We start from the raw sequence: 71,455 nt of genomic DNA on the forward strand, positions 1-71,455 counted from the left end.
GGAACGGGCAGACCGGCAGGGGTTGGCTTCGCCCATGAGCTAGGTTTGAGGGGGAAGGGGCGGGTGGGGACTGTGGAAGGGGGGTGGGGTGGTGTTTGAGGATAAGCCGCGGCTACTGAAAATTTAAGTAATGGTGGGTGGAGATGGTGGTGGACGAGGGAGGACGACGGTTCAAATGCCCCGGCTATTGCAATTTTACTATAAGGTCGATGCTGGAGGAGTGGGGCTAAGGTTGAAGTACCGCAGCTACTAAAATTTGGGTAAAGGAATTGATGCGGGGCGGGAGCACCCAAGATCGCACATGGTCCAACAAGATTATGCGTGTATGATAATAAGGAAAAGCGGCGGAACCGCCGATTTTTGTAACGCTCAAGGCGGGTAGTTTGTTTTTAGATTTCTAGCTAGCACTACAAAAAAGACACATCCAGGACATGTTGGCCCGAATGAATTTTTTTCTGTCATGCTTATGACACTTCTATGATGATAGTTGTGACAAAAGCATGTATCATCATAGATGTGGTGGGCTCCTACTTCTATGACAAAAAATGGACTTTTCATCCTGGGCGGGCCGAGGATGCACCTGCATGACATTCTTTGGTCTGTCCATGACGGAAAAAATCATGGTACAAGCAAGGGCGAGGAAAATATCGGGGAGTTCCTAGTTACGGTGAGTGGTCGGGGCCGAGCGATGCACGGAGGTTTGTGCATTTCTCTCATACACGTACGCGCGTGCGAGGCTTTGGGCTCTAACTGAACCCGAGCGAGGCATTTGCTTATTGAACCCGAGCGATTGCACTAGCTACATTACTGAACCCGAGTGATCGATCCCTTGGCTGTTAACTAAACCCGAGCGATTCCTTCGCTACTGCTGCTAACTGAAGCTGAACGAACCTGCTGCCTCTTGATGAAAAGTGATCGTTGTTGGGGGTTGGATGAATAGTTCCCAGTGGGGGTTGGATGAACAGGACCTCGTGGTAGTACGTAGAGGTTGTTGCCTCTGGATGAACAGGACCCCGATTGAGGAGGCCGCCACACACCCGAGCCGGTTGGGGTGGATGAACAGGACCCCGTGGAGGGCTGGTTGAACAGTAGCCGGTGGAGGCTGGATGAACAGGACCCCGTGGAGGGCTGGTTGAACAGTAGCCAATGGAGGCTGGATGAACTGGACCCCGTGGATGAACAATAGCTGGTGGAGGCTGGCGGAAGTCGACGGTGGATGAACAGTAGCAGGTGGAGGCTGGAGCGAGGCAATAGACGGTGGATGAACAGTAGCCCGTGGAGTCCCATTTTGCGGTACGCCACACCCCTCCCAATGAACAGGACCCCGTTTCAACCATAGGCGCTCCAACACAAGTCCGTTTCCTCCGTTTTGCGGTACGCCACACCCCTCCCGATCAACAGGATCCCGTTTCGGCCGTAACCGATCAAACATAAGACCGTTTCCTCCGTACTATGGTATGCCAGTCCCCGTTTCGGCTGTTCCGTCCAAGCCGGTTGGCTCCCGATGAACACGACGCATTCCAACCCAGTCTGTTGCCTCGCGATGAACATGACGCTCTTTCTCCGTTCCGACCCCGCCGGTTGGCTGCCGATGAACATGACACTGTCATTGTACGCGTTCGAGACCCCGCCCGTATGTACGTACGTAGCCGTATTTACTTTCTTGTAGCATGGTTGTACGTACGTGTACACGATATAGACAGTACTGCCTGAACAACTACCGCTCCTTACTGGGCCACGGTTCATCGTGGCAGAAAGACCGATGGACTAGTATGTACATATACGTTTGCGACCAGAATGACCGCTATGTACGCTTCAACCGGGTGGGTCCCGGCTACCAGGGAGGATAAGGAGGCACTTACATGCGTGCAAAGATATTGATGGTGGGTCCAAGCTGACAGGGGGAGGATTCTTTTTTTTGCGCGTAATAAGGAGGCACTTCCTTGCGTGCGAAGATGTAGCTGGTGGGTCTATCTGTCAGCCTCACCGCATACAGTCCTTTTCTGATGGTTGTCGTTTGTTGACCATGTTGACCACTCCGCGCGGACAACACCCAGGCGGTGGACAACGGTGAGGCAGGGAATGACGCGGAGCCTAGGAACACGCGAAGGGTAGTATGAGGGTTGACTAGTTCGGCTACGGTGTGAGGCTGTCGTCACCGCAGAATAACAGGGGGTGTGGGTGAGTAGAGGGATGGCCTGGCCAGGGTGGGAGCAGTAGGGGACGGTGAGGCCTGGCGCGGCAACACAGTCGGCCACGGGAGGTAGGAGCACACAGTGGTTTGGACAGCTAGAGCAAGAAAATTAGACGTTGAAGAAGTAGGACGACCGTTGGATGTTAACAATCCAACGACACTAGTGATAGAATCATTTGTTGACTAATTAAGTTGACAAAGCCATGCGTACGCGTCAACTTAGTAGGGCCACAAGTCAGCCTCCAAATCTGGTGGGCCCCAGCTGTCATGGGGAGCACTCGTTATTTTTCGCTTAAGAAGGAGGCACTTCCTTCCGTGCCAAGATATAGCTGGTGGGTCCTAGGTGTGATGGGGTGGATTCATTCTTTTTGGCGTAATAAGGAGGTACTTGCTTGCATGCGACCATGGACCATGTGGGTCCCAACTGTCAGTCTCTCCATGTACATCCCTCTTCCGATGTTGCCGTTTGTTGACAACGTTGCCACGCCATGCTGAGTACACCAACGTGATGGACGACGGCGAGACCCAGGAAGGGAATGACCCAGAGGCAGCGAAGCCACGGCAGTGGAGGGATGTGGGTGAGTAGAGGGATGGCCTGGCCAGTGGTGGGAGTAGTAGGGGGTGGTGAGGCCTACGCGACAGCATAGCCAGCCACGGGAGGCGGGAGCAGACGGTTCCACCGGCGCTGGATTTGGCGGCTGGAGCAAGAAGATCAAAGATTGAAGAAGCATGACGGCCGTTGGATTGACATCCAACGGTCACTTCTGCTAGAATCGTTTGTTGAAGTATATAATAAGTAAAAAAGATCTTGCATACGCGTCAACTTAATCGGCCCACAAGTCAGCCCATTCCCTAATTTTTTAATAATTTACAGCTCAATTCAAATTCTTATGCAATTTATTGCAGTCCATTTTTTGTTTGTTGGCCAGGGCCAGGGTTAAAAATTTAAATGAAATTTCACATATTTCAGTGCGGTCCAAACTATTTTTAATACCAAAATGTCGAGCCAAATTTAAGTACTTTGAATATATATTTAATTAGGTTAAAGTTGAGTGAAATTGGAATCTGAAAATGTTAAAAAATTCAGAAATTTGAAAGTAATTGCCAATTTGTTCTGTGTTTTTATATTTACAGCCCATTTCATATTACTTTTAAGATTTGCATCCATCTTGAAAGAGTTCCAGCCTAGCAGGGCAGAGAAAAATAAATAGGCCTCGATTGGGTATTCTTCAGAAAAAAAAACTGGGTTGGCCGTTTTCACAAAGAAAAAATAGCTGGGCTGGTCATGTGGTGAACGTAAAATAGAAGCCTGGGCTAGACGGGCCACAACCCAGTTGAAACCATGCTCCGTCTCAACAATAACAAAAAAATACTGCTCAAGCATCTTTCTGTGAATCATTTGCTACTCATGTTGATCTCCCTAAGGAGAAGTGGTTTAAATATCATCCTCCCACTGAAGTAAAAGTAGTTGCACCTATTAAGGTTGAAGAAAAGACTATCACTTATAATGATCCTATTGTTCCTACGGCTTATGTTGAGAAACCACCTTTCCCTGTTAGAATAAAGGATCATGCTAAGGCTTCAACTGTGGTTCGTAAGAGTAATACTAGAACTTATACACCCCCTGAGCAAGTTAAAGTTGAACCTAATATTGCTATGGTTAAAGATCTCTTGGCTGATAATATTGATGGGCATGTTATTTATTTCTATGAGGAAACTGCTAGAATTGCTAAGCCTGGTGCTAAAGATAAACATAGACCTGTGGTAGGCATGCCTGTTATTTCTGTTAAAATAGGAGATCATTGTTATCATGGCTTATGTGATATGGGTGCTAGTGTTAGTGCAATACCTCATTCTTTATACGAAGAAATTATGCATGATATTGCACCTGCTGAGATAGAGGATATCGATGTTACCATTCAGCTTGCCAATAGAGATACTATATCACCGATTGGGATTGTTAGAGATGTTGAAGTCTTGTGTGGGAAGGTTAAATATCCTGCTAATTTTCTTGTTCTTGGTTCCCCACAAGATAGCTTCTGTCCCATTATATTTGGTAGACCCTTCTTGAATACTATCAATGCTAGGATAGACTGCAAAAAGGATGTTGTTACTATTGGTTTGGATGATATGTCTCATGAGTTTAATTTCTCTAAATTTCATAGACAACCTCGTGATGAGGAATTGCCTAGTAAGGATGAAATTATTGGTCTTGCTTCTATTGCCGTGCCTCCTAATGATCCTTTAGAACAATATTTGCTCGATCATGAAAATGATATGTTCATGAATGAAAGAAGGGAAATAGATGAAGTATTCTTTAAACAGGGACCTATTCTGAAACACAATTTGCCTGTTGAAATCCTAGGGGTTCCTCCTCCACCCAAGGGTGATCCCGTGTTTGAGCTTAAGCCGTTAACTGATACTCTCAAATATGCTTATCTTGATGAAAGAAGATATATCCTATTATTATTAGTGCTAACCTTTCAGAGCATGAAGAAGGGAAATTATTGAAAACTCTGAAGAAGCACCGTGCTGCTATTGGATATACTCTTGATGATCTTAAGGGTATTAGTCCCACTCTATGTCAACACAAAATAAATTTGGAGAAAGACGCCAAACCAGTTATTGATCACCAACGATGGCTAAATCCTAAGATGAAAGAAGTGGTAAGAAAGGAAATACTAAAGCTCCTTGAGGCAGGTATAATTTATCTTGTTGCTGATAGTCAGTGGGTAAGTCCTGTCCATTGCGTCCCTAAGAAGGGAGGTATTACTGTCGTTCCTAATGATAAAGATGAGTTGATCCCGCAAAGAATTATTATAGGTTATAGGATGGTAATTGATTTTCGTAAATTAAATAAAGCTACTAAAAAAGGTCATTACCCTTTGCTTTCATTGATAAAATGCTAGAAAGGTTATCCAAACATACACATTTTTGCTTTCTAGATGGTTACTCTGGTTTCTCTCAAATACCTGTGTCAGCTGATGATCAAGCAAAGACCACTTTTACTTGCCCTTTCGGTACTTTTGCTTATAGATGTATGCCTTTTGGTTTATGTAATGTACCTGCTACCTTTCAAAGATGCATGATGGCTATATTCTCTGAGTTTTGTGAAAAGATTTGTGAGGTTTTCATGGATGATTTCTCCGTCTATGGGTCCTCTTTTGAGGATTGCTTGAGCAACCTTGATCGAGTTTTGCAGAGATGTGAAGAAACTAACCTTGTCTTGAACTGGGAGAAATGCCACTTTATGGTTAATGAAGGCATTGTCTTGGGGAATAAAATTTCTTAAAGAGGTATTGAAGTTGATAAAGCTAAAGTTGATGCTATTGAAAAGATGCCGTGTCCCAAGGACATCAAAGTTATAAGAAGTTTCCTTGGCCATGCCGGTTTTTATAGGAGGTTCATTAAGGACTTCTCAAAAATTTCTCGGCCTCTGACTAATCTATTACAAAAAGATATTCCTTTTGTCTTTGATGATGATTGTGTAGAAGCATTTGAAACACTTAAGAAAGCATTAATTTCCGCACCTATTGTTCAGCCACCTGATTGGAATTTACCCTTTGAAATTATGTGTGATGCTAGTAATTATGCGGTAGGTGCTGTTCTAGAACAAAGAGTTGATAAGAAATTAAATGTCATTCAATATGCTAGTAAAACTCTAGATAGTGCTCGGATAAATTATGCTACTACGGAAAAAGAATTTTTAGCAGTTGTATTTGTTTGTGATAAGTTCAAACCTTATATTGTTGATTCTAAAGTAACTATTCACACTGATCATGCTGCTATTAAATATCTTATGGAAAAGAAAGATGCTAAACCTAGACTTATTAGATGGGTTCTCTTGTTGCAAGAATTTGATTTGCATATTATTGATAGAAAGGGAGCCGAGAACCCCGTTGCAGACAACTTGTCTAGGTTAGAGAATGTTCTTGATGACCCACTACCTATTGATGATAGCTTTCCTGATGAACAATTAAATGTCATAAATGCTTCTCGTACTGCTCCATGGTATGCTGATTATGCTTTATTACATTGTTGCTAAGTTTATACCACCTAGTTTCGCATACCAGCAAAAGAAAAAGTTTTTCCATGATTTAAGACATTACTTCTGGGATGACCCACACCTTTATAAAGAAGGAGTAGATGGTGTCATTAGGCGTTGTGTACCTGAGCATGAACAGGAACAGATCCTACGCAAGTGTCACTCCGAGGCTTATGGAGGGCACCACGCTGGAGATAGAACTGCTCATAAGGTATTGCAATCCGGTTTTTATTGGCCTACTCTCTTCAAGGATGCCCGTAAGTTTGTCTTGTCTTGTGATGAATGTCAAAGAATTGGTAACATTAGTAGACGTCAAGAAATGCCTATGAATTATTCACTTGTTATTGAACCATTTGATGTTTGGGGTTTTGATTATATGGGACCGTTTCCTGCCTCTAATGGATATACACATATTTTAGTTGCTGTTGATTACGTTACTAAGTGGGTAGAAGCTATTCCAACTAGTAGTGCTGATCACAACACTTCTATTAAGATGCTTAAAGAAGTTATTTTTCCGAGGTTTGGAGTCCCTAGATACTTAATGACTGATGGTGGTTCTCATTTTATTCATGGTGCTTTCCGTAAAATGCTTACTAAGTATGATGTTAACCATAGAATTGCATCTCCATATCACCCACAGTCTAGTGGTCAAGTAGAATTGAGCAATAGAGAGCTCAAATTAATTTTGCAAAAGACTGTTAACAGATCTAGAAAGAATTAGTCCAAGAAACTTGATGATGCATTATGGGCCTATAGAAGTGCATATAAAAATCCTATGGGTATGTCTCCGTATAAAATGGTTTATGGAAAAGCATGTCACTTACCTCTCGATCTTGAACATAAGGCATATTGGGCTATTAAAGAGCTCAAATATGATTTCAAACTTGCCGATGAGAAGAGGTTATTTGACATTAGCTCACTTGATTTATGGAGAACCCAAGCCTATGAGAATGCCAAATTGTTTAAAGAAAAAGTTAAAAGATGGCATGACAAAAGGATACAAAAGCGTGAGTTTAATGTGGGTGTTATGTTTTGCTATACAACTCTCGTTTAAGATTTTTTGCAGGAAAACTTCTCTCTAAATGGGAAGGCCCTTACGTTATCGAGGAGGTCTATCGTTCCGGTGCCATAAAAATCAAAAACTTTGAAGGCACAAATCCGAAGGTGGTGAACGGTCAAAGAATCAAACATTATATCTCAGGTAATCCCATAAATGTTGAAACTAATATTATTGAAACCCTAACCCCGGAGGAATACATAAGAGACACTCTCCAGAACGTTTCAGACTCCGAAAAGGAATAGGTATGTGGTACGGTAAGTAAACCGACTCCAAAACAATTCTAATGGCAATTTTTCTCCGTTTTGGAATATTTAAGATAATAGGAAAATAAGAACCAGTCCAGGAAGGACACGAGGCTTCCACGAGGGTGGGAGGCGCGCCCTACCCCCCTGGGCGCGCCCCCTGCCTCGTGGGCACCCCGTGCGCTCTCCGGACTCCGTTTTCTTGCACGATACTTCTTTTGGCTGGTAAAAATTCATTATGTAATATCCCAAAGGTTTTGACTACCGTACCACGCAAATATCCTCTGTTTTCGTTTCGAGCTATTTTTCTGACAGATCTAGATCATCATGATGACTCCAAGTGCCCCCAAGGACAAGTTCTTCAAGAAGGTCATCAACCCCTACCTTGCGGAGGTGCTGCAACACCCTCAAACCATTGAGATGCATGAGGGGGTGCTGCACATCCGCGATGTTGAGGGACCAAGGAGGACCGGAAGCGTGGAGACAAGGCTCGAGGCAATGGAGCAACAAGTTTTCAAGTGTCAGGAGATGGTGGAGCGCGGACTTGACTCCAATCACATAATGATCACGGAGTTCACCAACAACCACAAGCTGGACACCAAGGACATCGGGGAGGCCATCTTCAAGCTTCACGAGAAAATCGAGCACCTCCAAGCCCAGATCTATGACCTGCAAAACCAAAACTGTGAGTATGAATATAGATTCAAGAGGATGAGTTTGGCTGCAGATTTAAGGATCCTGGAGACTCGATCATCCTTCTATGATGGAGAGCCTATGCCTTGGAAGAGGGACGTCAAGCCTACATCATCAACAATTCCTTCACCAGCAAAAGAGACATAATCACATGGGTATGGGCACTCCCCTTGGCAACCGCCAAGCTTGGGGGAGGTGCCCCGGTATCGTATCACCATCACACTCCTATCTTTACCGTTTTTCTTAGTTCGATCCTTTTAGTAATATCTTGATCTAGTAGAATAAAGTTTTAGTATGATTTAGTTTTGAGTTTTGCCTTATGATCCCTCTATGTAATCGAGTCCGTGAGCTATATAATAAAGATTAGTGTTGAGTCAAGGGCTTGATCATCTTGCTATGATCTTGAGGGAATAAAAGAAAAAGAAAGAATAAAAAGAAATAAAGAGATCATGTTGATCTTATGGAGAGTAATGACTTCACATATAAAGAGTATGATGATTAAAAGTTGTTGAGAGTTGACAAACATAGTTTGGGTCATCATTGCAATTAATAGGAAGTAATAAAGAAAGAGAGGTTTCACATATAAATATACTATCTTGGACATCTTTTATGATTGTAAGCACTCATTAAAATATGACATGCTAAAGAGTTGATATTGGACAAGGAAGACAACGTAATGGTTTATGTTTTCTTGCATCTGAAATAAAGTATATTGTCATGGATCATCCAACATGTTGAGCTTGCCTTTCCCCTCATGCTAGCCAAATTCTTTGCACCAAGTAGAGATACTACTTGTGCTTCCAAATATCCTTAAACCCAGTTTTGCCATGAGTGTCCGCCATATCTACCTATGGATTGAGTAAGATCCTTCAAGTAAGTTGTCATCGGTGCAAGCAATAAAAATTGCTCTCTAACTATGAATGATTTATTAGTGTGGAGAAAATAAGCTTTATACGATCTTGTGATGTGGAAGAAATAAAAGCGACGGACTGCATAATAAAGGTCCATATCACAAGTGGCAATATAAAGTGACGTTCTTCTGCATTAAGATTTCGTGCATCCAATCAAAAGCGCATGACAACCTCTGCTTCCCTCTGCGAAGGGCCTATCTTTTACTTTTACCTTATGCAAGAGTCATGGTGATCTTCACCTTTCCTTTTTACATTTTATCCTTTGGCAAGCACATTGTGTTGGAAAGATCCTGATATATATATCCAATTGGATGTAAGTTAGCATGAATTATTATTGTTGACATTACCCTTGAGGTAAAAGGTTGGGAGGCGAAGCTATAAGCCCCTATCTTTCTCAGTGTCCGATTAAAACTCCATACCCATAAGTATTGCGTGAGTGTTAGCAATTGTGAAAGACTAAATGATAGTTGAGTATGTGGACTTGCTGAAAAGCTCTTATATTGACTCTTTCCGATGTTATGATAAATTGCAATTGCTTCAATGACTGAGATTATAGTTTGTTGGTTCTCAATGAAGTTTATGATTCATACTTTACATTGTGAATAGATTATTACTTGAGCATAAGAAATCATATGACAATATCCATGAATGTAGCTGTTATAAGAATGATCATGATGCCCTCATGTCTGTATTTTATTTTATCGACACCTCTATCTCTAAACATGTGGACATATTTATCGTTATCGGCTTCCGCTTGAGGACAAGCAAGGTCTAAGCTTGGGGGAGTTGATACGTCCATTTTGCACCATGCTTTTATATTGATATTTATTGCATTATGGGCTGTTATTACACATTATGTCACAATACTCATGCCTATTCTCTCTTATTTTACAAGGTTTACATGAAGAAGGAGAATGCCGACAGCTGGAATTCTGGGCTGGAAAAGGAGCAAATATTAGAGACCTATTCTGCGCAACTCCAAAAGTCCAGAAACTTCACGGAAGTCATTTTTGGGATTTATAAAAAATACTGAGCAAAGAAAATACCAGAGGGGGCCCACACCCTGGCCACGATGGTGGGGGCGCGCCCTACCCCCTGGGCGCGCCTCCCTGCCTCGTGGGCCCCCTGGCAGGCCTCCGGTGCCCATCTTCTGCTATATGAAGTCTTTTACCCTGGAAAAAATCATAAGCAAGCTTGCGGGACGAAACTCCGCCGCCACGAGGCGGAACCAATCTAGGGCTCCGGCAAAGCTGATCTGCCGGGGAAACTTCCCTCCAGGAGGGGGAAATCATCACCATCGTCATCACCAACGATCCTCTCATCGGGAGGGGGCCAATCTCCATCAACATCTTCACCAGCACCATCTCCTCTCAAACCCTAGCTCATCTCTTGTATCCAATCTTTGTCCCAAAGGCTCATATTGGTACCTGTGGGTTGCTAGTAGTGTTGATTACTCCTTGTAGTTGATGCTAGTTGGTTTATTTGGTGGAAGATCATATGTTCAGATCCTATATGCATATTAATACCCCTCTGATTATGAACATGTATATGCTTTGTGAGTAGTTACGTTTGTTCCTGAGGACATGGGAGAAGTCTTGCTATAAGTAGTCATGTGAATTTGGTATTAGTTCGATATTTTGATGAGATGTATGTTGTCTCTCCTCTAGTGGTGTTATGTAAACGTCGACTACATGACACTTCACCATTGTTTGGGCCTAGATGAAGGCATTGGGAAGTAATAAGTAGATGATGGGTTGCTAGAGTGACAGAAGCTTAAACCCTAGTTTATGAGTTGCTTCGTAAGGGGTTGATTTGGATCCATATGTTTCATGCTATGGTTAGGTTTACCTTAATACTTCTTTTGTAGTTGCGGATGCTTGCAATAGGAGTAAATCATAAGTGGGATGATTGTCCAAGTAAGGACAGAACCCAAGCACCGGTCCACCCACATATCAAATTATCAAAGTACCGAACGTGAATCATATGACCGTGATGAAAACTAGCTTGACGATAATTCCCATGTGTCCTCGGGAGCGCTTTTCTCTATATAAGAGTTTGTCCAGACTTGTCCTTTGCTACAAAAAGGATTGGGCGATCTTGGTGCACTTTATTTACACTTGTTACTTGTTACCCGTTACAAATTACTTTATCACAAAACTATCTGTTACCGATAATTTCAGTGCTTGCAGAGAATACCTTGCTGAAAAGCGCTTATCATTTCCTTCTGCTCCTCGTTGGGTTCGACACTCTTACTTATCGAAAGGACTACGATAGATCCCCTATACTTGTGGGTCATCATGGTCGAAGGTGGCTGGCTGTATGAGAGGAAATGGAGAGAGGCATAGAATGACAACGGTGGTGGCCTATAATCTGTAGTTTATTTAATAACATTTTTTAGATTAGTTAGAGATGCTCAATTTGTCTTTAATCTGCAAGCCGTGATCATTTGTTTGCACCAATAAATGTCGTGCAATCTTGTTTCAAAATGAAAATATGTTACCTCTCAGTCCGAGTCAAATGTGTTTTCTTTCAGTTTTCTCAGTTTAGTTAGTTGTTAGCCTTTTATATTATTAGCTTCTTGATCGATTTTACAATAGCACATATACTCATGAACCCAACCACTTTAGCCAACGTGGGTACATAGATTAGGAGTTCTGTAAATATTCATATCACTTGACGAAATCCTGGGCATAACAAATTGAGTGCTTAACCTATTTAGGTATTTTGGCTTAGTCATTGGAGCTGATACCAGAAGCAACATAGTAGAGGGGGCTTAGCTTTCATCGGAAGATTCATTTTTAACTTTACCCATTCGGTCATGCTTGATAGTGATATTGCACGAAAAATCACATGCATGAAATAGTTGCTTTGTATATGCATGAATCACATATGTTGCTTCACTTTTTAGCAATCTACGTTTGTGTTTTCTATTGTTTCCTTGTCATACATACATCGGAAATCAACTGTCACTATGGATGTTTGTTTTTTACATTTCCAGTGACATCGAAATGCGATCTTCAGGTACTGAATGTTCTATCGAAAAAGGGGATAGAGAAATATGTTTGTAAATGGGGGTACTATTACCCACATTTTTCTTTAGATGTAAGATGAATTGTTGGTCTTCTGGCAAAGTTGTTAAAAATTCAATGCTTCATAACCAATAGATAATATCATGTTGGTTATTTTGATTCGCATCAGGATTTGATCCTTATATGTTTCTTTTATTGTGAATCTCCCAGAGACACCAGATCTGTCTTCTTGGCTCGGGCGGGGAGGGGCGGCGTCACAGTAGGCACACATCTCCTCCTCCTTTGATGGCGGTGGCGGATTGGCATGAACACCCAGAGAGGACGGGTCAGGATGGTGAGTGGGGCGGTTGGCGGGGCAGTCCTCCTTGGCGGTCTATGGGAAAGTAGTGTGAAGGGGAGAGGCTCAATGGCAAAGGTGAGGTGGGCGTCATCTGATTTTAGTGGACACAACTCCAACAATAAATGTCCCGCTACGGTGGGAGGCCGAGCGGGCAGGGAAGGTTTGGCAAAAAAATGGTAGGGTGTGTCGTGGAGGTGGGGTTTTGTGTTGGGACCACGTGTTGGAGATAACATGGCGGATAGTCCGGACAACCATAATTTGGAGGCCCACGTCCCCGGCGTCGCTCCCGTGCAGGCGACACAGGCGGATCATGAATCCTAGCGCCGCCGCCACCAAAAACATCACTCCTCTCCGCCGTTGCCGAAGGAAGCTGCAGGGCGAAGCCGCTGCAGCCGAAGGCGACAGCGGGGACCTTGCTCGCGTCATGGGGGTGTCTTCGGGCACGGCGGAGTCTCCCTTGGTGACGGCGGAGACGGTGATGTTTTGGGCGGCTGCTTGGTTCCGGCAGGTTGGGCTGGTGGCCTGCCTCCTCGTATGCGCGCTGTACCGCTGCCAGTCGAGCGCGACGCTGAAGTGCGGGGCGAGCCGGCGCGGCAGATGGCAGGTCGGCATGGCGTGATGGCGGGCCGGCCACTGCGTCAAATTGGTAATTTTTCTTACATCTCCCCCCCCAGGGGCCCAGGGCCAACTTGATCCTCTTCCCCAGGGATCCCAGATGAGGGAAGCCTAGGAGAGCCGCCGACTCCAACTATCGTCCATGTACGATCCATACTAGATCTGACCAACTGCCCATCCTACCTCCTCTACCTTTTTGACGTTTCCGTCAGATCTGGCGCCAGGAGCTGCGGGTTGTGGACAGCGCAGGCCGATGTCCTCTGCCGTGACGTCGATGGCGTCGGCTTGGTGGACCAGCGGTGTGGTGGCGGCCTTGTGCTCTTATCACATCACGGCAGTGTTCTGCTTGATCGGTCCTCCTCGATCTGGCCGTTGACGTGTTCCGGAACTACTGTCGGAGATCTTGCCCAAGGATATCTGGATCAGATAGTATCCGGTCGTCTGCGTCCATATCAGCCTATGTGGCTCCAGGAGGGCGTGGCGTGAAGCTCTGTTATTTGTTTACACCATGGGATATGTCGGCATCTCGATTTCCATGGCACAGACAACGGCGGAGAAAGTCTTGATGGCTTAGATCGGAGGATCAGTAAAGCGGAGGGGGCCTTGAAGGCGATGGAGTTAGCCATGTGTTTGATAACTTTCAGTAGCAGTAGTGTCAAGTGGGGGCGACAACACTGGAGGATTTCATTTTTGGTGGTGCTCCTCGGGTGCCGAGTCATGATTTTCAAGGTGAAACCTAAGGTCTGGCATTCATTGTTTGTGCCTGGCAATTGCCTTGTTGAAGGTATTGTTTTGAGAGCTCGGTCTTTCTCCAGGGTGAAAACCTATGATTTTGGATCGGACGACAACGGCGCTTGTGCACTGTTTCCTTCTTGAAGGCATCGCTTTTGGAGACCTTTCATGTTTCCCGGGTGTTGTCTTTGATGGTGGTTCGTGTACTGCTGCTGAGAGGAGTTGATCACTGTGGCGAGGTCTTTTTTCATTTCTTTTTTTCTTTTCAGGCTGTGTGCATCTTGGATGTCTTTGTGACTTGTTGGTGCAGAGACTGTGTGTAATTGGTATCTTCGCGATATTAATATATTCTCCTTTTCGTTCATATATGGGATGGATTTGGGTGAGCCGGACTGTATAGACGGTTGAATTTTAGAGAGCCTGCTGGTGCCCGTTGATGTCCGGACCCTCCCAACAGAGAAATAAACTTCGAGATTGAAAATGATAGTTATCATTTATTTGATTCATCTGTATGCATGCATTATAGCCCGAGCATTGCGCTGGTTTGCTCAGTTTTAAGTGCTTTCTAAATTCGTCACGTTAAACCGGGCTGAAAACAAGACAACGGTCCAACTTAAAAAAAAACATTCATCGGATGACTCCACCGCACCGCGCCGCGCCGCACCCCGACCCGACGCAGCGCACCCCGACGCAGCGCGGCGCAACCCGTTGCGACGCAGCGCGCCACAGCGCGACGCGACGCAGGCGCGCGCGATAGTTCTGGGTCCCACGGATATAATCGCCCGTATATATATTAGTATTTCTCCCTTCGTCCTCAAAATTCTGCTTCAATCCCCAATCCCCCGGCGCAGTCCAGTCTCCTCCCTCCCCTTGGCGCAGCGCATCAGCCAGCCAGCCAGCAACGGCGCCGGAGCGATGCGGCCCCCCACCCGCAGCGAGTTCGGCTTCTCCGTCGCCGGCAAGCGCAAGCGCTCGCCGGAGTTCCCCTGCGTGTCGCGCTTCCGGCAGCGGCGGCTCATCTCCTTCCTCGGGCACCACAACTTCAACCGCACCGTGGATGTGTAAGCACGCAGTCGTGTCTCCCCCTCCCCCCTTCAAACCTGCCTCTGCGAATGCATCTCTTGATTCGGGCAACGCACGCGCGCGCGCAGGTTGGTGACCCAGACGGACGTGTTCCTGTGCCTGAAGCACCTGGCCGAGCTGGTGGACGCGGGCTCCTGGGACAAGGCCATCGACTACCTCTCCCGCTTCCTGCCGTCCGACCGCCCGCTCGGCGTCCACGGCCGCGCCCTCTTCCACTACCTCCGCGTGCACAAGGCCATCGACGACGTGCTCGCCGGAGCCCCGGAGGCCCGCTCCGTCACCACCGCCCTCGACCAGTGCATCATCCGCCACCCCACCAAGAGCCACGCCCTCACCAGGCTCCGCGCCATCTTCTCCTCCCTCCTCTGCTCCAAGAGATACAGGTAAAATCCAACACTGCTATCGCTGCAAGCCTGCAATCGATTCGATAGATAAAATGAGCATTGGTCCGTCAAATGGGATCTTGATTTCGTTGCGTTGCGTTGCGTAGGGCTGTCCTGGACATAGGGCGCGTGAGGCACAAGGCTAAACTGACTATCGTCGACTTGGTTTGTAAGACTCCAGAGTTGAAAGACCATATGCGACCCGCCCGCGGCTCAATGGAACCCCAGAACGTGCTTCCCATTGGCTTCGGCTACGCTTGGTAATCCATTACCGATTTGATGCAATCATGTGACTCTAAAAACTGGCTCTGTTTGATCACCTCTCATTCTCATATATATATGCTGCAATTAATCTTTGCTAGTTTCCGTCCGAGGCGCCACGTGAAGAAACGAGGCGGCCGGATCCCGGCGTCTGTGCTTGGCAGGCTTTATCTTGAGAAGAAGAAGAACATGTATGTACACACAGCACAGACTATCTTGTCACGAAACTGACATGCTCTTCAATTCTCTCTTCTTGCTGGCTCTTGATGGTACTCTGACAGACTAATGGGATACGTTGCTGCATGTTCCTTTCTTTGTGCAGGCTGCCTTCTTTGACTTCAGACGATCACTCCCAGGGGTTAACTCGTGGTACGATACCGTCATACAAATTATGTTATGGTTGTTTAGTAATTATGTCCCGAAAGTTGTATACATGTGAACTCCTTGGTAATTAGTTTGTTGCTTTTCTCTTCCTGACCGGCAGAGTCACTAATTAAGGCGAAGGAATGGCTTGTGGATCTTGTTGGTACGTAAAACTTCTCATTTATCAGTCTGTAACTCCATAACACAACAACTGATGAACTTATGTGATCTAATTCAGAGATAAGTTTGGAAGCCGGCAAGATGAGTGAAGCGGAACTGACTCAATCAGCCTCTAACAAAGGTAACTTCACACCCTCTCCGTCCACCAAACATTTAGCTAAGTTATAGTCTCACTTGAAGAAAGCCCACCAAAACACTTCAGTTTATTGTCATTGTCTCCACTTTCTATTTGGAGTATTTTCTGGCAGTAATAACTTTTTGAATCCTTGCTGCATTGCTGGTCACATCTGCACAACCATGCCTCTGTAGCTTACATATCCACACAATTAGAATGCGATAATGCAACGACAATGCTTGCTTGCATCTCTCATTAACTTTGTTACTACAGTGCCCCGAGTACTCTCTGCTGCAAACTTGCAATAGGCTATTTGCTCTTACCACATTGATTTCATGGCCTGCTATGGACCTGTAATACATCCTGATGCTACATTCTCCGGCAGCATAACTGGTTTGGCTGCCTAGATGCTACCGTTTCTAACTGCTGAACTCATGGCAGGTGGTCCGGTTACTCCAGTCTCACGGACTAATCTTGCTACCTTCAAAGTGGTTACTAATCGTAGTAAGTTTACTGAACATCCAAACCAGTACCATTGGTCCATGCAATTAATCCATATGAAATCCATGAAATTGCTCCCTGTTAAAGGCCACAAAATGTACAAGTCAAGTGGCTATATGCGCTTGACATTTAATCTGTGTGCCCTGTAATTTCTTTATATGCCCTTATGATGTTTACTTTATTGTCCATGTAATACTGTAAATGTGCATTTGTTCATTTGTTGTCAATAATCTTATCTTTTTTCCAATGGCAGCATTATTCCGCAAGGCAAAAGAATGGATGGTATATTTTACAGGTTAAACTAGACTCTGCTCTGCATGTTTTCATTTGCTTGTATACCTGTTCATTTATGCATGAACCATTGTGCTCAACTTACCGTTGATCTCTAGCTTGGTTATGCGATAGCAACTGATGGAACTTACGTGATCTTCAGAGGAATGTTTGAAAGCTTGGCCAGACGCGAGTCAAGATGATCTTCCTCAACTTTTCTGCAAGGATGGTAACTCTTTCACCCACCAGACATGTATTTCTTTAATGACCCCTTGTTTAGTCAATTGTCATTATCTCCCTTTTTTCCCATATAAATACTGGTGTCCCTTTTGGGACACTCCATTTGCCTCACTTATCACATTTCATTTTCACAACACTATAAGGTAATTATCTTCAAAATAGAATTAGCTAATATTACTGGCCTTAATTTGGTACCACGTATGTTTTTTCTACAGTCAGTATATTGCTCTTATCACACCGACTTTGTTGATTTTACTTTTGAAGTGCTGCACTAGATTAATACTTAGGGCACTCTTGTGCAAATTGTTCTTACTGCACCGACTTGCTTTTGAAGTGATACACAGCCATTGTTTAAATTCGTCAGCATCATTATGGTTGGATCCTATGCACATTGTTCTTACTGCACCAACTTGCTTTTGAAGTGCTCTACTTTGCTTAGCATGTCCCAGTGCTGTGACCTGTGCATAAGCAGTGCATCACCATGATAAATTCTCTTCCACTTTTATTATTCGATTCATGTGCACATCGTTTGAGCTATTTGCAAAAGTTATCTATTATCTATAGAAGATCTATGGTGGACATATGTTTCCTTGGTTTTCCATTTCGTCATTCTTTTGTTTGCCATTTCGCATTTTGTATCTGATGTGTAATGATAATTCAGTATTGTCAGGATTGATGTTGTTCTTTGCACTTCTTCCCGCTGCCATTAATAACCACCAAACTTCTTTGCAGGTGATCCTGATGGCACAGTCCCCCGTACAGTGCCTGGTAGCTTGACTAGTCTTGCTGAAAATTCAGCGATTGCATCAGTCAAAAAGCCAGGTAACTTAGTTGCATATTCTGAAATCTTTGTCTAGAATTGGTCGTTAAAAAACACCAAATATTGGCTGACAAGTTATTTATATCACGATTAACGGATTTTGATTTCCCATTCTTTGATTTCATTAATACAGATTATAACTGGTCATGCTGGTAATTTTCGTTTGATGTGCTTTCATGAGTCTTGCATTTGTTTGACTCTTCTCTTTTCCTTGAGTCCATGGTAATTTCAGAATAGCCTGCAGCAGGGACATGCATAAGCTTGTGTACTGTATTGCTTGGGAAAAAAGTACTATGTGTACTGGAAACATGCGTGCACCTTCTTGGTCATGTCCACATGTTCCTTTTTATAGTGCACATTGGTCGTCCTAATTTCTTGATATATTCAGACATCAATGGAAAGAATTCAAATGCAGACTCCTGTTCTTTAATTGACAAGCGGAAAAATAGTCCTTCACCTTTGGTCCTTGAATCTATGGTGTTAGATAACAGTTTACATAAATTTTTGTAAAGGAATGTTATGCCCTGATGAACTGAAACTAGTGTCCGGCTTACTATTCTTGGGCAGGCACAAATAATCTTTTGAGCCAATAGAGCTGTTATACCTGTATCAAACATGATGACTTGGTTTAGCTCCCTCAAAAGTGCCCGGTAGCTAGAGTCCCTGTTACAATTCAGTATGCACTTGCCGACGTGCTGAAATGAAATGGAACATCACCATTGATAGTTTTATCTGAGTCAAAATGGCAGATAAGGCATGCCAACGTCAGTTCATTCCAAGACCTTGTCAGTAATGTTAACTTATTAATAATCAGATAAACCTTTATTGGTAACTGCTTGGTGGCAGCTGTCCTTATATGGCTTGTTGAGACTCAGTGATGCACTGCCCGTGATAGGTGCCTTAAAACCAGTTGCTTACTAAAATGTCTAGTAACACTGCTAGTAATATTTGATCGACTAAAACAGCCATTTCTAAATTCAAGTTTACAGGTGTTCTGCTTCCTGGAATTTTCTTGTGCACATATTCTCCCTAAGAGTATCAATTAGCGTGCAGTTGTGGAGGTTGGCCTCAAGAATACGAGGGCTGTCAGTGAATTCTCATACTTGTTCTATAACTCTATTATCTATACCTATTGATAAATATATCAATAGAAGATTATGACCAAAGTTGAAGTTGCATTGTAGTACTGGAAGTTGGTTTTAACTAAAAGCCCGTAGTTCTACTTACCCAAATGTATGGATAGGTGGCCTATTTGCCTAGGATATCATGTCTTGCTACATTGTGTTCCTGCTCTGTGTTGCCGAAAATTTCTCTTTGGAGTTCTGCATTCATGTTTTATTTGCATGATAATTTGTAACTACAGTCTTTATGAGGCATGATCCTGTTCTTTCCACTCCTTGGTGTGTGCCTACATGCTGCACTTGCTAAGTTCTGAACTTGTTGCAGATGCTCTATTCTCGCAAACCATGCTTGGTACCTTGACAAATCCTGCTGAAGACTCTGGGATGTCATCAGTGACAAATGCAGGTAAATTATTTGACCATTCAGTACCTTACTGCCTGCTACCATTTGGAACCGCGGAACTCTGTGAAGGGGCTCTACTCTCACAGACCATATCTGGTACTGTCATAGGTCCTACTGAATACTCTGCAATTTCATCAGTGATAAATTTAAATTTTTTTAAGACGTGTGTAAACCTACAATTGCACAACTGATCTCTGCAATTTTTCATTTTCTGACGTTGGAGGACACCAATTGAACTTCACATGGATATTATGTCATGATAATACTTAATTCAGGAATCCTTAAGGACATTATATTAATTTATTGGGCAGGTGCATATAAACCTTTGAGTGAAGAATACTTTTCCAGTTCAAGGAAGAATCCAAGGATGGAACTGGCAACTATTAGGCAAGATTTTGATCCAAAAAGGCGACGGACAACTCTGGTAAGATACTGGATTTTGGTGCTCATTTCTGTCAGCAAAATGACAACTTAGATTCTCTACATGCCAACTTAGATTCTTTACATGATAAACAACAACCCCGAGATGGTCAGGTGGCAAATTATTTCATGCTACAAGAATTTTGTATGTTTCTTCATGAAATGCTTGGAGTGCCAAATTTGATTAAATACTTTGGTATTTTTGTAGTGAAAATGATCCCTTGTAAGTATTGAGAAGTATCTACATTGGTCTTGATAGACAATTTAGGCCAATTCATCGGCAGCATGATTTTGCTTTCAAGCTTATTCAACCGTTTGGATTTGCTCTAAATTTGACTCCTACTTAAGCCATGCCACCATTAGAAAAAACACACTAACCCTTGTATCTTAAATACTTGGAAACTACTCCCTCTATATTTCTTTACGGAGGGAGTAGAAGTTTAACTGCATTCTGTATGAAAAGACATTAAATGGAGAACACATCCTAGCAAAACATAGGTGATAATACTAGTTGTATGCATCTTTTGATAAATTTTGAGACCCTCTAAAATCGTTATATTTACGTGCATTTAAGAAGAGCGGGCAATGCTTATGTACCGGACACTACTAATACTTGTTGGATCGCAGACTTCGCAGATTGAAACCGGAACTGAAGATCAGCAAGCAACATGAGTGTCTAACTGAATGGTAGCATCGACTGTACCAGCTGCTGCTTTTGCCTTTGCGAAGACGGTCAATTAGCTACCTACTGGTGTTACTTGACGTTAAGCTACTTGTTAGGGGCTTGCGAGTCTTGTGTATCTTCTTGTTATGTTATTTCTTCTAGTTCCTACCTCCTACTATCATTAGGGCAAGTGAACCAGATCTATGTGTGTGTAAGCTGCAGTCTGAAGTGTGTGAGAACTGAAAAAATCGAGACCTGGATCTTGTTTTGTTAAGTGTGAGTACAATTTCTTAAAATTTCTGACCTTGCATGTCAAGTTGGTGGATCATGAAAACTTTCTGAAAAAAATATGATCATTTTAGGGCATCTCTGGAACATCCCTCAAAAGTTATATTTAAGGGCAAAATTTCCATTTTGAGGGATTAGACTCCATCTAGCAGATCCCTATACTGCATTTTCCTCAAATTCGACTTTCTATCCCTTAAACTTTGCCCCACTTCCCTACTTTTACTCCAACAGAGGCAAGTCTTAGGAAACTGAGCAGCTGCTCGCCTCGCGCAGTAAGAGCATGGTTAATAGTATAGCCAGCTGCTGGCTATAAGCCAGTGCCATGTCATCTACAGCCCATCTTATAGGCAACATGTATAATAGTACATCAAAAGAGTGTACTACTTTTTTATTATGTGGCCCACCTTTCATTCTCACAAAGTGCCTAGGAGCACGTGCTAGAGCTGGCTCTTCACGAAGAGCCCGCTTACCTTCTCTCTCCTCTTCTCTTTCCTCCAACTAAGCAGAAATATACTAGTTTATTCCTTATAGCCCGCTGACTCAGCTCTATTATACTTGCTCTAATGGCACAACTGGGCGGTGGCTTGCCTCTGTTGGAGTAAAAGTAGAAAGCGGGGCAAAGTTTAAGGGATAGAAAGTCCACCGGTGTCGCACCCCAAACTCGCCCACATCTCCCTCCCTCAAAAGAAAAAAAACTCGCCCACATCTCCCCAACCATGTCCACCGCCCCCGCCGATTCGGCTCTACACTGACCTTGATTCGGGTCGTTGTTAGCGCCTCCTTGAGCTCTCGTGTGGCCTTCTGAGCTCCCGCTCCTCCCCAAGCTTCGTGCCACCTCCCTGTCGTCCTCCCTGTCGTCTTCCTGGAGCTTCACGGTGCCATGGTTCACGAGAGAATCATTACCAACAAGATGCTCACGCTCGCGCGGCGTGTGCCGCCAAGGAGAGCGCGTACCAAGGTGGCAGAGGAGGAGCAGTGGCGCCGTGCTCGGACTTGGAGGAGCACCTGTTGGCCGAGGTGCAGCTCGAGGCCAAGCGCGCGGACACCGATGTCGTGGCAAACTCGGAGATCGTCACGAAGAACCACGCGATCTTCGTGTTGTTGCATAGTCACCACGCGATCTTCGTGTTGTTGCATAGTGCACGTGTGATCGAGCGCAAGCATCGTCAGTGCATTTGTTGTGGCGTCGATTGAGTTTGCGGAGTTGTGCGAGGACCTTGAAGGCGAAATCGTCGGCAGGTTCACCTTGATGTCATGGATGCGGCATGCGAAGAGACCAGTCCCTCCGGCGCAGGGCGTCAACATCTCATCCGACGACTAATGGATTTTATCTATAGGTAGTGATGTTTAAGCTAGTTTATGTCGATGTAGTAGTAATGTACTAGTAAAACGTGTACGCTGTTCTATTTTGTGCTTGAGATGAGTTTGTGTGCAAAAAAAATAGCATTCAATTTTTATTTTTTTTGAACTTCGGCGACATTTATTAAGTAGTAATCATATCAGTTACAAGGGAAGAAACTACAAAATCAGGGGGTTTATCAAGCCAGACCCCAGAGAGCTTCCCTTTAAAACTTTACTGGCTAGCCTATGCGCTACTGTATCTAGGGACTAGTAAGCTTGCACGTGCAATACACGTCCCGATTATACTTAGTCAAACATATCGAAAACTCTAAATTTCAAATTGCTTGTGAAACAACATACCTACCTCATTCAAGTGGAAGGAAACATTATAATCGTCAACCATATACCTACACATTTTTTCTTAGGTGACGTATCCAGTGAAAATCCATGATCAATGAAATATGGAAACTTGCTACGCAGAGCATTGGGTTGGCAAGGGACGATGGAAGATCACATGCGGGAATGCTAACCACCCACTTAACCATATTTTGAAGGTAACCCCTCTCAATAATTATAGGTAAATTATTTGCCCGTTCGTTTCAACAATGTAGAAGCTGCCGCCGCCACCGCCGCCGAAGGGAGAAGAAGCAGTCGGAGGGAGCGCCAATGCATCATGGAGGTGTGTAGCCCATCTTCTAACGCCGCAGAAAGATGCCCCAGAGGTGTTGGGCGAACCGATCGCCGAAGCTGATGCGAGATAAGAGCGCCGCTGCCCCAATGCGACGGCCGCGGCTCTACCCACGTGATGGTGTCCACTCGCTCGCAGAGGGATCCGCTTCACCCTACATGTTTGTTTCATAACATTCATGGGTCAATCTCTCAACACGTTATAGCTACATTGAATTTTTCTAGCTCTCAGCTTCTGAACTTGGGCCTTGGGGGATCTCCTGAATTTGTATGCACCGAGTTCTTTTGATTTGTTCAAAGTGAAAATTACAGTGCATTTGGTGGAGTCTTTTCACAGCTTTGGTTTGGAGTGAAACATAAAGATAGAGAGGAAGCTAAATCATTTATCTTGCAAAGAGATGATTGCGACAAATTAAACTACCCTTAGTGTAAGAGGAATAGAGGGGAGATGATTGGCGCAATGCGGCGGATGATATACGGAGCCTCAAGGGCGTAGCTTGAATATTTTAAGTGAAATCTTGCCTAGAGCTTTACAATTTATCAATTTAAGTTTATCAGTTTACATTCTTTGTAATTTGCTTCGTCCCAGACACAAACCTTAACTATTCTTTTTACAGATCCAATAGAAAAAATAACTATAGATCCAAAAATTACATACCTTTAAAGAGAAAATCTTTTAAAGCCACATGAACCCAACTAAAAGAACACAATAACCGGCGTAGCTTGAATATTTGCTTCGTCCCAGACAAGACAATGTTGCAAAGGCTTCGGTGAGAGGGCTCAATATTCCTCTTATGTAAGAAAAAGAAACTTGCAACTTTATGCGGCCAACACACATATGAAATACACCCATGAGCCAATTCAAAAACAAAACTAACATGTGAATATAGTGTACATGTTAGACTGATTTTTTTTTTCAAAATAGTTACCAAACAAATCATCATCTAATGTTGACAACAAGTAAGCATCTGCAGGAGCTACCTCAGTCCCATCATGCATTTATCTATTTGGAAGGACACGGCCAGTAGTAGTCTAAGACAAAGCATGGATTGGATCTTGGGTTTTGCAATCTGAAATTTCAGCAAATCTGCAGTCAGTATACATACAAGCAAGAAATCGATGGAATTGACACTTTTGATATAGAAGAATAATGGTAGACAAATAGGAACCGATTTTAACATCTTGTACCGGCCTGTTGATCGAGAAATGACGATCTGCAGTCAGTAGAGTAGATCATGTGTTTATCTTCTATCTTTGCATATTCGTGTTAAAGAGAGAAGAACAAGAAATGGTAATGCAGGTAAAAGAAATAATTTTTATTGTAGGTGACCAGAAAATAACATTATTCTGTTCTATACTAAGAAAATACTAATCAAGCAAACAATGGTAGAACATATCCAAGTATGGAGCGAAAACCTGTGAGAAAAATGTGAGTGCAAGCATTAGCCATAGGCTCCTTGTTCTTTTTTCGCACCTTTGCAAATTAAACACCACCTTCACTAACATACACCTACCAGTACATGAGTTCTCTGTATCACACTTCTTACCATCATCACAACACTCAATATTGAGTATGCATAAGTGTAATTCTGAAACAACAAGAGCAAATTTTACTGGCTATGAATTGCTTCCATCATGTGAGCATGTAGCCTCGCATGAGCATGATATAGGTTACTTGAACAACTGGAATGGAAGGGGAAAATATTTCAAATCAGAATCCCAAAACGGCAAGAAACAACATTACAAAGCCAGATAACCCATTTTACCTCACAAGGTACGTTCAGAAAAATATACTTCGTCATCTTGGAGTGGTGCTGCGCTATAGCACATTGGTGAACACCAAAGATAACTGAAGTTATATCTTTCCTTTCTGAGAGTTTGCGAAGACCTATAAAAGATGACACCTCATGCTATAATTTTGGAACAAAACGGTATAAAGCACTGCATGCTGACATTCTGTCGAACAGGTAGTGTCGACCATCATAATACTAGCTCTCTAAACTACTAAAAATCTAAGCAAAAGTATAAAGGAGCCAAAGCGACAATCAGATTTCCCTACATTGGTTTATCCACAAATGTAACATTATATGCTGTAAAAAACATAAAAATAGAAATGGTTGTCTTTTCGTTCCTACAGAAATAGCACTAAATTTATGACGTGTTCTCACACCAGAAAAAATCCATGTACTACATGTTCGTGTTTCTTGAGTTATCACAAACTTTGACTACATTTTACTATAGATCATGCACACATACATGTATAGAAGAGAACAAACCTACTTTTAGGTTTCGAACATTTGTAATAGGTGGAGTGAACCACACACTTCATAGAAGAATTGTCACGGAAATCTGTCACCTCTGTGTTGCCGTAGAGGCATCCCTAGAAACACCAAAACGACCAGCCACGCACCAAAAAGACCAGTTCAGCACCTTATATTTCCTAATGGGCATAACACAAGAATGAACATGAGTGGTGAGAAGCACAACACATTCAGCAGCAGCAGCAATGTGAATACCATAACAATTTAGAGTTCTTCAGATCCGTATGGAATCTTTGACGCAGGGATAACTTCAATGCAAATATTCCAAGTACAAAGACAAAACAGTAAATTATCATAATCCACCTTGAGGCTGAAAATGTAGAATTAGTTAAAGAAAATCAGGGGAATTGTAGAATCAGTGTGTGCAATCCGGATTAAGAGACATTACCATAGGAGTAATCCAGGAGCTAATACTTAATCAGAAATAATTCCAATGCAATTATGCCAAAGTTGGAGAAATCGAAGGGCCACCATGTGAAGCACTCCAATCAAATTCCTCAGATCTTGCAACCTGTGTGTAAAAAATAGATCTATGATATATTTAAGAAACTCCACTGGAATCTAAATGGAACAATAATGCGCCCAAAATGTTGGTACATTCATTCCTTTCTTAGTCATCTGCGGATATAAACTTAGAAATGTTGAACATACATAGAAGGGCATAGAGAGTTGTGAAGATCTTCTAAGCAGGGTAGAATATATGCTCAGGAATTCCTCGCTACAGTACCATTCTTCCTCAATGGTCTTTCAAAGGGAAACAGGGTAATGTGTGGTCAGTCTTGTATATGTAGAGGTAGAGCTCTATAACATTGGACGTTGACAAAATAAAGGAAGAAAGTGATTATACGTACTGTTGAACTTGTTAGTATTGAAAATTTTCAAAATTAGTGACGATGATGAAGGTAATCACAAGCAGGGTGCGATCCCGACAGAGAAGCGCGTGGTTTATTATTGTCCATCTTCTGTAAATAGGAATTTGTAACAAGAAACGTTAATGGATCGGATGCAGGAGTCAATGAATATTACTAACAGAACTATTTTGAAATAGTAGAACAATTTGGAATAGTTATGCTTGAAAGCTGACAACTGAAATAGATGAAATCATTCAAAGTGAAGGTGTATAATGTACTGACGGTGACACATAGTTGCCCATTGGCGCAATTTCTTTCCTGCGTCAGTGATATAATTATTAAGACAATAATTCATGGCCGATCTTACACTTTTTATACATTGTATATAGAGACAATGTGTCTGAAATCACTACTCAACATCTTGAATATAACGGGGAATTGGTCGGGCCTGCACTGAATCTTGTATAGACGAAGAAAAAAAAGAGAGGAAGATGGCTGACCGGAGTACTGCGAATCTTGTACTGCTGCGCCGGCACTGAATCTTGTATTGACCAGGGGAGCGCCGGCAGTGGGCGTGCTGCTGCGGCCCGGCCCCCCTGCGCCGGAGGTGCCGCTCGGCCGCTCGGCCGTCGGGGGCGTGGCCCGCCGGCGTGAAGGGGGGACGGCGAGGCGTGAAGGGCCGCCCCGCCGGCGAGGCCGAGAAGGGCCTGGGCGGCGGGGCGTGAAGGGCGTGGGCGAGCGGCGGGCGGCGTGGGGCGGCGGCCGAGAAAGGGCGTGGGCGAGCGGCAGGCGGCGGCCGAGAAGGGCGGCGGCGGCGAAGGCCGGGAAGGGCGTGGCGGACGGCTGCTGGTTGCGAGAGGGGAGCGAAACTGCTGGTTGCGAGAGGGGAGCGACGTGGTCGGCGAACGATGTTAACCCAATGGCAATGATTGGTAAATAATTAAGTAACGGCATTGGTGGGTAATTAAAACGTAAAACGTATTTAGTATGCTGGAGGGATGTAGACCATCAGATTGCAGGTTTCGATGGATAGGATGATCTGGTTCTCCGCCCTCTCTTTCTTTTATAGTGGTATTAGTAGACATGCCAGGTGAGCAAACGTTAATCCCTTAAAAATTAGGGCGCTGATAGGCGCCGGCAGTCCGGCTGAACAGTTCGGCCGGACTAGCCCCAGCCGTTCGATTGGGTCAATTTGATCCGTTCGATACGTCGTTGTCTTCGTCAACGCACTTGTACGAATGAATCTTTTCTGCATCTCATCGCTCCAGTCCATCTCACCGGCCACGCGTGTTCTCCCGTCACCGCCTCTCGCCAGCCATCCTCGCCAGCCGTCCTCGCCGGCCGCCGCTGGCCGCCGTCCTCACCGGCCGTCCTAGTCGCCGGCTGCAGCCCTTGCCGGCCGGCCTCGTTGCAGGCTTCACCCATGCAAACAGACGCATTTCCTGCAGGTTATAGCTCCTGTGCGGGACGGTTGCAGCTCCAGTGTGCGACGGCCACAGCTCGTCGGCGTGCTCGCCGGCGCTCATGCCCGATACCCCCGACGTAGCTCGCCATCCCCCATCGCCCATCATAGCAAAAGTCCTCACTAGTTAGTAGCTTTTGCGGTTGTCGGTTGAAGCAAAAAGCAACGCGGTTGTAGCACGGGGTCGACGCCGGTGATGGTTTGTAGCAAAACGAGGCATCGTTCGCCGTCCCGGCCGGGTCGTATCTCTGTCATGAATGGATGTAGCAAAAGAAACAGCCGGTTCCAGCAATAATTTACTCTGGTTCCAGCAAAAATTCCACGAACATCAAACTCCAACAAATTTGATTGTAGCAAAAGAGATAGCCGGTTCCAGCAATAGTTTACTCTGGTTCCAGCAAAAATCCCACGAACATCAAACTCCATCAAATTTGATTGTAGCAAAAGAAACAGCCGGTTCCAGCAACAAATTACTCTGGTTCCAGCAAAAATCCCACAAAACATCAAAATCTAACAAATTTGATTGTAGCAAGAGAAACAGCCGGTTCCAGCAACAATTTACTCTGTTCCAACAAAAATCCCACAAACATCAAATCCAACAAAAGTTGATTGTAGCAAAAATAACAGGAGGTTCCAGCAACAAAAAACAGTCGCCGGTCGCAGCTACCCGCGATGACAGTTGCAGCTTAACGACGAGATCACAGAAAAAACGTTGCATCCGCAGGTCACCGATGCTGGAACCACGCAGTAGAAAGCTACAACCGTATGTCGCGGTGCTGGAACCGGCGAGAGAAAAAGCTACAACCGCAAGTCACCGGTGTTGGAGCCGGGGAGAAGAAAAGCTGCAACCGCATGTCGCCGGTGCTGGAACCAGGCAGTAGAAAGCTACAACCGTATGCCACCGATGCTGGAACCATACAGTAGAAAAGTTACAACGGTACTAGGAGGTGCAGGAGCCGGGGAGAAGAAAAGCTGCAACCGCATGTCGCCGTGCTGGAACCGAGCAATTGGTGACGTGTTTTGCTCCGACGGGAGGGTGATTTGCTGCGACCGACGGCCGTCTTTGCTGGAACCAAATGAGCTATTTGCTGTGACCATCTAACTACAATGGTTGTGTTCGAACCATGGTCGTCGTCTCCCTCGGAGAGGCTTCACAGCAGGCTATGGATGTGTGGCCCGCTCGCGTCAAAGAGGGCAGAGGGCGGGCGGCCTACCTGGCGGGGAGGGAAGGGGAAGGGTCTGTGCCCAGCTCTCCCGAGAGAGCCGGGTGCGGCGGCGGCGTGTGCAGGTAGTGATGCCCCCGTGAGGAATGAAGGAAGTCAGAGGTAGGAGATGACAAGAGAACGTGTGGACCAGAGCGACTCACGCGTGGAAAAGGCTGAAAACTATCTCGCGTGAAAACGTCCAGGAGACACACGATTGTACTAGATCGCACGGCTCGCGCTTGACCGGCCGAATCACTCGGCCGGCATGCCGTACAGAAACATTTCCCTAAAAATTATAAGGAAATGGGATAAAAGGGAGGTTTTGTATATTAGATGAGGGATCTGCTAGAGATGCCCTTACTTATTTTTGGTGAATGCAAACTTTTGACGCAGTTGTGTTCCTTGACTGGTGAATTTAGATTACTCAGATATGATGTTTTGCTGGTAAACCTCTCCTACTAGCAGTTGAAAATAAAAAACTGACTGTCAGGCCTTGTTAACAGAAATGAGAAAAAAGTAAAAAAAAAAATTGTTTCAGAGAACTACAAATTTCTAACATTATTTCATTCGCAGGGTAGGATGCAACCAAAAAATCACATCAAAAACTATAAAAAAATCTGGGAACAGCTAACTAACTGAATCACAAGAGAATGCATGAAAATTGAAGGCAAGCAAGCTAGCTCAGTCAATTGATGGATAGGCAATATAAACCATGGTCGACTCTGTATCAAGCGAAACCAAAAATAGTTACCCGTACCACGCCTAAGAGAGCAGGGGCTTACAGCAGCAGCGGCCGCAACACTTTAACGACAGAGGAAATAGTGTTACTGGCCTAATAAGTTTACATAACAATCTCCTGAACAAAATGAGTCCATAGTAAGTGCTGCATCAATCAACAAGAAGAGTTTAAAGTTTCTGAGGTGAAAAAGAAGGTGCTGAGACTATTGGTCTTCAGGGTTGCCATCAGGTTCATCAAGGCCACCATCACCTTCTTGATCCACGTAATCCCATATATGATCATACGGGGTAGGCGGTGCCTCAATGTAAATTTTCTCTTCTTCATCATAACTGAAGCAGTTCAAGAGGCCTTCAAGATTTAAGTTGTCAAAATCAATATGACCAGTAGGCGGGACCATCTCTTGTGGTGGTGCATTAGGTTGCTGCGGACGGGGTTGCTGCACTGAACAACAGATGGAATTGAAGTAGTTACTCAGTTCTTTACACTGATCCTTTGTCACATCCGTCCACAGAAGCAGGTCTAGCATTATTGATCTCCCATTCATTGCCTGTAATAGGTTTTGTAGGGTTACAACTTGTCAGGAAAATGAACTTGTCTTTTCAATATCTGTTGGCTAATGGTCTAGTGTAGCATGAAGCAATCAGCAAATTGTAGTTAGATGCTACAATAAGCATTTCTCGTGGGAGAATTTACCTCCTTCCAGCGGATCTCCTCGTCCATGGATTCATTAATGATGCCAATGCATATTTCCAGTTTATCAGCATAGTCTTGAGGGATAACTGCAGAAAGGCTCACTAGAAGGGCGTATCCAATATTACCCTGCTGAGAAATTTAATAATATCAGAACCATGATCTCTACAAAACAAGCACATCATGTGCAGCTGGTAGCTAGAACTAGTATGTATGTTGGCATCCTAATGCAACATGTATATGGGAATTCGAAAAGAGCAGTACGTACTCCCTCCGTCCGAAATACTTGTCATTAAAATAGATAAAAAGAGATGTATGTAGAACTAAAATACATCTAGATACATCCTCTTTTATCCATTTTGATGACAAGTATTTCCGGACGGAGGGAGTACAAACTACTTGGCCGGTTCAATACAAATTATCATCAAACAACAAAAGCAAAAAAACACGTCTCAAGAGCTGTAGCAGATTGTATTAAGTAGAAAGGACCCAAAAATAGGAGAAAAGAAGGTCAATACCGTTTCCATGGGCCTTGGGTCTCCAACTGCGATCTCTTTTGAGGCTTTAGTACTGGCAGACTGAAGTCTCGGCATTTTTATACTTTCTGAATGGCCTTTGGAGATGACCTGGGAACTGGAAGGCCTCTTCAAAGCCGATTTCTTCTCTGCTTTAATCTGGAACTCAATTTCCCTCCATACATTCGTAGCATGCTCTGTCATACCCGGGCAATTATTACCATCCAAATGTTTTTCAAGCTTTGACTGAATGCTACCTTTGTCAAATACCATTTGACACAAAAGGCATCTGAAAGTAGCATGTCCGCTTGGTCGCATGCAAATTCTGAATGCGAAACGCCATAGTAAGTTCCTCCCCTGCCTCCATGGATACCTACATAACAGGAAGAAGTCAATTTATAGCCTTAACTTTCCGTAAACGGTGGTTCATTTTATTTTTTTTGCGATAGAGGAGCTATTGGAGTTGCTCTTAGGCCCTAGGTGACAAGTACAGTTGCAGCACGCCTACAGCCCTACACTAGCCCTATCTAAAAAGATTTATCCCATAACACATATGATAGAAACATAACCCAAACTAAGATGGATTACTATAGGTGTCATAAGTAAAACTGATTTTGAAAATGGGTCTTATTTATAGTCATTTACTGTATAGCAGTATGATGCTAAAACTCACTAAACTCACTAAATTGGATTCCACGAGCTAAACCAAAATTGTGTTGATGTCGCAGAGCCAGAAAAGTTGTATGAGGGGGGCCAATAATTGTTGCCCCATAATCGTTGGGGAGGGCAAGAACAGCTAAAATACCAATTTTTGTTCCCAAAACATCATATTAGTAGCCTAACAGTGTTGTTTTATCAATGTTGGCCCGGGCCATGGCCCCAGCTCGCCCCCTATTGCCTCCATCTTGATGTTGTATGGCAAAGAAAACTAATTAGACCATACTCATCACTGCATGTGTGATTGCTAATTACCAAATTTGCACCACTTCCAAAGTATGGCACATGGTCTCAATTGAGAACAAAACAACATGCTGGCTGCCTACGTGCAAAGTGTGTGTGTACCTAAAGGCATGATAGTTCAGAGGCCTGGATGGCCTGCTGTGAGTGAACACTTGGAAAAATACCAAACAATTATACACAGTAGGGCAACATGCCAAGAGGGGCAATCAACCAGTAAGCAAAAGTTACTAACATATATGGAGGACAGAATGTTTACCCGATTGCACGTGGGAAATGGAATCTCATATAATCATTTATCCTCTGAGCAACATTTTCTGGTTCCTGTATGGGATTCCTGAAATCAAGTCAAACGATATGAGTGTTACGTAGTATGTATTTAATTTTGTTTCTTACACGAAGTTGAAACAATGTTAGGTGATTGAGACATTACCCCCTTGTGATGGACTCCCATATCATGTCCACCTCAGATTTGATGCGGTCACCATTAGCAAACTGAGTGGGAAAGTTTCTCATGGCATCTCCATTAAGCTGATCCATGAAGTATGCCATTGCCTGTGAGTGTTGCCCGGCAGCCATCAAATTCATCAGGTGACCACGATGACAGTGAAACATGGGGATATGGTGTAAGCGGTAATCATGACCGGCGCGTCGGATGAACTGACGCAGATACTCCTGAAGAAGTTCCCATTGCCGGTCCCTTACATATCTTTCAACTGTAAGAGCATCGTACAGCAGGCTGTTCAAAAAGATTCATCATATTTCTTGTTAGTAGGAGTAAACCACGAGTCTGCTACTACTACTACTGCTTCCCAAACTCCCAACACAGCAGGTGCTTCAGACATTGATCCACCTATGGTGTGTTTGATTTGGGAACCGAGTCGAATGGAATGGAATGGTTCCATTCCACTGAAACGGGTCGGTTTCGTTCTTGTGTTTAGTTAGGGATATTTGATATAATGGAATGGTTCCGTTGCAATGTTTGGTTGAGAGATATAGAATGGAATGAATTCAGTTCAACTCGTCTCTTTTATAAAAATAGTGAAGCTGCCTCTCATATGCACATATATACAGTATGAACAAGTATAAAATCTTTGTATATCTAGAAACATACTCAAATTGAAACGAGCATGTTTCTAGATATACAAAGATTTTATAGATATTTGTATAATGTGAGGAGTACTATTGAGATTTGCATACAAAGTATATCAGACTGAGTGTATATTTGTATATTTCAATCTTTGTATACAGTATGAACAATGTATAAAATCTTTTATAAAAATGTGAGTAGTACCATTGAAATTTGCATAGCATTTACATCGAACTGTACATTAGACTGAGTGTACAGACAGGGGTAAAAAATCATCAAATTGAGAGTACAGACAAGGTAAATAATCATCAACGGGCATGCAATCAACGAAATTGTGCTCAAAGTTTTTGGACTATTCACATTATTAGATTGGATTTCAATCAAGAAAAAATCTCATAGATGAAAAACAGCAACGCAAGATAGGTGGTTTGGAACTGTTGCAGCCAGCGGCGGGACACTGATGGCGTGGGATATGTGGCCGTCGCAGCCCGCGAGGGAATGGCCACCGCCTCAAAAGCAGGCCCGGTCGCCGCCGCCTCCTAGTAGACCAGGTCATCCCTGGCAGATCAGGTCGCTGCTGCCCTGCAGCGGATCTGCGCCTGGTAGCCGCTGCCCATCCAATAGATCAGGTAGCCGCCAACCTACTGAGGATTCGTTGACCTGGTCGCTGCCGCCCATCCGCCGGACTTGGGAGAGATGAGAGTGGAGGAGCGACGGGAGGCCGTGAGGGAGAGGGGTTGGGGGCGAGTGCCTCGGGAGGGGGAGGTGGCGAGACCGCAAGAGGCCGTTCCGCGTCGTTCCACCAAATCGAAGAAACGAGTTCGTTCCGGATATTGTTGGAATATATTCCCTTTCGGGGAACGAGTCGGTTCCCGTTTGTTTCAAATCCAAACACGAGAACGTCGCGCAGGGACGGGTCGGACCCGTGACGTTCCAGTCGGTGACTGAAACTAAACACTTCTAGGAACCAAGATCCAACAAATCACTGCAAATCGATTCACAGAACCAAGGTGAACAGGGGATTTAAGAAAATCGCGGAATCGGAGACGTTTCAGCTAGCGGTGGTGAGAGGCGGGCGGGGAAAGCAGTTGGAGGCGCAATGCAAGAGACGGCGACACGGGAGGAAGCAAGCAGATTTCTTGTTTTCCTTTTGTGCCGCACATACGCAGGATGGGAGAGGACGAGGCACTCATCCGGTGACTAGCTAGGGTGCACAAGATCTCTACATAAACCCTAAACGAACCGGAGCAGGCAAAAAAAAAAAGGTGCTACCTTTGGACGGCGATGGCGCCTGCATTCCCTCCAACGGCAGCAACGGCGGCTGCAGCCTCTCCTCCTCTCCCACGAAGAAGGTCACCAGCATCTCCTCCGGATGCAACCCTGCTCATGTGTAAGAAGCGCCTGATTTATTCAGAAAAGGAGGAACACGGCGCGCCAGAAATCTGACAAGTAGAGCGAAAGAAGTAGTCCTACCTTTGTGGAGCAGCGGCATGATCTTCCTCTTCAGCCACGGGGACTTGGACTTGATGATCCTCTCCTTCTTCCTGGACATCCTCCTGAATCTCATCCCCGTCGTCTCCAAGGGAAGCCATGTGCGCGTGGGTCTGGAGTGTGAAGAGGCGGTGTTCCGGTGTGGCGGGCGAGGGGTGATCAGGACACTACTTGAAGACGGCTGTCGCCATGGGGTGGCGAGAGAGATGGCACGAGTCGTAAATAAGAGAGTGGGTCTTGGTCATTTCCCCAAGCCGCCAGCCCCTTCCGCTCTGTTTGTATTGAGTCCGTCTTGCCTTTCGCAGTTCCACGGTCAAGGATAGACCTCCATCTTTTTTTTTTGTCAGAAAAAGAAAAACAGACCAGCCATATCTTGTACTAGTACGATACCAACACAGCAGGGCTACAGCCTGCAGGCTATGTGTAAAGGAAGCTTTCTGCCCGTTGGTCTCGTCGGGGTGTACGTGTACCGTATCCCCCGTTCGACTGGTGGACCAACTGGCGCGTCTGCCCGATACGGCAGGCAGGCAGGCAAGCAGCAGCCCGTCCTTGCTATACCCAAATTCTGGGCAGACCCATATTATTTCATTTCGCTAATACGATCCACTTAACGCACTGTATACTACTGTAGTATTGTCACAGTCTTAGAATAGAATAATGTTTGTAAATAGTTGCATCGTAGAGCATCATGTCTAAAATTCATTGATCTTGAAACGGGGATGATCAAACCCCATCAGATAATTAATTCAATCAGATTTAAATTCAAATCTTTTCAATGAACCCAAAATGCTCTTAAAAATGTATATGTTTATTATGGAGCAAGGTGAAAACCTCTACCCAAAAATGGAGCATATTTTTACAGGACATATTTGGGCTTCGATTTAAATCACTAAATATTTGAACTGGAGTTATAAATTACTATAAAAATATTTATAGCTCCAATAATTCTGCAACATAGACTGGCTCTCATAGCGAATGAGATATGTACCTTGAGGAATGCTCGTAGTGAACCATCATCATTGCCGTTTCCAACCGGTGTCTTCTCCAGAATAGACTGGCTCTCATCAGCTGCTTTCTTGATCTCGGTGCGCTGCGGATGAGAAAGAATGAATACGTTAGTCATTCAAACACGTGTAATACGGTCAACGAGAAAGTAAAGAAGGGAACACTTTACCACATAGTTAATCACCGGAATAGCAGGGACTCCTTGCCCTTCCCTGACATCTCTGTTGTACTTCCCCTTTGATAGATCCTCAAAGTTTACGGGTTCTTCAAGAATATCCTCATTATATGCCGGCGGGCATATCTCAACTCGAGTAGTTTCAAGAAGCCATCGTATGTAGTTATCAAAAGCAAGTGGGTTATGCTCACGAAGCTGGGCGCGTGCACTGCTACGAGCTTGCTCCACACAAAGCTGGAAGCGGGTAACATACGGAGCATGATGCTTGTCCCAGTCCTTTATCTTCCACAGCCTTCTCCTGTCCAACCTGCGTGGTACAAAACCAAACATTAGCACAATCAAAAGGAGTGCCGATGCTTAGTCAATACGCAGACATGCTCTCTTACCTATGAAGTGCTTTGTCCGTGTCCACCCAATCCGGCGGGTGAGGCTGGAACAGACCAAACTGACGATACACGCGATGTGGCAAATGAAACTCAATCGCCCAGTTGCATATCAGTGGGCACCGCATAAGCCAGAGATCCTTATCCCGCAAGCACATTGGGTTGAGGCGGAACTCCACGGTGTACCCAAAGCTCTCACCCGCGCCATATGGCTGCCATACCACCTATGAAATAGGGCAACAATGCAAAATTGATGACTATTTTTCAAGCAAGCATGAGAAAGGACTGAAGTAATGACCTTCTTACCTGCTCAAGCGTAATCGTGTCCAACTCGGCAATGTACTTTTGGTACATGAGATTGACATCGTTCGTCATCTTGGAAACCACATCCCACTTGTAAGCCCAAGTGGGGCGCCGTAATTCGTCATGTTCATCTTCATACCAAGGATTAAATCTGACGCTCTTCGGGCGTCCAACAGGCAGACGCTCCCAGCTCCATTCAGAAAGTAGAAGCAGATTACCACCGCCTGCACTATCTGTGATCCTGCAACACGCATCGTCCAGCTGCATATGAAAGAAAAACAATGTTAACTTGACAGCAAGCTTGCATTGCTAATGAAGAAATTAGTTGATCACAAAACAGACCAACTACCTGTCGGTACAAGTAGGCAAGAGTCGCTGAACCCCAGCTCCATTTGCTATCGAAGACGGTCAACGCCTTCAGCCACATCCATGGAGCATTCTTGCCAGTGGAGTCAGGAAACAAAGTCCTCGACACAACATACCACATATACACACGAGCATGTGTCTGGATCACATCATCAGTGGCATTCGGAGGGCACGTTGCAAAGTTATTTTGAATCCACGTGAAAGCAGCTCCCCTCTACATCAGCCTCAACCTCGGTAGGAGCCATACCGATAAGAGCAATCATCTGCTCGCGCCACCCATCAGAATCGGTGCTCATACAGAGAGGCCTTCCGTCGATAGCAAGACCGGTGATCAACGAGACATCCTCGAGCGTCACGGTTATCTCCCCAGTCCGAAGATGGAAACTGTGCACCAGACGAGTTTCGGGTTAGGATGGTGATCAACTTTCGGCTGTTTATAGCTCATGCCCCTCGGGGAGAGAGAGAGAGATGTGCCTCCGTTTTCACGTACAGGAGGAGGATATTCCGTTATTTTTTGTGGTGAACCAAAACAGCTCCGCCCCGAACACCGAACATATTTGTTTCCACCTAACACAACCTTCTAATCTAAACAGGCTTTGCAAAAGGGAGTAACAAAAAGAGAAAGAAAGAAAAGACTGTCCACGACCACCAAACCCACAGTGAGAGAGAGAGAGAGACCACGTTCGTATCGCCATTTTTACTGTAACCGCTCCGGCGCTCCCCGGCACTGCCCACCGCGGCTGCCACCCTCCCTCCCTCCTCCTTTACCTGCCCCGCGAAAAGGGGCCCGAATCCCAAGTCACCACCCTCCCCTCTCCCTCTCCCTCTCCCGCAAGCAAAAGATTTCTGGACAGTACGCTGCACCGATCGTCTGATCAGCTCCTGCTTTGCTTTTTCTCCACCAGCTTTGCTACGTCTCCCCTTCTCCCCGAGCTTTGCTACACAACACAACACAACAGAGCCACCCCTCCCCCTCCCCTTCTCCCATTCGTCGCTCCTTCTGCTTCTGTGCTTTATATCCACGCAGCCACCACCGCGCCTTGACTGTCTCGAAGCCTCCCCTCCTCCTCCACTGGACGGCCAAGACCAGCACAAACCAACCCCCTTCCTCCATCTCCTCCGGACGGCCAAGACCACCGCAAACCAACACCCTTCCTCCTCCTCCTCCTCGCGAATGCCGCCTGCTCGCTCGGGTGCTCGCGCGTGACGGAGCGGCCAGGGCGGCGCGAGACGGGAGCGCGGCGGCGACATTGAGAAACAGTATAACGCAGCTACCTACCAGCCTCCACAGCGCTTTGAGCCTCTCAACCGTCGGATCGCTCTAAGGGACGACGTAGATCCTTCTCGGGTCCATTCAGGCGCTGCATGCACGTCTCGTGGGCCGCTGCTCCGCACAACTAGCTGCCGTTCATATCCGTAATCGGGCCGTCAAACACCCAGGCCCAGGAACTGGCCGTTCGCACGCAACAGGACCAGGCCTGTTATCTCAAGGAACTGCTCCTCCGCATGCGATGAGCCGCCGCCGTCCTCCATCTCGTCGGCAAGATCTTCTGCCGTGCTGCGCATCTGCCTCCGTGTCGGTGCCTTCCACTGGCCATGTCCTCTTCCTCCTCGGGCTCCTTTACTGTTTTCTCTCCTCTCATTCGATCCTTTTTCGCACTAGACCTCACGCGCAAACCCTAGCAACAGCTCCTCCTCTATGTACAACTACAACTGCATCAACAGAATGCAGTGTCATTCCCCCTGTCGCTGGAAAGGGAGGGCTCGGGAGGAGGAGACTGGTGGAGGCGGGAAGGCTGGCGATGACTATTATGGAAGAAATGGTGCGATCGACTGGTCATGGTCATGGCCACGTCGACGGTTGGCCCTTCTGCTGTCCGGGCTCTCTTGTAGTGCAGTCGTGGAGTCGATCCAAAGCGACGGATGGCATCAAGTAAGCATTCTCCGCACCACAGCCACACCAGTTGTCATTCCGACAGGGATGGTCTCCAGGGGTGACAGAATACTTGTCGGCAACAAGCCATGGCTGAACTGCTCATCTTTGTCGTGGGTTTCCTCCAGTTTGCACAGCTTCATGAATTTCGTGGAGTCCAAGAACCAGCCTGGTTCAAGTTGTGATATAATCCCTCCCAATTCCCAGAGCTTGCTTTGCAAGATATACCGTGTACCTATGCAAACTTACTAGCCAGTAACATTATTGGTAGTAGATTCTTGACTTCTTGAGTTATACTAATTTTATTGCTGCATTTTCAGTGTCTGACGCATTTCAATGTCCTTACATTTCAGAAGCATAATTCTAAATTTGGCGTTGGTGATGAAGAATGGAGACATCCAATCTCATCAACGAAAATCAAGTAAGTTTTTCTTTTCAAATACACTGCTTAAGAGTGCAGGTTCCCAATTGCTACGCCCATGTTGACATTGCCATGCTTCAGTACAAAATTCACAAAAGCTTGATCGCCTGATTGTACAGAACTCACGATTTTGGACAGTGTGATGCACAGATTTTTCTTGTTACCTTGATGCGAAAGTAGTTAATGATCCGTGTGCTGATTGTCCTGAAACTAGAACAGTTTCCTCACCTCAGCTCCGGTGAGTTACATTGTATTTTGCCTTAGGAAATGCTTTACCTATATTTTCATTTTATCCATAGGTGTCGGCGTGTCGCCAAACAGTAACATAAGCCGTCCGAAATATCGTCGGGTACTCTAAGCCGAGTGTAACACTTGGTGTATTGTTCGTCGAGGTTAAATTGGGCTTCGCCGGGCACTCTAAGCCGAGTGTAACACTTGGTGTATTGTTCGTCGAGGTTAAATTGGGCTTCGCCGTGTATTTTTATACTCAGCTAAATTTATTTCTCATTTAGTGTTACCTTCTCCTTCGCTTTGCTTATTCTCTCCCATTTGTGATGTGCTTCCCGCTGCCTCAGCTTCCATCACCACCGCCTGTCAGCCCTACAATTGCTGAAGGCCCGTAGGCAGGAAAACCTCGGCATTTGATATTTTTGTCCTTATCATGTTAACCTGAATACTACTCCCTCTGTTTCGAAATGTAGGTCGTTGGGGGTTTTTTAGTTCAACTTTCGTCTAGTAACGAAATATCGGCACTTTCCAATTTTGCCCCCCGCGTCGCTCCACTCGCTCGCTCACCGCCCAGCCGCACTGCCCGCGCTCACTCTCTCCCACTCGCCCAGCCGCACTAGCCGGCCTCCCCGTCGCTCGCCGGCCTCCCCCCTCTCCCCGTAGCTCGCCGGCCTCCTCGTTGCTCGCCGGCCTCCCCGTCTCCCCGTAGCTCACCGGCCTCTCCCTCTTCCACCGCCACTTCTCCACCACCCCGCCTCCACTCACACCCCGGAGGTAAACAAATTCCAATCTTTTGCGCCGGCGACGAGCTTCTACTCCACGGAGGCGTGGATGTGCATGTGCTAGCGCTGGATCTGGGCGACAGAGGCATGGATGTGGAGCGGCACCCGAGCGGCGGATCTGGAGCGGTGCCGGAGCGGCGGAGCGGCGGATCTGGAGCGACGTCGTTGTCGTCGTGGAGTAGCTGCTTCCTCCCGCGGTAAGTACTCCTGGTAGTCTTTCTTCCTGCCGGTCGATTTGTTTGATCTGAAACAATTGTCTCTTTTGCTTGGTTGGTTGGATACCAAACAGTGAAACTGGAGAACGAGAGGGAGGGGCAGATGATGGCCGCCATCATGGATTTGAATCTTCTGTTCTTACATTGCTGTAGTACTGGCTGCAGTCTTGCTGTACAATCACTTGGTAAACATCTTGCTCATGTACTGCTAGTTTCAGTTAACTATTCATGTTAACCATCTTGCTCATGGATTTATTCCCTTTTCTTCATTGATGTACTGTTAAACATCTTGCTCATGTGGTCATCTTGCTCAGAGGAATTCAAGGCCTGATGCGTCCTTCTGGGAGCCATGGCTACTTCTTCCTGTGCCCTGCGTCAGGTATGTACTCCTACTTCCTTGCTTGTGTGAGCATTACTGAATTTCTTAGCCCTTTAGCATGACTGAATTTATGTCAGAGATTTCCAGCAAGGATTAGTGCTTGAGCATGACTGAAAAATCATGCTCAAAGATTATTGCTTGTTGTGGTACTGGAGTACTCCACAAAATTGCATCATGTTGTACTCCAGCAAATTGCATCATGCCAAACAATGACATTCCAGCAAGGATTAGTGCTTGCTGTAGTGTCTTGGAGTACTCCAGCAAATTGTTTAAACAAATTTGTTTGTCTGTATTGAAACTTTTGTTTGCATGCTTCTGAATGCTCTGATGAAAATACAGAGAAAAACATACAGTAAAATAACAGTAGCTACAGATCTGACAAATGGTGCAAATGCTTTGCTCTAGACACTAAGTTTTTACTACTCCAAGTAAATTAACTGAAACTTGTTGTTCAATCATTTGCTTGCTGTTCTTGTCAATAAATGAAACCTTTAACTAGATACTCCTTTCAGATAAGAGTAAATGAAACGTTTTGTTTAACTAAAACTAAATGAAAATTTTCCTTTAATAAAACCAAATGAAACTTTTCAGTTAATTAAAATTACTCCTTTAAATGAAATTTTAATTAATGCTTGCTGATCTGCAGGAGTAAACAAGTTGATTGGTGATATGTAGGAGCAGGACAAGCAAAACACTTTGTTTCTGAAAAATACAGAGAAAACATGTTTCAGTTTTTTGCTGTAGTTTTGCTTGCATCTGTGATTTTAGTTCTGTAAAAAACATTATCGTAAAGTATCTGTAAAATATCTGCTTTAGTTTCAGTAGTGCTTGCTTGGTTGCTTGCAGTAGTTTAGTGTAGAACTCTTGCTTGTGTTCTCTCCTACTCCTCTTGCTTTCTTACTCCTCTCCACTCTTCTCCAGATTGCACTAGTGAGGATTAGGATTGCAAGTGTAGCAGTATTATTAGAGTGCCCTCTTCTCTCTCCTTGCTCTCTTCTTGCTCTCTTCTTCTCTTTCTCTTCTCTTCTCTTTCTTCTCTCTTCTGTATCTTTTGCCCTCCGGTACTGCCCTCTTGCAGTAGTACTCACTGTGTGTGGTCTTTAATTGTCACTCTAACAATTGTCTCTCTTCTTGCCCTCTTGCAGGAGTAGTTTAGTTGCTCTCTTCTCTCTTCTCTTTCTCCTGTCTTCCCTTTCTCTTCTCTTCTCTGCTTGCTCTTCTACTCCTCTTCTACTCTCTTCTCTGCCAGTTTTAGTGTAGGACTAGTGTAGGAGTACAAGCAACCTTCTTCTCATCTCTTCTTAGTCAATTAAACCTTTTCTGTTAATTAAACCTTTTCAATTCAGTAAATGAAAGTTTTCATTAAACCTTTTCTGTTAAATAAAAAAAATTAGTAAATGAAAAGCTGTTGCTGCTGCTGCTGTCAAACTATTGCTGCTGCTGCTGCTCTGAAACTACTGCTGCTGCCGCTGCCATACTCCACCTGCAGAAGAACCCAGCAGCTGTTGTTACTGCTGCTGATCAGTATGACTCTAAACTCTGTTGTTGTTGCTGTTGCAGGAGAAGGAGCACGCCCAGGAGAAGAAGGATCGGGAGAAGGCCCTGAGGACCTGGGATCGCTGCTGCTAGATCTGGATCTGGGACCTGGGACTGCTGCTGCCGCGTGCTCCTTCTGGGAGACGAGGACCTTCCTTGGCGCCCCTGGATCGCTGCTGCTGGACGCCCCTGGATCGCTGCTGCTGGAGACGAGGACCTGGGCCTGGGAGCGCTGAGGAGAAGTAGGGGACCTGGGCCTGGGAGCGCCTGGGACCTGGGCGCGTGGAGGAGAAGCAGGGGCGGGCGGGCGGACGATGGCCTGGCGGAGAATTTCAAATCCTCGGATGGAGGAAGAAGACGATGGGGATACCGATTCATACTAGGGGCAGCGATGTAAATTCCACCGTTTTCACCTGGTCGGAACCAATCCTCCAGCGACCTATATTTCGGAACGGAGGGAGTATATTTTTCTAGCTATGATTAAGGAACCACATAGTTTTATCGACTTCATTGTCCAACCATCCAACTTATATACTTTACATGTTGTGGTTTAGGTATCATGTACCCGGAGTGTCATTTTTTTTTGTATGTTTAATTGTCCCATGCTTCTGTTCAAGTTCTTTAACTAATATTATTTTCTCATTTAAATACAAATTGCACATGCTTCTGTTCAATTTATTTTAACTAATGTTATTTTCTCATTTAAATGGACGGATGTAGCAACGCGCGCCTTTCTGTTTTAGTGGGAGAGATGGAGTTGGAGGACGTGGTGCTCTCCTGGTCGGCGCAGGAGATCGCCGACGACGACCTCTACAGGGACAAGGTACAACCCACCGGCGCCATCCTTCCCTCCCGACGATGACTCGATCTCTCCGGCGGGCGCACGGTTTCGCAAGCCTGGCCCTTTTTTCCCTCTCTCTCTTTCGAATCTGTGCGCACGTCGTACGGACTCCGGTCCGGCCATGCGTGCTTGTGCATGCGCGCTTTTTACGAGCTTTTACTTGCGCTTAAATCCGGTGATTTGTTATTTTTTTGGAGCCCAATCCAGATGTGCGCTAGGGTTTTGAGGGGGGTTCTGTCCATTCGCGCAAAAAAGACATGTTTTTTCCCGCAAAAAAAAACACCAGTAGACAGTAGTACTAGATGTTATTCGTGATTCTTTTTTTAGATAACTTTCATGATTCTTCTTTGTTTTTCTGAGTGGACTTTCGTGATTCTTCTTATGTTGTTAGTAAAAAATTTGAGCAAAATGTTTTTTTGAGGAAAAAATGTTAGTAATTGATTGAGCGGAGTTTTTTTTTGAGGGAAAGAGAGATCGAATCCTGGCCCATCACACCCATTGCTCTTGAACTATTCTTTTCGGAGGCCTAGCACGCTCGCTTCCTGGCCCATCTAAACGCAGTCCATGGACGCTAAACTCAGGCGCGGTCCTCTTCCCTAAAAAAAAAAGAAAACTCAGGCGCCGCCGGAAGGGGGAGGCCGGTGCCAGGCTGCCAGGGAGGCCGTCTGCCGTCGAGGAGGGAGGCCGGGAGCAAGGATTCCATGTTCTAGTCGTCCATGAGGGAGGCCGCCACGCTCCCGTCCCGTGCCCTTTCCCCCTTCTTGAATCTTGGGGGTAAGGCCGGCCGGCGAGGGGCGGCGGCATGGTCTGTGGCTAGGGGAACCGGTGCGCCGGCAGGCGGCCACACCTGTGCGGCTGCTGATTTAGCCGGCGCCGGCCGAATTTCTAGGGCTGTGGCCTGTCGATTTGGCGGGGGCGGCCGGGCAGAGCAGCTGCAGGCAAAGCTTAGCAGAGGAGTTATGTATCCTGATGAGAGAGATACATGTCGCGATGTTGTACACCATTTGGTGGCAGAAATTATGAAATTGTTTTGCTATGGAAATATTATGTCTACGATTTAGTATGGGTAACCTCCTTCCTTGTGACATGAACAGATTAAGCCCTGTTTTGATCCTTGCTTGTTCTTGCACAGTAGATGAAATTGACCAGATAGCTCTTCTGTTAGCATCAATTACATGCCCATTTGTGTGTTCAAAGATTTTTTGGTGAATCTTTTGCTACTACCCCCGTCTCGGTGAATAAGTCATTCCCGTAGTTCTAGGTCATCGATTTGAGGAATCAAATATGTGTTATATGTCATGAAAAGTATATCACTAGATTTTTACACGGATGTAATTTCTAAATATATATTTTTTGTCACATATAATACATATTAAGATAGTTAAATTGTCGACCTAGAACTACACGAATGACTTATTCACCGAGACGGAGGTAGTGCCTATAATCATATTTCATTTATGACCTCATTCATGTTCAGGTTGAGACTATTCCCTGCAACTTCAAGTCTTTTTTTGCAAGCTTGAGCCTTTTTATTAATCTCCGAATCTGTGTGTATGAATGGACCTCAGACCGGTGAAGCGTATGCAGCTAGGTTTCTGGTCGTGCTTAAATCCTGGTGATTTTTTTTGATTAATCGCATTTAGCGCGCTGTGATCTGCTGCTTTTTATGTGCAATCTTAGTTGGGTCAGTTCCATGCTCCAATTAAAGGATGGTACTCTCTCTCTGTTTGTGATCCGTACGCTAGGGTTTAGAGGGGTTTTCTGACCACGTATCATGGATATGCAAGTGGCATGTGCTGAGTGTCGTTTCTGGACTGCCTGATGGCAACATATATAATTGTTGCGCTCTTGGTGACACATGGTATTTCAGGAAATTGCATTGTGCTGTTGGTGCTATATGTGCTGATACATGTTATATCCTAATGAGTAGCTGTGTAAGTCATATATCTATCCTGATGAGAGAGATACATCCATCTCGTGATGCTGTACAATCTGGTGGGCAGAAACTATAAATTGTTTTGCTATGGAAACTATGATATGAGCAGCTTAAGGCCTGTATTGAACCTTGCTTGTTCATGCAGTAAATGATATTGACCAGATAGCTGTTTTGTTAGCATTAATTACATGCCATTTGTGTGCTCAAGGAACTGTTGGAGAATCTTTTTGCTACCTATAACCATATTTCATCTATGACTTCTTTTGTGTTTAGGTTGAGACTATTCCCTGCAACTTCAAGTCACTTGATCACTATCTCACGTCTTATCGTGTGCCTCTGATTGAAGAAACAAGGTCAGATCTGTGCTCATGCCTTGAACTCATCAGTGAAGCACCCTCGTCGAAAATACTGTCCATGGAGGCAGCAGGAAAACCAGGATCATACTTTATGGATGTGAACTTTTGGGACAATGATGCTGGTTTTTCTACCGGGGCTTATTCTGCGAGGAATGGTGACATATTTATTTTGTCGAGCATAAAACCTGAAGCTGCAGAAGACTTAAACCGCTATGGTGTGACATATTGCTTGGCAATGATCACTGAGGTTTATATGGATGATGAATACCATAAGGGCTTCAGGGTCAAAGTTGCAAAGAATATTGGTTCGGAAGAAGAAGACTTAAACAAACTCAAACATGCAATATTTCTCAATAATATCACGACCAACATACGGATATGGAAAGCACTTATCTTTGATACGCACATGAATGGCAATTTCACAGTAATCAAGTCGCTCCTAGCCCCCACAAATCTGGTAATATGACATGAATAATTCTCGTGTCTTAGTTTTACTTGTTATTTTCATCACCATTATAAATTGGTATCGGGCCTAACTTTCTGAGCTCCTCTTTGTTGGCTCTGTTGCAGGGTGAGGATGTTTGCCGTATCTGTGTTAATCAGAATGGGGGCTGTTTAGCTTCTTTCACAGAGCAACTACTGTCAGTTAAGCTTAATCGATCGCAAGTGGATGCTATTGAATCTGTCATCTCAGCTGTACAATGTGGGCATGTGAACCTCATGAAGCTTATATGGGGTCCACCAGGTACTGGGAAGACCAAGACGGTTAGCACTTTACTGTGGGTTTTGGCGAGTTTGAAATGCAGAACTCTTACTTGTGCTCCCACAAATGTTGCTGTTGTTGGAGTTTGCACCCGTTTCCTTCAAACCTTTTAGGATTTCAATGAGCACATTGACAAAATTTGTCTACCTTCATCTCTTGGAGATATCTTGCTATTTGGAAGCAGGTCTAACATGGACATCACCGAGGATCTTCAGGAAGTTTTCTTGGACTTCCGTGTCGATGAACTTGTGGAGTGCTTTTCATCATTGTCTGGATGGAACTACAGAATAGCTTCAATGATATCCTTTTTTGAAGACTGTGCTTCATGCTATGATATGCTTCTTGAGGATGATGGCAAAATTGATCCAGTGTGCTTTCTGGACTTCATAAAGAAACAATTTGATGCAACAGCAATAGCTCTGAAAAGATGCATAATGAATTTGTGGGTTCACCTTCCTGGAAGCTGCTTTTCTCGTGATAGGTCATAATTATATCCTCATTGCTTAATATGCTTGAAAAATTTGGCACCCTTCTCTGCGACGTAGACTGGACTGATGAGGGTTTGAAAAGGGTCCTTGGTTGTCCGTTAACTGAAAACTCTGTTTGTGCACAGCCTGTATCTTCTATTGAGAAGGAACTGGACGGAGCAAGGTCTTCATGCCTTAAATTGCTTAAAGATCTGCTACACTCGCTTAATTTACCCACTGGAGTAGGCAAAGACTGGGTCCAGAGCTACTGCATACGTAATGCTACACTTCTTTTCTGTACCACCTCTAGCTCTTATCGGTTACATCACATGGATATTGCACCACTCGATGTATTAATTGTTGATGAGGCTGCTCAAGTGCGGGAGTGTGAATTGGTGATCCCACTACGTCTGCATTGGTTAAAACATGTTGTTTTGGTAGGAGATGACTGTCAGCTGAGTGCAATGGTTAAAAGCAAAGTAAGCTTTTGCTTCATCCTCTTTATAATGTCTTGTTTCATTTATTAGTTATTGGAGCATTTATCAACGAGATAAACTTCTGATACTGAAATACTTTTTTTTCTTGAAATAAATGTAACGGCCCTATCTTTCTTCCATGTTCCATTGTTATTGATCTGTTTTTGGTGATCTTAATTCTCACCTTTCATTGTTTATCTCTAGGTATGCAAAGAAGCTGGATTTGAGACAAGTCTGTTTGGGAGATTGGTTATGCTCAAATTTGATAAACATTTGCTGAATATACAGTATCGCATGAATCCTTGTATCAGCTTATTTCCAAATGCTCAATTTTATGAGAGGAAGATTTTAGATGGTTCCAATGTCCTGTCTCCTAGTTATAATAAGGATTACACATGCCTCCCTTTTGGCAGCTACACGTTTATAAATGTTACTGATGGAAGGGAGGACAAAGAGGGCAAAGGAAACAGTCACAGAAACATGGTTGAAGTTGCTGTTGTCTTGCACCTAATCCATACCATCTTTAAATGTATGTCTAAGCTCAGCTCTGTCCTTTCTTTAACCTTAATGTTCTCCTTTCTAGTTTCTTTATAAAGCTACCTGGCTAATATAACATGGGATCTTTGGAAGCTTACATGGTCTTCCATTCTTGTACTACATACTGCATAACAATCATTGGTAGAAAGGTGTTTGCTACAATAGTGTACGTTTGAGAGTCCAGTTTCTATGTGCATCTCGTGATATGATAATTCGCTAATTGCATCAATCCGGCTCTATGAAATTTCAATTCTACTGCCCTGTTTGGTAGACAATGTTATATTTTTATTTAGAAAAAGGAGAGCAGTAAGTAGATGACATGAAAGTTGAAACATTATGCTCTAGTAGAGTTGTTGGCCAATGCATGGACCCGCTTTAGTCATTTCTATCATCTTCAGACTTTGTAGTGGAAAAGCAATGATATGTCAATGATTTGGTGATACAGAATCAACTTAAATTTGCTGAAGAAAATTCTTTCAGTAGCCTTGTGCAAAAATGTATCCCTAAGGATCAGTAAGCATACTATTTACGTTTTTTCTGCAGCTTGGAAAAACAGAAACCAAGGGCTCAGCATCGGCGTGGTCTCTCCATATAAAGCTCAAGTTGATGCAATTAAAAGTCGACTTGGAGAAAAATATGATACGTGTGATGGCTTTCATGTGCGGGTGAAATCCACCGATGGTTTCCAAGGAGAAGAGGATGATATAATAATACTATCAACTGTTAGATCCAATGGGAGAGGAGTTGTTGGATTTCTTGCTGATAACCGAAGAACAAATGTTGCTCTTACTAGAGCAAGGTGCGCATCTTTTTTTTTCTGGTCCATTGTTTATTGCTGTTCAAAGTACGTCAACTGATGATATACATTATCTGATGGATGCTTTATTCATGCAGGCACTGTCTTTGGATTGTTGGGAATGCTCATACGCTGTATAAAAGTGGGACCAAATGGACAGAACTTGTTGCTGATGCAGAGAGACGTAAATGTGTTTTCAGTGCCACTAATGACGCAACCATCTGTAAGTTAGTTCTGCAAGTAAAGCAAGAGCTTGATGAACTTGACGATCTTCTTAATGCTGATTCAGCGGTTTTCAGCAATACCAGATGGAAGGTAAGTACCATGGTTTCAGCTAGATTGACTTTTAACATACTTTCATGTTTTCTAATATGTCGCTGCACTTAATTACCCAGAATGCAAACCACATGTATGTACATGTCTGAGACTCATGCTGTTATCAAGGAGATCGGGTTTACTGAATATACACTTCCTTTTTATAGTGTGATTTTGTTTGTGTTCATGAATAGATTTGTCTTTTACTTTTTGGAATCATGTATGTGGTTCGCTTGTCTCTCTGTGAGAGGTTTGTGTAATTAAGATCTTCAGGACATGCTATTCCAATTATGTGGGTCTTTTCTAGTTTCAGGACATATCATCTTGTGAGCCTCCTAGTTCTCTTGAAAAACACACTGTTCTTTCATTTTTCTCGTATACACTTCTCATGTTCTGTTTTTGGTATTCATATATTCAACAGGTCATTGTTAGCGACAAGTTTAGAAAGTCCTTCACGAAACTAAAATCACCACAGCTCAGGAAGGAAGTACTCCAAAAGCTTATCAGACTTGGAGATGGTTGGAGGACAACCGTTAAGAACCTTGATATACCTGGTGTTTCTCATCTTGCAAAGGTATACAAGGTCTGGAACCTGTATCTTGTTTGGAGTATTGATGTGGAGAAAACCGAAGGACGGTATTTTCAGATAATAAGGGTTTGGGACCTACTGTCACAGCAAAATGTTGCAAGAACTGTTCAACGTCTTGAGAATCTGTTTTCCATGTACACGGATGATTACCTGGATCATTGCAGGAGAGTGCAGACACAGGGGTATGTGTTTCTTTTATTTTGATGGGCTATACTCTCGATCCATGGATTTTTATACCTCTAATACTTAGAGATGAACTGTTTGTTAACATGCAGCCAACAAACGAACTGCATGTAGACATTCTTCTAATACTTCCTCTCCTTTTTGGCTGTGTATATTGGGTGGCAACACCATTGCCTGTTGTTGTCAATCTTGTTGTACTCAGTGCCTTGTTGTCATGGATCTGAGAGGCAAAGGATCATGTGAATATGAGTGTGTGTTTTAGGATCGTAGAACAAAGGGTGGAATGGGCTCCTTCCATATTTAATATGCAAAATATATAATGACCTAAATCTCTGGGAAGAAAAGTTGTCTAGCTTGCCATCCACATGTCAATTTTCTTCCCATTGCTCACCTGTGTGCGCATGGTACTGATCATGGTCCTTAGGTTGTGCTGACATTTACATGACATCAGTACTATTGGTTATGAGATGCCATTTTTTGATGAATGTTGAGTTGTTGACAATGCAGCTTCACACATAAAACAAGAAAACCATTTTTTAAACATAAATTCTAATACTAACATCTATGCAACATTTTGTATAAATCATCAATATTTTCATGCTACGCACGTACTGTATGCAGCATAAAATCCTTTATACTCATGATTTACTTGGAGAGTGGTATGGACACTTGGAGCATGGGTTTGTTTGACTCATATATCATAGTACTACAAAAATACGATTGTGTTTTTCTGCATAAAAATATAATTGTGTTTGACTCGTATATCTAGTTGTAGTCCTTTGAATGTGTTGTTACTTTTACCGACCTAGTGCCTTGACTGAAACTAAATTCAAGATATAAATGAGGTCACTTATCTTGTGTCCATGCTAGTGTTCCTTGGAAGAAAAAAAACAGTTGTGGAAGCAATGCCTGGTTCTGTACAGTTGCCCTTCCAGCGAGATTATATTTTTAGACAAACTTATTTTGAATCCCCAAGTACATGAATAACGGGGACATGGGATCAATGTATGTATGTAGGTGCACACTTATATTCTGTGCATGCATGTAGGTGCACACTTATATCCTGTGCACGAAGATCCACTTAACCTCAACGAGCCATCATGCACGAAGGTCCACTTCTGTGCAGTTTTTATATACGTTAGTGGATTCAAAACTGCTTTTAATGCTATAGATCATCATCATATTTCTAATTTCCCTTTTTCGTTAATTGCTTATATGCATATGGCTTATGCTTCATGGTGTTTGATTGGTTTTCTTAATTATTTTTATGATCTAATTCTGCAGTTTTGTAAAAAATGGGTCTTGTGGCTAATTAAGTTCCCTGAAAAAGAATCCAAGTGTCATGGGTCTCTCTGGTTCCTTGGATCACATTCCCGCTCACTAGTTTTATACTTGGGAGGTCAGGCACCGGAAAAACCACTGTATTGACAATGAAGCTGTTTCAAAAAGAGCAACAGTCACTGATTGCATCCCAAGGTCTACATTTGGATGGAGATGATTTAGCAGGGCTGGATCACAAAAATATTATGCCACTGAAGGACGCAGGAGAAAGTTTTGTGAAACAAGTGTTTATCACTGTAAGCCCAAAGTTGTGTTCAGCCATAAAAAACCACATTTCTGGACTTAAAAGGTGAGCCTGTTGAACTAGAGCCATACTTAGAAGTTTGTACATGTTCGCACCATTTTGTTTTTGCGAGTACATGTTCACACCATTATGGAAATGATTTTCATTCAACTATTTAAAGTGGACAGAAATGTGTGCACGAGTTGGCTCTTTTTTCCCCCCACTGTACTCCGTTCTGCTGCATTTCTAACCTCATTTTCTTTAGCCCTTTGTCACACCCTTTTGAAGGGTCAATCTTTTGTCCATATGAGGTGCATTTTATCTTCAAAGTATTATTATTGAAATTATTAAAAAAAATGCATATATTGGAACTACCCAGTGGCTTTTTATAAAAGAGAGACAAATCATGAGCACCACTTTGCAGGCCAGGCCCTGAATGCGGATGGGCTTGGCGTGCCCTCGGCCACTCACATGACTAGCTAACCGAGGCACGCTCGGTGCTCTGTTTTGAAATTATTATACATTGCAAGCTGGTCCATTGATTTCTTTGAAAGATATTCGCTTTCCTTCTTTTATGATTTGTACCAACATTAATCCTTTATTAATACCAATTTACTTCAACCCTTTGTAGATTTGGCACTGGTGATGTCTCTGACCAGTCTAGCATTCTTCACATGCATGACATCATGGATGACCTGGAAGAGTTTACAGAAATTCCTGACAATTTTTGTGATCTACCTCATGAGCACTATCCTCTTACTATAACATATTGTAAGTTTTTGATGATGCTTGATGGAACATGCCGGACATCATTTTTCGATGCGTTTTATGGTGAAATGAAGACAAGCTTTGAGAGAGGCCACTCAAGATCGCGTGCGGTGCAAACTTTTATTGAATTGAAGGAAGTTACCTATGAAAAATTTGCTACTTTCTACTGGCCTCGTTTTAAGGCAGACCTAACAAAGAAATTTGCTGCATCTACTGTCTTCACTGAAATAATTTCTCATATAAAGGGTGCATATCAAACAAGCAGGCCTTATGCTGGCAAACTGGGAAGAGAGGATTATGTGATGCTTTCAGATAAAAGATTTTCATCTTTGAACAATGAGAAGAGAGATAGAATTTATGATATATTCCTTGAATATGAGAGTATGAAAGGCACTGCCAAGGAGTTTGATTTGTCAGATTTCGTCAATAGTCTTCACAGCAGTCTTGTATCTGAGGGCTACCACGGCGATATGGTGGATTTTGTTTACATAGATGAGGTACAGGATCTCACCATGACACAAATAGCACTTCTTAAGTATGTCTGTATGAACATCAAGGAAGGCTTCCTTTTTGCTGGTGATACTGCACAGACTATAGCAAGGGGTATCGATTTCAGGTTTGAAGATATCCGTTCACTGTTTTATACTGCATTCCTCGCAGAAACTGAAGCATCTAATCAAGGACTTAAACATGGGAAAAAAGTCCATCTCTCTGATATGTTCCAACTGTCTCAGAATTTCCGCACACATTGTGGCATCCTCCGTATGGCACAAAGTATCATGAGCCTTCTGTACTTCTTTTTCCCGTCAAGTGTTGACAAGCTCAATCCAGAGACTGGACTTGTATATGGAGAAGCTCCTGTGCTGCTGGAGTCTGATAACGATGAAAATGCAATTATGACTATTTTTGGAGAAAGCAAAACTACACATGGTAACCTGCATGGGTTTGGTGCTGAGCAAGTCATATTAGTTCGTGATGATGCTGCCAAAAAACAAATTATTGATCTTGTTGGTAAACAAGCTCTTGTTTTGACTATTGTTGAATGTAAGGGCCTTGAGTTTCAGGTATGGGTCTATAAATTCAGTTTTATCTGTGTTCATTTTGCAAAATATTTTAATTGCTAAACACATTGTTTCAAAATGTATACTTACTTCAGAGATATTTGTGTAGGATGTGCTGTTGTACAACTTTTTTGGTTCGTCGCCTTTAAGAAACAAATGGAGAGTTCTCTATGGCTACATGAAAGATAAAGATATTATAGCACACTCCGAGGAGATCTCTCATCCCGGTTTCGACAGAAGCAAGCATTATCTTCTCTGTTCAGAGCTGAAGCAACTATATGTTGCAATCACACGCACTAGGCAAAGACTCTGGATATGTGAAAATACAGAGAATTACTGTCGACCAATGTTTGACTACTGGAAGAAGTTGTGCCTTGTAGAAGTTAGATTATTAGATTCTTCCCTCATTCAGGCAATGCAGACAGGGAGCAGCAGTGATGATTGGAGGATACAGGGAACCAAGGTTGGTGATCTTTACTTGTTTAGTCTGGAAAGCCAATTTTAATTTACCAAGCATTATGTTGCGTGTTGAGTTATTTTGTGTGTGTTCTTTATCTTGTGAAATTCATGGTTACAATTGTTCTATGCACACAAATTCTTTGTTAGGCGGGTCATGGCATGTATCTACTTACAGTTTTACCATTGTTGTTCCATGTCACAAGTTCTCTCTCTTTTTATAGTTATTCAATGAGGGGCAATTCGAGATGGCTACTATGTGCTTCGAAAAGGCCGGTGATGCACACAGAGAGAAGTTGGCAAGAGCTGCTGGACTTGTAGCGACTGCTAACCGTGTCATCTCAACAAATTTGGAGTTGGGCAAGGCTTCGTTGCAAACAGCATCAGAGATTTACGAGTCCATAGGCATGCATGAGAAAGCTGCTATATGCTATATCAAATTAGGTGACTACAAAAAAGCAGGTCTGTCAACTCTCCAATAATTTCCAAGTTGTATGTACTTTGAGATTTCATCATTCCATAATATTTTACGTTCTTAAAGAGCTTCTGTGTAAGAAAATGTCATCAATTTCAAAAAGCAAAAAAATCTAAATGATATCCCTACATAAATTGGACATGCTATTTTTTTTAGCTTTCATATGGATAATTTTACCTCACACTCCATGAAGCTCTGTCTGACTAAACATTGTGTGCTTTGCATTGCCATAGGTATGGTCTATATGCAAAAATGTGGTACTTCTAAACTTGAGGATGCTGGTGATTGTTTTGCTATGGCTGAATGCTGGTCGGAGGCAGCTGAAGTGTTCTTGAAAGCTAAATGTTACACAAAGTGTTTCTCCATGTGCTCGAAAGGGAAAAATTTGTTCAATCTGGGCTTGCAGTTTCTGCAACAGTTAGAAGAGGAACATTCGCTTGAGAATTCAAAATCCTTGGCGGTTTCTGCAATTAGAACAAACTATCTGGATAATTGTGCTCAACATTATTTTGAGCGTGGTGACATAAAGCAGATGATGCCTTTTGTTAAAGCTTTCAGCTCTATGGATCATGTACGGGCATTCCTAAATTCTAGGAATCTTGTTGATGAACTGTGGAGTTTGGAGATGGAGATGGGTAATTTCCTAGAAGCTGCAGGAATAGCAAAGCATAATGGAGATGTCTTACTGGAGGTAGACATGCTCGAGAAGGCAGGCTTATTTGAGGATGCGACACGGCTTCTCCTCCTCCATATCATTGTGGATTCCTTCTGGTCCTCAAATAGCAGAGGGTGGCCTCCCAAAAGATATGCAGAGAAGGAACAATTGCTTTCAAGAGCCAAAGAGATGGCGGAAAAGGTATCTGAGTGCTTCTACTGCTTTGTTTGCGTGGAAGCTGATGCACTGTCAGATGTGAATAAGTCTCTTCCCAGTTTAAATTGCACTTTGGTTGAGGGCAGAAAATGTGCAAACTTGTTAGTTGAACTTGTTGCTTCCCGTTCGATTCTTGATGTTCATCTTCAGTCTCGAGCCTCTGGATACAATATAGAATTAGGGCCAGGATCTGAAGATGAAAATGGTTGTAGTAACATGCTTGCATCTAACCAGATGTCACCCCAAACTCTGTTTTATGTCTGGAATCACTGGAAGTCGATCATAATCAAAGTACTATCTCATCTTCGCCACACCGATGGTCCAGAATTAAATGATTATGCAGTTATGTATGAAGATCTTTGTGCCAAGTACTTTGGATTGCGGAAGGATGGTGAAGTTGACAGATATGTGGTGCTTAACGTGAATGCAAGTTGGCTCTCTACTACTGGCAGAAATTCTTTGCAGCAAGATGGCAACAGATGTTTCTTGGGTGCCCTACAGTGTCATTCATGTGCTCAGTGTTTCTGGATGAATGAGCTGTCTTCTGTTGGTTTCAGTGTACTTAAGAAGTTGGAGTCCATTGTTCAAATTTCTCCAAAGCCATCATCTTCTTATACCCTGGTGAGAACTATCCTTATGATAAATGAGATAGCAAAGTTTTTGGAAGAACCACAGTTCAGTATGCCAAAAAACACGAAGTTAAGAAGCTTTTTTATTCTCTGTGAGCGTCGTTTCTTTGAGTTAGTTTTTCTTGTGTGGAGAGACGGGACAAGAAGGAGCCTCTTGCATCTACTTGACTCACCAGCTGCATATGGATTGATTGCTGATTCTCTTAGTGCAAATCTACGCCCAGCAAATAAAAATTTGACTCATGGGCATCTTGGGAGAACAACCATGCTCCTGCTTCACGCAGCACAATTGGACGAAGAGCTACTTTCAAGACTACTGCAGTACCTGGACAATAATTCTGAGTGGGCAGAATTTTTTCGATATTTCAAGAGATTTCTTGACAGCGGTGGTGATAGATCCTCCTTGATCTTGAACTTTAAGCTTGCTTTTGACTTTACCTTCAATGTAAAGTGGAAGGATGAACTAGACTACATATCCCCAATATGCTATGTGGGTCTTATGGAATGCCTTGGTTTTATGGCTTCATCATACTTGATACAGAATGATTTTATATGCTGCACGAAATCTCTGCTGGTCAATATGCTGGAGTGCCATACCAGCAAGGCTTACATTGACACCTGCCTGGTATCTAAATCGAGCCCAGATTCAGATCTTGATCGTTTGGCATACTCATCAGGCCGTTTCATATATCAGACAATTATGACTATCTTGACGACCAAGCATATGCTCCAGGAATGGGTACATAAGACTTCAAGTCCTAGTACTTCATACAAACCAGTCCTCCTGAGACTAGTTGTTACACTTTATCCTCTGATCCTTACTCTTTCTCTGGGGAATTTCTATGAGGTCACACATAACCTTCTGAGGAATGAAGTGTTTAAGGATTTACCTGTGGAGTTCTCTCAGAAGATTGTACATGCTTTGCAAATGAAGTCCCGCACACCGAGCAACTTCACAAGAATGCTTGCTGATGCACTCGCCGCAATCAGAGATAATATGGTAGTTATTGGTTCACCCAAGGGCCCAGTAATCTGTCGAAACTTAAATGCTTATATGATTAGCAAAGAGGATTTGCATGATGTTCCGAAGATAATGGCTCTTCTGTGTCCTGAAGAACGAAGTTCTGTACAAGAGACTCTGTTGCCTGAAAAATCTGATGGTGATAAGTCTGGCGATGTTATTTCTGGAAACATTCCTAAGGCTGTACAAGATAATGAGATGGAGCATAGGAGTAAGATAGATATTGTTGAGATACTCTTTGAGAAGCTTGAGATTTTAAAAGCCGACAAGGATGGCCTGGTGAGTTTCATATATGTTATAATGCTTGTTTTGTTATCATCATCCAGTTTGTCCCACTGTTCCCAGCTGCCAAGTTATTCTAAACAAGCTAACTTCTGCAGAAAGATCCAAGGCGTGTTATTGAATACCTTATAAGTGCCCTTCCATGGCTGGAAGGTGGCCGTCTAGCAGCGATTGATAAACGATTGCTGGAAGACGTCAGGCGCATCTGCAGTGAGTTCGAAAATGGTTCCGACAGGTAAGCAAATGTCAATGCAGGGCCAACTATAAATTTCTTAAAAGGAAGTACAAATGCCACATTGCAATTTATAGGCATGTAGAGTGACATCTTTCTGCATGATATGTACCTTCAAGTCTAGCGTAAGACATGACTAGGTTATCACTTATCCCCATGTCTTGTGAAAATTTACCACTTGCGTGTCAAAATTGGTTGTGTCACCACAGGGCGCAGAGAAATGCTTGTCTTGCTGTGGAGAAGCTGTGGAAGGGTGAGAAGAAACTGCCGATGATCTTCCGCATGGTGACTGATGCAAGGCTATGCAAGATTGAAAATCAAGCGACATTCCAACGCATGGATGACAGGAGCAACGACGCTGCAATGGCTGCTGTAGAGACGCACGCTGACGCCGACGGTTGCTCAGATGACGATGATAAACCTGACACGGGAGAAGCTGCGGCCTCGACTTCCAAAAAGGGGGCGCAGAAGCAGAAGAGCAAGAAGAAATCCAAGAAGTCCAAGGGCCGGGGCAAGAAGTGAGCTGCTGTAGCTGTGGCCCGTAGGCGCTGCGGTTTCCCTGTAACGAAACATTTACCTGCATTGGAGAAAAACCTGTATATCCGAGTAGGGCGTTTTGGTGCCCAGGCTCATCTGCACCCGGTTAGAAAAAAATTCATAAAAAATTCAAAACAAATTCAAAAAATTCCAAATAGAATTTGTGTGGTAGACAATTTGATGCATGAGGCCCGCTTCAAATTTCAAGTCATTTGGACATATGAGCAGCTCTCAGCAAAAAAAACAAATCGGGCCAAAACAGTACATGTCGTGGAACTAACACGTTAGATGTCCTAGGTGTAAGGACTTAGTCGTGAGGCCAGCGCATCTATATAGTAGCTTGAGAGGGGTTGATTGGAATGAGAGACGTAGGGCGGATTAACGCACAAGACAAGGGTTTAGACAGCTTCGGGCCTCGGGAAACATCATCCGGTAACAACCCTACATGCTGTTTGTGGCTAGGTCTCATTATGCTCATGAGAGAGTCGCCGGTAAGCCGGCTCTTTGTGTCTAGCCCTAGAGATTGTTTCTTGTTGCTTGTCCCTCTTCGGGGTGCCCTGCCCCTCCTTATATAAGTTAGAGGGGCGGGTTACATGTGGAGTCCTAGTAGGACTAGGACTAGTCTATCTTCTCTTACAAGTTAATTACAAGTCCGGGTCTTGCTTCCTCGTAAAGGAAATATTCGTCATCCCTTTCCTTTTAAGCCGGCCTACCATAACATGAGCCGGCCTTCTGGGCCTTGGGCCTAGTCTTCTCTCTGACCCGCCGTTGGGGTCATCCGTGAATCGTCAGGCTCGTGAGTCGTCTGACAGTGAGCCGCCAGACCCGTGAGTCGCCAATCCTCCGGCGGGTCACGGTGAAGCGCCAAGTCTGGCCGGGTCATACTTCCGGCCGGGTCATACCGCGGGGTATATCCCCGACATTAGCCCCCAGTTTAATTTGGATTTATCCATGTTAAACTAATCTGCAATATAAACACAAGAACAAATTTGACAGGTTGTGTTCCGGGTTAAATATTCTTGGTAAGCCGGCACTTGATCATCCTTAAGTCCTTGTCATCTTCCTTCTTGATTGTAGGAGATATGCCCTAGAGGCAGTAATAACAGTTATTTTGTATCTCCAAAGTTTGTAATGAATGTTTAGCTTCCATGCTATAACTGCAATGATTCCCGAGTCTGCAATATCCACGAGGCTCGGAGGGAAACTCATGTGCACGTGTGGTATACTAAAGTAAAATGTATTCCTAGTCTTGCCTCTAAGACTGGCTCATGTATTGCATGATGATCCTGTTTTCCTGATCATGCGCATGTCTATGCTGGCAATTCTGAGGGCGCGATGTTGGTAGAACACTTGTGTTGAATCGACCCAAATTGATGTTATGCTATGAGATTCTTTTCGTCACAAGTTTATGGTTAATAACACAGAGATAGTTAATGTTTGCATTATTCCTTAGACCATGAGAGTATCGAGTTCCTTTGTACTTGCTTTGTGAACTTTGGGGTTTGTTAAACGTCATCCGTAACTGGGTGGCTATTACGGCGGCTTACGGGTTCACGGAAAAGTATGGCAAGTAACGAGATAGCTCAAGATTGGGATTTGCTCCTCCGACGATGGAGAGATATTCTCGGGCCCTCTCGCTGTTACGGTATCCATAATCGTCTGGCCAGACACCTTGTGATTTGATCACTGGGATGCCGGAACACGGAAACGAGAAAAGAGAACAGAACCGGTAACGAGGTAACTTGCATGGTGGACAAATTGTTCGTCCACGGGGATACAATAAATCTCACCTCGGGTGTTTGTGACATATCGTGAAGCAATAGGAATAGCTCACTACAACTGGAGGTTCACTCGAATATTCATTCGTGTGGGTATAGGGGTCAATATGGGTGTCCACGGCTCCGATGTTGATCATTGATCGGAAGGGGTTCCGGGTCATGTCTATACTTCACCGAACCTATAGGGTCACACGCTTAAGGGTCATCTATCTGCTGAATACTAGACAGGGAGTATGAGAGAAAATCACCGAAAAAGTTTCGGACACCGAAAAGTTTCGGACAGCGAATCGTACCGCAGAGAGAGGTCATCGGATAAGTTTCGATGATACCGAAAAGTTGTTTCGGGATACACCATTAAGTCAAATTGGTTTCGGCACATGCCTGATAATTCTTGGAGGGTGCCAGAATCATTCTGGAAGCTTTTTGGAATTTTCTGAGATAAAAACCGGAAATGTTCCGGAGCTGCCGGAGCCACTTCAGATGCTTTTCGCAGATGAAAATCACTAAACCGGAATTGTTTCGGAACGTGTTGAAAATAATTTTGGTGGGTACTGGAAATGTTCTAAGCCCACATAAATATTTTCAGTTCGAACAGACGCTGAAAAATGTCGTCGTGAATAGTGAAAGTGCTTTTTGGGATATTTTATGGTGAGTCACCTTTTGGGATATTTCCAAAAGGCTTCTAGAAGTGCTTGGGGGCCAAGCATGCTCCTCATGGGGGTCCCCCAAGGGGGTTGGCCGGCCACATGTGTGGGGCTCCATGGAGCTCCACTTCACTCCCCATTATGCCCTTCATGTGTGACATTTGCATGGGCATTTTGGGTTTTTGTGAGCCATCCCTACCCCTTGGCTTTCCTATAAATAGAGGAGGAGTGGGCAGCCCAAACCTCATCCCTTACTCTCATACACATGCCATGCATTATCTGGCTTCTTCTCTCCCTCCCACGAAAAGAGTTTCGTAGAGCCGTAAGGCTGTCTGGGTTCCGGCAGGAACTAGTTCTGGATGGCGAAGCCCTGCCGGATAGCTGACACCGTATGTGTGCAACCCCATAGAGAGATTGTAGTTTCGATCTTTTGCCCAAGGGGCTGTTCGAGTGTCCTCCCGAAGGGCTGTCCGAGTCTCCGTCCGAGTTTCGAGGGTCCTCCCGAAGGGCTGTCCGCGAAATTGTCCAGGGGACTGTCCGACCGCCTCCCGAAGGGCTGTCCGGAGAGGGAGTACATCCTCGCGGTTGGGAGGTTGTAAATCCTAGCTGCGGGGATCTGCACCGACGATCTACACCGACTCTTCTTCCGCTGCGCATCGAGTCGGTACGGATCAGATCAAACCTTGTATGCAGTCTCCATAGTGGTCCTGGGTGTGCTCGCTATACCGAAAATTTTCATTTTCTGTCGCGTTCCCTTACAGTGGCATCAAGAGCCATGCTATGCGTAGATGCAGGTTACGATCTAGAATACATGGAGATGTATGGGTATTGCATAATATAATTTTGGAGTAGATGAGATCTATTGCTGAAAATTATTTATGCGGGTGACAGATGAAATCTGTTACCCGACGTTCTTGTTGCTTCCCTAGAATTTGCGTTTGCTCAATCTCGAGACATCATGGTGGAATTTGACAAAGTTCTGGCAATCCGTGATCCTGATTGATCATGGAAGTGCTATCAGTTCTTTGGGTTCTGCCATAGTCAAAAGAAAGATGAAATTCGCAGATGAAAGGGCATTGCAGATATGATCTGCACGGGGGTCATGCGTATGACGAAGTTTAGTATGGGGCTCGAGATTTAATTATCTCGTGTTTCATACACCCCGAGATGTTAATCTAGCAACTTGAATAATCATACTTGATGATAAAACGTTGGTAGCTGCGGTTTAAGTCAAAACCTTAGAAGCCACGTAAAATAAAATTTTGCATAAACCGATTACAGGCGTCTAACTTGGTTTTGCAGGATGTGCATGTGATGTGGTATAGCAATGCTCATATTCAATTTGATTGTGTATGAGATGACTATATAATGTAATTAACATGACCTGCGTGTCATGATTCAGCATGATGGCTGGAGCCATATGATTGCAATTTAATGACCTGCGTGTCAACCTTAAGTAATGCATTTATTTTATCTGCTATGGAGATAGTGATATTATCTGGTGCATCGACAAGGTGGTGGCAATCTTCGCAAAGGTGAACACCAACGCGAATGCCGGAGACAAAGAAATACTTGACTTCTCCGTCAGAAGAGGCTATACTATATCATGCTATTATGAATGCCTGAGATGTTTATCCCTCTTGATGCACCCTTCTTGATTGCGCGGTAGTCGCTTTTATTAGGGTGATCTCTCACTTCAAATATCAAGTAGTTAGTGTTCTCCCAAGTGCAGCACCGTCACAACATCTATCCTTTCGGGGTGCGCCATGGATGCATGGGTACGAACGATTGGAGAAATGTAAGGCGGGTGAGGTCAGACCTCGCAGCAAGATCACTTGGTTGTCTTGACGTTCATGGCAGGATCGTCCTGAGCTCGGAACACACGCATCGAAAGATGAACAAGAGTCACATAGAGATGTGATCGGCAAGTTGGCCTACCAATTGAAATCCTCGTCATGAGATGATGATTCTATGACGTTGAATTGATATTTGGATCTTGAATCACTCAAAATCAATTTTGAGAGATATTGATTTGAGTGAGAGCACACTCTAGAATAAAAATGTTTATTCACTAGTGCAAATTTCATTATAAACAAAAGTCTAAGTGAAACTTGTGTTTTCCGTTGTAGATCAAATGGCTCGCAACACCGCGTTCAACTTAGGCCCGATGTTAGAGAAAGAGAAGTTAGCTACGACTGGAAACAACTATGCGGACTGGGTCCGTAACCTGAGGATTGTCCTCAGGAGCGCTAAGAAATTGTACGTGCTTGAAACTGCTCTTCCAGCTAAACCGGCGGCAGATGCACCGGTAGATGAACAAAATGTCTGGGCCACTAAGGATGATGATCACAACTTAGTGCAGTGCCTCATGCTAGCTTGCATGACTCCAGGGCTTCAAAAACGTTTTGAATTCCATAAAGCCCGTGATATGATCCGGGAATTGGATGCTCTGTACAAGGAAACCGCAAAGTCTGAGCGATATGATATCATGAAGGCTTTGATGGATTGCAAGATGGCTGAGGGTAGTTCAGTTGGTGAACACGTGGTCAAAATGATTGGCTATTCTGAAAGGCTTAAAGCCCTAGAATTTCCACTTCCACCTGGCCATATGATGGACATGTTGCTTTCTTCACTCCCCCCGTCTTACGACGGTTTTGTCATGAACTACAACATGACAGGGATGGAGAAGACACCGGAAGAGGTGCTCGCCATGCTGAAAACTACAGAAGGAGGACTGCGGAAAAATCGCAAGCAAGTGTTGCTTGTGAATAAAACCGCCAGTTTCAAAAAGAAGAAAGGCAAGCCAAAGAAGGGCAAGGGCGCCGGTAAGACCGGCTCCCAAAGCAACTCTAAGGGCGAAGCCAAGAATGAAACTGAGTGCTTCTACTGCAAGGGCACAGGACACTGGAAGAGAAACTGCAAGAAGTATCTGGAAGATAAGAAGACCGGGAAAACCGGAAAAGGTATAATTGTTATACAGGTTAATGTCATTGACGTTTTGCTTGCTAGCGAAAATTCTAAGTCTTGGGTATTTGATACCGGATCGGTTGCTCACATTTGCAACTCGATACAGGGGCTTCAGAAGGTGCGCAAGCTGGCAAAGAATGAAGTCATAATGCGCGTCGGGAACGGCACTGGGATCGCCGCTCAAGCCGTCGGCATTATGCCTCTACGTCTCCCTTCAGGATTTATCTTAGAACTAAGTAACTGTTATTTTGTTCCACTGTTGTGTAGAAACATTATCTCCGGATCATGTTTAGTACACGATGGGTATTCGTACAAGTCTGAGAACAATGGTTGTTCACTTTATTGTAAGGATATGTTTTATGGATTTGCACCCATTGTTGGGGGCCTTTTCATACTAAATCTTGAATGTGAAAATGATGTCTTTAACGTGAATGCCAAACGCCTTAAGAAGGCTGATACCACCACCACTTACTTGTGGCACTGTCGGCTTGGCCACATCGGAAAGAAACGTATGCAAAGACTCCAGAGAGGGAGTTTTACCGTCCTTTGATTTTGAATCATTTGACACATGCGAAGCTTGTCTGATGGGGAAAATGACCAAGACGCCGTTCACGGGTCATCCTGAACGGGCGGGTGAATTATTGGAAATAATACATAGTGATGTATGTGGTCCAATGAGCACAGCCGCACGGGGTGGGTATTTCTACTTCGTGACTTTTACTGATGATTTAAGTCGGTATGGCTATATCTACTTAATGAAGCATAAGTCGGAAACCTTTGAAAAGTTCAAAGAATTTCAGAATGAGGTAGAAAATCATCGTAACAAAAAGATTAAGTTTCTGCGGTCTGATCGCGGAGGCGAATATCTTAGTCATGAGTTTGGCCGACATCTGAGTGACCGTGGAATCGTTTCACAGCTTACGCCTCCCGGAACTCCACAGAGAAACGGAGTATCGGAAAGACGTAACCGAACCCTGTTGGACATGGTAAGGTCGATGATGTCTCTTACAGATCTGCCGATATCTTTTTGGGGTCATGCACTAGAAACTGCCGCTCACACACTAAACAGAGCACCGTCTAAGTCTGTTAAGACGACACCACATGAGATGTGGAATGGGAAGAAACCCAGTTTGTCGCATCTTAAAATTTGGGGATGTGAGGTACATGTAAAACGTTTACAACCTACCAAACTCGATCCCAGATCAGACAAGTGTAACTTTGTAGGTTATCCAAAAGAAACAATTGGGTATTCCTTCTACCTACCCTCCGAGCACAAAGTGTTTGTAGCTAAAAGCGGAGTCTTTCTTGAGAAAGAATTTCTCGCCAAAGAATTAAGTGGGAGGACAGTACAACTTGATGAGATTAGTGAATCTTCGGCAACTTTTGACATGGCTAAGGAACCGGAAGAAATTCCGCTCATTATCCCTGCAACTGAGCCGGAAGTTGTCGCATATGATGCGGAGACTTCAGACAATGTTGTAACTGAACCGCGCAGATCAGGTAGGGCTATCCAGCCACCTGAATGGTTTCATAATGAAATCTTCATTCTTGAAGACGATGAACCTGCGCACTACAAGGAAGCGATGGCGGGGCCAAGCTCAAAGGAATGGCACAAGGCCATGAAATCCGAAATGGAATCCATGTACGAAAACCAAGTTTGGAACTTGGAAGAACTTCCTGAAGGCGTAAAGCCGATTGGTTGTAAATGGATTTTCAAAAGGAAGACAGACGCGGATGGTAACATTACTATCCACAAAGCTAGACTTGTCGCGAAAGGGTTCACACAAGTTCCAGGAGTGGACTACGACGAGACTTTCTCGCCGGTAGCTATGCTTAGGTCTGTTCGGATATTACTAGCAATTGCTGCTTATTTCGATTATGAAATATGGCAGATGGATGTCAAAACGGCTTTCCTAAATGGAAACCTCAAAGAGGATGTATACATGATACAGCCAGAAGGTTTTGTCGTTCATAAGGATGCTGGAAAGGTATGCAAACTTCAGAAAGCCATTTATGGTCTGAAGCAAGCGTCAAGGAGCTGGAACATTCGTTTTGATGAAGTGGTCAAAAAATTTGGCTTCATCAGGAATGACGAAGAATCTTGTGTTTACAAGAAGTTTAGTGGGAGCGCAAAAGCATTTCTAATCTTGTATGTGGATGACATATTATTGATTGGAAATGATGTGAATTTTCTTAGCGAAATAAAAGACTCATTGAAGAAAAGTTTTTCAATGAAAGACTTAGGCGAAGCGGCATATGTATTGGGCATCAGAATCTATAGAGATAGATCAAAACGCCTGATAGCGCTTAGCCAAAGCACGTACATTGACAAGGTGTTGAAAAGGTTCAACATGGAGAACTCCAAGAAAGGCCTACTCCCCATGTCACCTGGCACAGTGCTTTGCAAAAATCAGAGTCCTCGGACTCTGGATGAGCGAGTACAAATGAATGATGTTCCATATGCCTCGGCAGTTGGTTCTATTATGTATGCCATGCTATGTACAAGACCAGATGTTTCCTATGCGCTAAGTGTTAGCAGCCGGTACCAAAGTGATCCAGGGTTGGAACACTGGGCCGCAGTCAAGGGTATTCTTAAGTACCTCAGAAGGACCAAGGATTTACTCCTTGTGTACGGAGGTGATGAAGAGCTCATTGTAAGTGGTTACACTGATGCAGGCTTCATGATTGACCCAGATGACTTCAAATCTCAATTAGGCTATGTTTTCATATTGAAGGCAGCGCAGTTGATTGGAAAAGTTCCAAACAAAAGACTGTGGCGGATTCTACGACGGAGGCGGAGTATGTTGCCGCTTCAGAAGCCTCCAAGGAGGCGGTTTGGATCAAGCAGTTTCTTGAAGACCTTGGTGTGGTTCCAAGTGCTCTGGACCCGGTGGAAATCTATTGTGATAATAGTGGCGCCGTGGCTCAGGCAAGGGAGCCAAGTTCGCACCATAAGACAAGACATATTCAATGCAAATATAAACTCATTCGACATCATGTCGAAGAGGGTTTAGTGAAAGTACGCAAAGTTCACACGGATCTGAACGTGTCAGACCCGATGACAAAGCCTCTACCCCGAGCAAAGCATGAGCAGCACCGGATAGCCATTGGTGTTAGGGAAGCCATGTAACTGGATTATGACTCTAGTGCAAGTGGGAGTCTGTAGGAGATATGCCCTAGAGGCAGTAATAACAGTTATTTTGTATCTCCAAAGTTTGTAATGAATGTTTAGCTTCCATGCTATAACTGCAATGATTCCCGAGTCTGCAATATCCACGAGGCTCGGAGGGAAACTCATGTGCACGTGTGGTATACTAAAGTAAAATGTATTCCTAGTCTTGCCTCTAAGACTGGATCATGTATTGCATGATGATCCTGTTTTCCTGATCATGGGCATGTCTATGCTGGCAATTCTGAGGGCGCGATGTTGGTAGAACACTTGTGTTGAATCGACCCAAATTGATGTTATGCTATGAGATTCTTTTCGTCACAAGTTTATGGTTAATAACACAGAGATAGTTAATGTTTGCATTATTCCTTAGACCATGAGAGTATCAAGTTCCTTCATACTTGCTTTGTGAACTTTGGGGTTTGTTAAACGTCATCCGTAACTGGGTGGCTATTACGGCGGCTTACGGGTTCACGGAAAAGTATGGCAAGTAACGAGATAGCTCAAGATTGGGATTTGCTCCTCCGACGATGGAGAGATATTCTCGGGCCCTCTCGCTGTTACGGTATCCATAATCGTCTGGCCAGACACCTTGTGATTTGATCACTGGGATGCCGGAACACGGAAACGAGAAAAGAGAACAGAACCGGTAACGAGGTAACTTGCATGGTGGACAAATTGTTCGTCCACGGGGATACAATAAATCTCACCTCGGGTGTTTGTGACATATCGTGAAGCAATAGGAATAGCTCACTACAACTGGAGGTTCACTCGAATATTCATTCGTGTGGGTATAGGGGTCAATATGGGTGTCCACGGCTCCGATGTTGATCATTGATCGGAAGGGGTTCCGGGTCATGTCTATACTTCACCGAACCTATAGGGTCACACGCTTAAGGGTCATCTATCTGCTGAATACTAGACAGGGAGTATGAGAGAAAATCACCAAAAAAGTTTCGGACACCGAAAAGTTTCGGACAGCGAATCGTACCGCAGAGAGAGGTCATCGGATAAGTTTCGATGATACCGAAAAGTTGTTTCGGGATACACCATTAAGTCAAATTGGTTTCGGCACATGCCTGATAATTCTTGGAGGGTGCCAGAATCATTCTGGAAGCTTTTTGGAATTTTCTGAGATAAAAACCGGAAATGTTCCGGAGCTGCCGGAGCCACTTCAGATGCTTTTCGCAGATGAAAATCACTAAACCGGAATTGTTTCGGAACGCGTTGAAAATAATTTTGGTGGGTACTGGAAATGTTCTAAGCCCACATAAATATTTTCAGTTCGAACAGACGCTGAAAAATGTCGTCGTGAATAGTGAAAGTGCTTTTTGGGATATTTTATGGTGAGTCACCTTTTGGGATATTTCCAAAAGGCTTCTAGAAGGGCTTGGGGGCCAAGCATGCTCCTCTTGGGAGTCCCCCAAGGGGGTTGGCCGGCCACATGTGTGGGGCTCCATGGAGCTCCACTTCACTCCCCATTATGCCCTTCATGTGTGACATTTGCATGGGCATTTTGGGTTTTTGTGAGCCATCCCTACCCCTTGGCTTTCCTATAAATAGAGGAGGAGTGGGCAGCCCAAACCTCATCCCTTGCTCTCATACACATGCCATGCATTATCTGGCTTCTTCTCTCCCTCCCACGAAAAGAGTTTCGTAGAGCCGTAAGGCTGTCCGGGTTCCGGCAGGAACTAGTTCTGGACGGCGAAGCCCTGCCGGATAGCTGACACCGTATGTGTGCAACCCCGTAGAGAGATTGTAGTTTCGATCTTTTGCCCAAGGGGCTGTTCGAGTGTCCTCCCGAAGGGCTGTCCGAGTCTCCGTCCGAGTTTCGAGGGTCCTCCCGAAGGGCTGTCCGCGACATTGTCCGGGGGACTATCCGACCGCCTCCCGAAGGGCTGTCCGGAGAGGGAGTACATCCTCGCGGTTGGGAGGTTGTAAATCCTAGCTGCGGGGATCTGCACCGATGATCTACACCGACTCTTCTTCCGCTGCGCATCGAGTCGGTACGGATCAGATCAAACCTTGTATGCAGTCTCCATAGTGGTCCTGGGTGTGCTCGCTATACCGAAAATTTTCATTTTCTGTCGCGTTCCCTTACATTGATATGTATCCATAATCTCTTAGCAAATCTCCTTAGCAGATATGTTCAAATTTTGCCAATGCAAAAAATCCAGATACTTCCTTTGAAAAATCCGGTTCAATAGGCCAGCTTCAGAGTCAATTTGCTGACATTAGTCTCTTGTTGAGAAATATTGTAAGAGATAATCCACTTGAGTCGGCTTTCAATGCTCTAACTTGACAAAAATATTGGTCTTCAAATATTCAACTTATATTCAGCCGGCTTAAAGATATAAAACTTGCCGGTTTATGAGTACCAAAATTGCCGGGTTATAAAAGCTGATACTTCCGGGTCATGATTGTTGCCAACGCCGGTTCATGATTATTGATGACGCCGGGTTGTAGACACAGGGTCATAATGATTGGTGACGCCGGGTCAATCTGGTTTGCTCAAAACAAAGAATTTGAAAATATTTCTTCGATAATAATATAATACCTGTAGCGCCCAAGTCTTGAGGAGAACAAAGTGATGGCTTAAGACTTGCTTCAATATAAATGCTGCCACTTTGAAGAAATCCATATTGTTCATCTCAGTCACTAGTAAAAACTGAATACTCCATATTATGTAGCCCCCAAGTGCTGGGTTGTCATGCTTGCAGCAACCTGGGACTTGTAATTGCCTTATGCTCATATAAACTTCAACCAGCGTAGCCCCCAAGGGCCGGGTCATTATGCAATAATGAGCATGGACTTTGTAAATATGATCATTGATAATAACAATATATAATGTAATCTCCATCATGGGGCTTGAACCCATGTCCACAAGGTTAAGAGCTTTGTACTCTACCAACTGAATAGTGGATCTTTCAATATAATGGATTAAGGCTTGTGTACCTCAAATTTTCGACAGGAGCAATTGGTAGCCCCTAAGGGCCGGCTCATTTAGAATGTGATGAGTCGGGTCTTCAATAAGTTGAGCCAAAAAAATAACTTTGCATTAGCCCCCAAGTGCCATGGTGCATGCTGGCAGTGACACGGGACTTGTATATTCGATGTAATCTCGATTTGAACAATGTAGCCCCCAAGTGCCGGGTCGTAAGCCTGCAGCGACTCGGGACTATTTCCTCCATTGTAAAATAAATCATGCCCATTGATAAAAATAATAGCCGTTGCGCTAAAGCGACTTTGAAAACCTCAATCATAACACTGGTTATTGATAATCACAATAGAAATCCAGCCATGTTGGCTATTCAAGATTTGAATAATATAATCCGGTATGAAAACCTCAATCATTCAATATCATCATGAAAATTCAGCCAGTTTTGGCTATTAAAGATTTGAATACCTCATCGGTTGACAAGTAAACCCGGAGTTTAAATACCTGGCGGCTCTTGGCCAATGACGACTTAATGCGCCTTCATTGTAAGCCGGAATTTTTGTAACCCGGTGGCCTATAGCCCTTGAGAAAACCAATAATTGATAACCCTTTTGAGACACCAATTTCAGTGATGAGCTTGGACTGAAGCATTTATATAAGTCATAGTTCTGCAAATCCTGCACAGAGTTTAAACAACATATGCCCTGGCGACTTAACGTCAAAAGCCAGGGCGGGTAACCACCCAAATGTAGTCTTACCCTGCACACAAGTAGATCACAAGAACCCTTGGCGGTTTGCCGCAGGGCGGGTCATATAAAAACCCCGAAAAGAATCATAAATAGACAAGCCGGTTATCAATCATGATGTTAAGACACAATTGATGTTATCATACTTATGATCCTTTGGATGATACCACCGGTTTACGTGACCCGGAGGGTGAAGTTGATAACGTAACCCTGTAAAAGCCGGCACATATGATATTTGTGACGACTCAAATACTTGTGATTGTATAAAAACAGATAAAATTTTTTGAGGCTTCTGATTCGAATACGATCAGTAAACCGTTCCAAAGGGGTTAAGCTAAGATTCGAATACGATCATATAGCCCCCAGTGGCGTTGGCGTTGCCGATCAAAGTGGGTATCGACAGCTATGTTCTCTTTGGTTCGAATACGACCTATGTTTGAACAGGAAGCCCCCAAATGACCTTAAGAGTTGTTTAGCGACGCTGATTCGAATACGATCCACGTCGAATCCCAAAGGGGTTGAGCTATGATTCGGATACGATCAAGAAGGCCCCAAGTAGGTTCAGCAGTTTGCTAATCAAAAGGGTATCGACAACTATGTTCTCTTTGGTTCGAATACGACCTATGTTTGAACAGGAAGCCCCCAAGTGATCATAATAAGATAAGCCGTAAGGCAGGATACCCAAGTTTGAACCACGCATCATGGCAGCAAGTTCTTTGGCAACCTTTAATTTTTCTGAGAACTCGAACTTGCGAGAGATTAATTCTTTTTGAACCGGAAGTTTAAACCGGATGTGAAAGCTTCAAAACTTTGTGAGAGATAAATTTACCTTGAGCCGGATTTTAAACCGGAATCCTTCTTTTTAAACCGGAAATTTTCTGACGGCCTTTAAATTTTTCACCAATATAGCGGTAGCCTCCGGAACCGGGTTACCTTCCCTCCAATGACCCGGAGTTCTTGAATTCACTAACACCGGCCAATTTTGCCGAGTCATGTCATTGTAGCCCCCGAGTCTCAAGACGACTCGAGGAGTTGGCTTGAGATTCTCCATATTGGACCAGAGCAGAAGGTGTATATCATCAGCGCATTGATAGCGTGATGTGAACCCACAGAAGGTTGAAGTGACTGCGACGGGTTATAAATGATCCCGTATGAGCCGTGTCAGCAACTCGGCCAATGGCTCCTTCCAACTGGTTGTTCGAAGTTAACCAAACTGTAGTGGCGGTGACTCGTGTGCCTGCCCATTGAACCATCCAGTGCAGACGACGGCTGATAATATATGATAATTTGCCTCCAGTTTATTGGAAGAAAACCGGGCTTCCCAAGTAGTGACTTGCTCATAATCAATAAACAACTCATCCAGACAAGTGCGGCCTGATATGTTGATGTAGACCAGGCCGCGAGAGACGGACGACAAGGACGACCGCAACATCAGAGGTGGCACAGATAAATGAATCGGCCGCGACATTGTAAGCCAGTGCGGACGCGTAAATCGACCGTATATTAATGTAGACCGGACTGCGGGGGACGGCGGCCTGTGCATGCTTTATTGGGTAATTTGCACGGTCTTGACGAGTTGATGCGGATTGGATCGCGATATAAACCGGCATGGGTTATCCAATAGCTCAGCGATATAATAATCCCTTTTTACAATAGACAATTTGTCCTGCATTGAAAAACTTGCAAGCCAGAGTAATTGCTTTTTTTAAGAAAGCAATATATAATGTAAAAATATAATGGATGGATTTCACCTGATATGTTAGCCAGAAAATATCCACCGCGGAGTTCATGATCGCCACGGTGAAACTGAAATCAATCACGGGCGAGTCGGCCATGCGAGCAGACGAATGAATCGGCCTCGGCGTTGTAAACCGGTGCGGACGAGCAAGTTGTCCTCCGCGTTGTAAACCGGCGGCGAGGGCGGAAGGGCGAGTCGTCTGTGGCGCTGTAATGCGGTGCGGACGGGCGAGTCGGCTAGCGCGTTGATGTAAACCGGACCATGACACGCCT

General features: G+C 44.2%; 2 protein-coding genes, 1 long non-coding RNA gene and 1 pseudogene across 7 annotated transcripts; 2 read left to right on the forward strand and 2 right to left on the reverse strand.

The window, feature by feature from the left end:
• Positions 1–14,679: 14,679 nt before the first annotated feature.
• LOC123054444 (uncharacterized) lies at positions 14,680–20,985 on the forward strand. The gene is made up of 14 exons (XM_044478223.1): positions 14,680–14,922; positions 15,013–15,327; positions 15,435–15,587; positions 15,690–15,779; positions 15,911–15,957; positions 16,073–16,114; positions 16,190–16,252; positions 16,688–16,750; positions 17,001–17,042; positions 17,181–17,246; positions 17,990–18,079; positions 19,524–19,604; positions 19,913–20,025; positions 20,649–20,985. The coding sequence occupies exons 1-14, from the start codon at positions 14,777–14,779 to the stop codon at positions 20,691–20,693; spliced, it is 1,356 nt and encodes a 451-aa protein (XP_044334158.1). The 5' UTR covers positions 14,680–14,776; the 3' UTR covers positions 20,694–20,985.
• A 2,610-nt stretch (positions 20,986–23,595) lies between these two features.
• On the reverse strand, positions 23,596–27,061 carry LOC123054445 (uncharacterized). Of its 3 annotated transcripts, none has more exons than XR_006426176.1 (7): positions 26,674–27,061; positions 26,174–26,284; positions 25,974–26,066; positions 25,711–25,833; positions 25,282–25,632; positions 24,768–24,889; positions 23,596–24,684 (listed from the first exon to the last, which is right to left on the reverse strand). It is a non-coding gene; the product is annotated as an uncharacterized lncRNA (long non-coding RNA). The 3 variants fall into 3 exon arrangements; XR_006426177.1 differs by having other exon boundaries at positions 23,596–24,215; positions 24,418–24,684; positions 25,282–25,833; positions 26,674–27,060; XR_006426175.1 differs by having other exon boundaries at positions 25,282–25,833; positions 26,674–27,060.
• A 2,440-nt stretch (positions 27,062–29,501) lies between these two features.
• LOC123054446 (uncharacterized) lies at positions 29,502–34,480 on the reverse strand. 2 transcript variants are annotated; one of them, XM_044478225.1, is made up of 7 exons: positions 34,305–34,480; positions 34,104–34,211; positions 32,175–32,480; positions 32,001–32,078; positions 30,788–31,157; positions 30,273–30,398; positions 29,502–30,126 (listed from the first exon to the last, which is right to left on the reverse strand). In XM_044478225.1, the coding sequence occupies exons 1-7, from the start codon at positions 34,421–34,423 to the stop codon at positions 29,782–29,784; spliced, it is 1,452 nt and encodes a 483-aa protein (XP_044334160.1). In that variant the 5' UTR covers positions 34,424–34,480; the 3' UTR covers positions 29,502–29,781. The 2 variants fall into 2 exon arrangements, with proteins under 2 accessions (XP_044334160.1, XP_044334159.1); XM_044478224.1 differs by having other exon boundaries at positions 30,273–30,401.
• Positions 34,481–39,598: 5,118 nt separating this feature from the next.
• Positions 39,599–57,360, forward strand: LOC123054448 (uncharacterized; annotated as a pseudogene). Its single transcript, XR_006426178.1, has 18 exons — positions 39,599–40,115; positions 40,208–40,318; positions 40,448–40,512; positions 42,073–42,871; positions 45,099–45,638; positions 45,752–46,890; positions 47,092–47,416; positions 47,968–48,223; positions 48,319–48,535; positions 48,957–49,456; positions 49,929–49,987; positions 50,646–50,884; positions 51,774–52,703; positions 52,810–53,163; positions 53,381–53,618; positions 53,865–56,431; positions 56,533–56,669; positions 56,876–57,360. The product of XR_006426178.1 is annotated as an uncharacterized protein (transcript).
• Positions 57,361–71,455: the final 14,095 nt, after the last annotated feature.

The sequence above is a fragment of the Triticum aestivum genome, chromosome 2D (genome assembly GCF_018294505.1).
Source record: "Triticum aestivum cultivar Chinese Spring chromosome 2D, IWGSC CS RefSeq v2.1, whole genome shotgun sequence".
Taxonomy (NCBI): Eukaryota; Viridiplantae; Streptophyta; class Magnoliopsida; order Poales; family Poaceae; genus Triticum; species Triticum aestivum.

Excerpts from the sequence above, each read along its gene's own strand:
- LOC123054444 (XM_044478223.1), top strand. The coding sequence starts at position 14,777 with ATGCGGCCCCCCACCCGCAGCGAGTTCGGCTTCTCCGTCGCCGGCAAG. Across the intron at positions 15,780-15,910 it reads CTTGAGAAGAAGAAGAACAT|GCTGCCTTCTTTGACTTCAG; the intron begins GTATGTACACAC and ends TTCTTTGTGCAG. Across the intron at positions 17,043-17,180 it reads ATGGATGGTATATTTTACAG|AGGAATGTTTGAAAGCTTGG; the intron begins GTTAAACTAGAC and ends CGTGATCTTCAG.
- LOC123054446 (XM_044478224.1), bottom strand. The coding sequence starts at position 34,423 with ATGGCTTCCCTTGGAGACGACGGGGATGAGATTCAGGAGGATGTCCAG. Across the intron at positions 32,481-34,103 it reads GGCGCCATCGCCGTCCAAAG|CCTGCTGTACGATGCTCTTA; the intron begins GTAGCACCTTTT and ends CTTTTTGAACAG. Across the intron at positions 32,079-32,174 it reads TGGGAGTCCATCACAAGGGG|GAATCCCATACAGGAACCAG; the intron begins GTAATGTCTCAA and ends ACTTGATTTCAG.